This window comes from Phaseolus vulgaris, chromosome 3 (assembly GCF_000499845.2).
Source record: "Phaseolus vulgaris cultivar G19833 chromosome 3, P. vulgaris v2.0, whole genome shotgun sequence".
Classification (NCBI taxonomy): domain Eukaryota; kingdom Viridiplantae; phylum Streptophyta; class Magnoliopsida; order Fabales; family Fabaceae; genus Phaseolus; species Phaseolus vulgaris.
In genome coordinates this window covers 5,251,824-5,319,206 of record NC_023757.2, presented here as the reverse complement: position 1 = coordinate 5,319,206, position 67,383 = coordinate 5,251,824, and the positions used below count along the sequence as shown (strand labels likewise).

The window sequence follows — 67,383 nt, the reverse complement described above, 5'->3', positions numbered from 1 at the left end:
AGATTGTTTTTCAAGTAAAAAAAATAATAAAGTCTCATTCCAAAATAATTTCCTTACTTGAACTACCTAGGAGGTCTAAAGTTGAACTATAGATAAAAATAAACTAAGATGAAAAACATATTTAACCTATTTATATTTAATATTAAAAAGGCTATAAATAAGTTGAATTAAAATTGAATTGAAAAATGAAATAAAATGTAAAACAAAGTAAAGAATACATTGTCTATAGAAAATCATCTAGTAAACCGTCTTTCAACACATGAAATGTAAAGAACTGAAAAGTAAATGAAAAAATGTAAAAGATTTAAAACTAAAATTTGAATGTAAACAAAAAATGATGTTGTCTCTTGATGTTGATTCCCTTCCTCTTCCTTCTTGATTATGATATGTATCTGGATGGGGCTCCTTCCTGTCGTACTCTCTCCTAACAAAGTGACGGAGGTATTCGACGTGTATTAGCTCTTTTATCTTATCCTTTAGAGTCATGCACTCTTCTATAGTGTGCCCGTAGTTATGATGATAATGTTTGGTTTGATCGATGTTAGGTGGTGTAGGGGTCTTCCGAGGGGTTGATGTTAGGTGGATTATGTCAAGTCTAAGGGTTCTTCCTCGATGCGCAAGGGATTCTTTCCACAACCCACCAACTTCTGCTTCGTCTAAGTGTTCTTGGTACGCAACACATTTATCTCTTCGGTGTTCTTTCTTTTCAATGTCTCGAGTTCCTTCCTCAGCTCATCATCAGTTCCATCTGATCGATGTGATTGTTTTGGTTTTCTTTTAGGATGTATATGTCATTACTCGTTATGTTTCACATGGTTGTCGTGTGACTTCTTCGTTAGGTCTTCTTCGACCCGAATAACCTATACGACTACCATAACACTGGGTCTTTCCTTCCTTCGTTCTTGGTTTTTGGTCTTTGATCTCGATCTTCGATCTCAATTAGGGTACCCTTAATGATACTTTGATGCTCAAGTTAGTATTCAGAGGGAATAAGGATGTTATAAATATGGGGATATTGACCATCATGGGGCCTTTTTTTTCCATTTTTACCAAAATGGGGTCGCTTTTAAAAAAATTACAAATTTTGGCAAGTCGTGCCAAGTTGGCGCGAGTTCTGCCACGTCAACCCCTGAAGTCGTGCCAACTTGGCACGACTTTGTCCACGTCATATATATATATATATATTTTAATTTTCTTGTAAAATTTTCTTATTTAGATATTGAGTAGTAAGTTATGTAATGTATAAAATTAATTTGATACATAATTTTCTAAGGGTGTTAGTTTTAAGCAATAAAAAAAGGAAGAATTGTATATGGATCATGTTTGACAATAATGTAATATATTAATTTGGTTATTGGATTAATAAAAAATATGAAAAACAAAAAAAATTTCATATGGCAGAACTAACACCTTTTACCTATTTATACTACTTGTGTTGAACTTTTATCTATACAAACGATTATGATAGACTTATGTAAGCCCAAATGTCTCTTTAATCACGAATTTGTGATTGTTTTACTTCTTATTGTTATTAATTATATGATTAGGCTATAATCTTAAACACTTACTAATTTAGTGAGAACTTATTTGAGAGGTTGAGATGTCTAAACACATGCCATTATTATCTCAAAATGTCAACACATGTCATTATTATCTCAAGATGTCAACATCTCATAAATACATTGATATTATTTAAATAAATGTAAATAACTATATCACAAATAATTAATTATAATAATTTAATTGGTATACTTTCTTTCTAAAAATATTGATTGTAAATTTTTGTAAAATATTTGATTTTAAAATTGGCTTTAAAAGTTCTTACCATATATATATATATATATATTTATATTGTAATAGATAAAAGATAGATATTAAAGAAAAGGAAATAGAATTAATAATATATTTTTATAATAGATAGAAGATAAATATAAAAAAAGATAGAGACTTTGTAGACAGCCCTCACAATTGGAAATCCTATGAATGGTGTGGTATGAACACTTTTGGTAATTTCCTATTCCTTTTTTGTCTCTATTTTTTCTTGGGCAGGCTTAGTGATGAGTTGTAGAGAAAGAGTTTCAATAAAAAAATAATAATAATCAACACTTCATTTTTTTTAAACTTTAAATTTCTATATGAAATACAAAACATGCAAACATATTGTGAAAAGGGTTAATTTTCTACTTAGTAATAGTTCTGAAATAAATTATATTAATTTTTTTTATTTAATGTACAAAAAGATAGTAGTTTTGTTTTAAAAGCTGATTTTCCATGGTTTTTGTTTGTTTTTAAAACTACAATACACTATGACTCCATCATTGCTCTTCTTTGGTCGTCATTGGTGACTACAATACATTATAGATTTTTTTAGAATTATAATTCTTGAATGAATGATTAAACTTCTTTTGGTTGAAAAAAGCTTTCATTTTTTTTATATAAGGTTTTAAAAATTAAAAAACCATATGTTGCCATCTTTATATCAAACTTTTTTTTAACATATTAAACGATTTAACAAAATAATGCGGTATTAATTTTAGTAAATTTTTATTTAATTTTAAAAATTAGTTACGCATCTTTCTCACAAAATATATTTTTGAAAATTTTGAAGTTATCTTCCAGTTATGTTTTAATCACAATATACTATAGCATACTTATTTATTTATCATATCTATTCAGATTTCTTAAAATAAATTGTAAAATTATAACAATAATATATAGATGTGTAAAATAATAAGATTGTTTATTTAATTTTTAATATTAAATATAATTATATAAATAAAAAAAATTATGGATACACATTATTTATACTAACAGAAACACAGGCGCAATAACATCTGTGTATCCGCATTTTTCTCTTTTACTCAATTTTTATGATGATAGAAATTTAATATACATACAGAAAAATCTTACATACATACAAAAATAATTTTGGATGAGTCAAAATTGAAAACAAAAAATAACATGTAAAACAAAAATGCTAAATTGATTAAACAATCTCTTTTTCTTCTTCTTCGATTTGAGTCTCTCTTCTTCTTCTTCTTCAAGTTTTTTCCCATCTTCCAATGATAGTTTTGGGATCAGAGAGTGTGATAATGTTCACGTTAAAGTTATTATTGACTTGATAGTAGATACAAAAGAATAATGGTTTTACCAAAGAATATAGTTACTTGAAATAAAGTGAAGAGGGGGATTGGAAATGGAGGTTATTTTATCTCATATGTTAGATTTGGTGTGGAAATGTGTGACCGTATGCTTTCTCTCCTCCTATTGTTGTCTTAAAATAAGAAATTAAGGGTAGGGTGGAGTGTTGACATATAAAAATATTAATTTAAAATTATAAAAATAATTTAATTTTTAAGTAATTTATATGAAATGACAAAATACTTTATTATACTAATAAAATAAGATATATTAAATAAAGATAGAATCAAAAAAAGATTGTGTACACAAAAAAACAGTTATAATGGGGAATCCCCTTTATATATACTAGCAGAATAGGTGCATCCGCACCTGTGCACATTTTCCTTTTTTACTTAATTTTCACGATGATAGAAATTTAATATACATACAGAAACACTTTTGGATGAGTCGAAAATGAAAAACAAAAAATAACATGTAAAAGAAAAATTATGAATTGATTAAACAACATTTTTTTTTCTTCGATTTGAGTCTCTCTTCTTTTTCAAGTTTTTTTTCTTTTCTTTCATTGGTAGTTTTGGGATCAGAGAGTGTGATGATGTTCACGTTAAAGTTATGATTGACTTAATGATAGATATAAACGAATAATGATTTTACCAAAGAATATAGTTACTTGATATGGAGTGAAGAAGTTGAAAATAAAGGTTATTTTATTTGATGTGAGATTTGGTGTGGAAACGTGTAAGAGTATGCTATCTTTTTCTTCCTATTGTTATCTTAAAATAAGAAATTAAAGAAAGAGTGGGGGAGTTAATTTGCGTATAAAAGTTATAAATTAATATTAAAATAAAAAATAATTTTATTTTTAAGTAATTAATATAAAATGACAAAATACTCTATTGTACTAATAAAATGAGATATATTAAATAAGGGTAGAATCGGAAAAAAGTTATACGGTTATAATGGAGAATCCCTTTATATATTTGCATATAAAAACTGTACATTAATATTAAATTAAAAAATAATTTTATTTTTTAAGTAATTCATATAAAATGACAAAATACTCCATTGTACTAATAAAATGAGATATATTAAATAAGGGTAGAATCAGAAAAAATTTATGTACACCAAAAAAAGTTATAATGGAAAATCCCTTTATATATTTGCATATAAAAACTGTACATCAATATTAAATTAAAAAATAATTTTATTTTTTAAGTAATTCATATAAAATATAAAAATACTCCATTGTATTAATAAAATGAGATATATTAAATAAGGGTAGAATCGGAAAAAAATGATGTACACACAAAAATGGTTATAATAGAAAATCCCTTTATATATACTAGTGGAAACACAGGCGCAGTTGTGCCTGTGTATCTACATTTTTCTCTTTTACTTAATTTTCACGAAATAGAAATGTAACATATATACAAAAATAATTTTAGATTAGTCGAAATTGAAAAACAAAAAATGAATTGCAGAGAGTGATTGAAAATGAATGTTATTTTATTTTATATGTGAGATTTGATATGAAAATGTTTGAGAGTATGCTCTCTCTTTCTTCCTATTATTGTCTTAAAATAAGAAAAAGAGTGGAGAGTCATATAAAAACTGTACATTAATACTAAATTTAAAAATAAATTTATTTTTTAAGTAATTCATATGAAATGATAAAATACTCCATTGTAGTAATATAATAAGATATATTAAATAGGGGTATAATTTTAGATGAATCGAAATTGAAAAACAAAAATAGAGTGAAGAGTGATAGAAAATGAAGGTTGTTTTATTTTATATATGAGATTTGGTGTGAAAATGTGTGAAAGTATGCTCTTTCTTTCTTTCTTCCTGTTGTTACCTTAAAATAAGGAAATAAGTGAAGAGTGGAAGTCATATAGAAAATATACATTAATATTAATTTAAAAATTAATTTTATTTTTTAAATAATTCACATCAAATGATAAAATACTCTATTATATTAATAGAAAAAGATATATTAAATAAGGGTAGAATCGGTTATAATAGAAAATTCATTTATATATAAATATATATAATATGTAATATATTATATATTATATAATATATTATATATATATATATATTATATGAAATGATTAGTCTGATCATTAAAAAAGAAAAAATAACATGAGATTGAAAAAAATATTGTGAAAGGGGAAAAAATCCATCTCATTCCTATGGGTCTGAGATTTCACCGTGGATCACAATTCTCTCATTGTCGAAACACTAACACCCGAAAGAGAGCCGTCATACGCCCTCCGCGACAGCCTCATCCGTGACGACGAGCTCCTCCCCGACGAAGAGCTTCCTCCGCCACGCGACGAGCCACTCCTCGCTACAACAACCTCCGCGACAACGAGCTTCCTCGAAGGTATGCTATTTTCGTCAGTGTGATTTGTCTAGTGGTTCTTTAACTGATTAGGTATAATTTTTTGATCTATTTAAGCAATTGACCTTAATTCAGGAATGCCGGAGAGCAAAGCAGTGGTTGGGTTATCATGGCAGCCACAGTTGCCTATTCCATCATCATTAAAACCCACTGATGGGTCTCATACCAAACCTCAAACTCAGACACCAAGCAACACTCTTTGGAAATCCAGTTCAGAGCTGGTTGGTGGCCTTTTTGTCCCTCCAAACAATCCCACAAAATTAAACAAGTTACTCAAAAAGCAAGTTAAAGACACTGCTGGAAAAAATTGGTACGCAGTGTAGCATTAGATTATTCTCTCTAGCAAGTCTGCATCTCTGTGCTGTTCTTTTTTCTTTGGCGATTCATCTATTAATTTGTAGATACCTTAGCTCAATGTAGTCATAGTAACACTTTTTAATCAAACAAATAACAATATATTTATATACTCATTTTGTTCATTTATCTTATAGTTTCTCTTTTGTTTATTTAGTTGGAGTGTGAATGGGAATGATCTTGTAATATTTAAATCTATGGCAGGTTCAATATGCCGGCCCAAACCATTACCCCTGAGTTGCAAAAAGATTTAAAATTATTGAAGGTGATTTTGACTTTTAATATCTTTACCTTTTTATAGTGTTGTTCGAATAAGCTCATGTGTGACGCATTGTAAAATTAGCTTGGATTGAGCAAATGATGACATACACTAGTAATATTTAATATATATATATATATATATATATTATGTGATATTATTGAAAATAATAAAGTTAGTTATATACTATGATGTTTGTAGCATTAACTCCTATTTTAATTTTAAGATATTAAATAATATGTAAGTACAAAATTTGGGTACTTCATAAAATATTAATACATTTATCGTTCTAATTCAGTCCATCCCACACACATACATGATCACATTCAAAACGAAAAGAAATAATCGAAGCAGAAATAGCAAAAGTAAATGATTCTTCTTTTCCATGTACTATGGTATTGGAGATAAATGTCGGATTTAGCTTTTTATTACTATTGTGATGTTGAATTTTGGTGGGATTGATGAAAGAAACAGAAAGGTTGAAAGACAGAGAAAGAAGAGGGGAAGAGAGAACAGAACAGAATAGGGAGGTTTAAGAGAAAGAGGAGAGAACTATGAGGTCAAAGAATATGTGCACTGCACTTCTGTCATTAAAATTCAATCTAGATTCAGCTGCTTAGAATACAATAACCTTATTTGTGGGCAGGACTAACTAACTTACCAACATCCTCGTCTTATTTATATTTACATATGATATTGTGCAATGCAATTTTGGGTTGTTGGACTTTTACTTTACAAGAACCCTTCTCATAGTCTGAGACTCTAGACTACCTGTTGCTAATATTGTATGTTTGTATGATTTATATTGTTTGCTGCTTCCTCTGGGCCTTTACCCATTTAAAACCAAGAACCCTAATGGGCCTGTTGAGGGAGATGGCCCAAGGCCATTGAAGGTTTATGTCAGAAAAAGTAACAGACAGAGTTGATCTATTTGTATTGGAAAGGCAGTAGTAAATTATAAATGAGTCAGTTATGTTCTACATGTAACAGTTACTACCTATAGGTTACAGTTACACTCTCTTCTTTCCTCTTCTACAGTACTCTCCTTGAAGCAAACACACCCTTAGAAAGTTCGCAGAGGGGAAGCTTGGTAGTTTTTGGAGTGTCTTGTTGAAGGAGACTCCTTGTTAAGGGGAACCCTGTGTCTAGGTGTTTACTCAGATTTGGTCTACAAAACGGATTAATTAGTAATAAAAGTTCCAGTATTCGGTATATTCAATTATTGACTCTAACAGACTCCTGATCTGAAATTATATCTTGTTATGGTGTTATCTTAGAACTCTTTTTGATACTTCCTTGATATGGTGAAATAAGATGCAATGATGTAAATTATTGTATAAAATATCAACTTCTCAGGCTACTAAAATGTAAATTTGAGGATACAATGACAAATGTTTAGTCATATTAAATGCATCTGGAAAAAAATCATTTAGATGTAGTCTTTTATGTATTTCTCAATTTGTGTTAAGCTGTGTAGTCGTTTTGTTCTGTGAACCAGTTCTCATCCTTAGACTTTAATAATAAGCATGTATGTTGGTGGTTACAGTTGAGGTCTGCCCTTGATCCAAAGCGTCATTACAAGAAAGGTGATTCTAAATCAAAGACACTTCCGAAATATTTCCAGGCAAGCAGGTTTTTGATTTATATACATTACACTGACATAAGTTTTGAGTGTTATTACTTTCATCAAAATACGAATTTCTATTTTGACATCTTTTAGATAATTTGTAATTTTGAATGATCAGGTTGGAACAGTTGTAGATTCTCCATTGGACTTCTTCTCAGGAAGATTAACAAAGAAGGAAAGGAAAGCCACGCTTGCAGATGAGCTGCTTTCTGATCAAAACCTTGCAGTCTATAGGTAAGACAGGCCTTGAACTGTGTATCTGCCTGGTTAGAGAGTTGTTTATGCATGTTCCAAACTCTTTTGGTTACTTACTCCTTTTCATTAAATAATTTTTCTTAGGAAACGGAAGGTTCAAGAAATTGAAGAACAAAATCGACCAGGTGGGAACGAAAAGTGGAAGATTAAAGGTAGTAATTCCCGGAAACGGGCTAAGGAAAGAAGGATTTACTGAATTATTCATCCATTTCAGCTGTGGGCAGAGTTTAGGGTTTAGGGTTTAGGGTTTAGAATTATTTAAGGTATATAAAGAAAACCGTAAAGTCGATTGATGCTATGTATTCTTCTATCTATGGTATTTGGCCAATGTCTTTGGCCTATTTTGATCTGGGTTAATGATCAAAATAGACAGATTTTGTGGTAGGAAGAGCTTGTGAAATTATCCTCTAGAATGTGAACTTCAATACTTTACTTCTATTTAATTAAGTTATTAATTGAAACCTGCAATAATATAATTACTTGATATTTGCCTTCCACATCAATTAATTATATAACCAATGCCATTTTTTTTACCATCAAAGCGATTTGAATTATAAAGTCAAGAGAGTGAAGTGTCATTCTAAACAAATGAAGAACAGAGTGTTGAATCAGTTGAATTGATTTCTCTATATGATTAATTATGTTGCCAATATAGTTGGTTGGTCAGTTTGTTTAAATTAGAAATAGTTGTTTTTAAAGTAAATAATTTTTGGAACTATCACTTTTAAGAAAAAAATAATATTTAATTTTAAAATACTTGGTTATTTTTAAAATAAATGTTAGAAAAATGAATTAAATAAAAAAAATCTATTTATTAAAAAAATCTTTCTTTAGAAAACTCACAAGCATACCGATTCAATAGATTGATTTTATACTTTGTTTTCGTCGGACATGGTGTTATTTGCTGGCATTTACGTTTTATTTTATTTTATTATGGGTTATTATTGAAATGAGTTAGATAAATCGTAACAACGCTATTTACGTAATTAATGAAATTTAAAATTGTGTAGAAAATCGCTATTTACGTAATTAATAACCAACCTACTTATTATGTAAAGGATTTCACACATTTTCTTTTAAACCTTTTATTTGAAAAGACAATCACCTTACCTCCTTTTATATTTTTATTAAGATAATAATATATTTTTTATATTTTTAATTCAATTTCTAAAGTTCATTAATTTTAAAAAGGAAATTTTTTATATATAAAAATTAGATTAAATGATTTAGTTATATGAAATTACACTCACCTAACTTTAGAATTTTTAAATGACATTTACTTCTTTTAGTTTTGAAACAAACACACAAATTTCTTATATTATTAATAAAATAATATTTATATCTATATCTTTCTACAACATATTTATACTTAGATTAAAATTATATTTAAATATAATAATAATTTAATAAATTGAATTACATATTTATAGTAATTATTTATTTTGTATTAAAATAGTGTTTTCTAAAAATACAATTTTTTTATAACACCGTAGTTAATTTTAATTGGATGACTATCACTTTTTAGATATTGTTAATATTTAGTAAGTAAAATATTCACTTTTTTATTTTTAATTCTAAATTTTTAATTTTTATTCTAATCCTAAACCTTAAATCTTAAACCTGATGTTATTTTTATGTTTGGAACCACAATCCTTATGTCGTGTATGTGTAGATTCTATACATATACTATTGATTACATAATCTTGCAGTGAGAACAATTGGAAAAAAATTTCATATTGGTTTTGATATGTTATTTAGACCTCTAGTTTTTAGGTGTCATAGTGATGGAAATTATGGGAGAAGATGAGATAAACTCAATTCAAAACGAGAAGGCAAATTCATGATATATTTTTCCTTGGAAGATAAGTTTTAGGCAAAAATATGTGTGATTCTCTAGGTACATTTTCCTTTGTTTCTGAAAACATAAATTCTTCAATTCTATAAAATTTGTAATTAGATTAAACCTTTAAAATAACTACACAATATATATGCATAAAACAATGTCCGTGTCACACTCGGAAGATTTTAATAGATATATAACCATATTAAGCATGTTCCAATGTTCCAACAAATATTAACCTATGATCATTAGAAACATAATTGGTAAATACTAACATTGTGATTCTCCCTATAGAAAGTCCTAATACATTCATTAATGGCAGTCACGTCACGCCGTCTAGGGTCGTGTCACGTCGCCTGGGTCACGTCACACCTCGAGGAATGGGACTGCCGTACAACCAGTGAGACCGACCGACCCCCACCATTAAAGACTCATCGGGCATACCTGCCCTCGAGCCTGGGGTAAGTGTATCGGTATGGGCGAGACCGACCCTTGGTCTCTCTGACCGAGACCTACCTGGCTGCCCGAGACCTGATCTACTTGACTAAGACCAGGGAAACCTGGTCGAGACCTAAGAGACTTGGCTGAGACGACCGAGACTTGAGAGACTTGGCCGAGACGACTGAGACCTGAGAGACTTGGCCGAGACGAGGGAAATTGCCACGGTCAGCCTGGCCGGCCGACCCATACTACCGTTAACGCTCAAACCAAGGTCAATGAAGTTAATCCGTCATTAAGGATTAGGTAATGCAACCCTAAGTGAGATCCACTCCGCTAATCAGGCCCAATAAGGTAAGCCCATTAAAATAATATAAATAGCACACATCCCAAGGAGAAAGGTACGTCATTTATTACTGTTCACCTACCAGAGCACTGATCACCCGCTTTACTGACTTGAGCGTCGGAGTGCCTTCGCAGGTACCCCCACCATCTGGTGTTCATCCGAGACCGAGTGCCGAAGGAGAAACAGAAGAACGAGAAGAATCTCAGTGCATCACCCAACAATCTGACCGACCGAAGGAAGAAGAAGTCTTTAGGTCCCATCTCCAAAACAAAATTCTTTTTCGATTCCTAACTACTTGAAGTTTTATCAGTGAAACATAAATATTTTCTTTCAATAATAAGTTTTGTTCTTAATACTCTATGATCCTTGGGGCCAAAGTATCAACTACCTTCATCATACATCCATAACAAGGAAAAATTTCTTTCGTTTGAACATTATCATATTGTTTAAGTAATATAACTCAAGAAGTGATAATAGAAATGACATCTCTCTTGCTCCAACAACCTCTCATTAGCTTAAGCAACTATTTTTTTTAGTAAAGATAGTTTGTTTGGTCTCTTTATCAACTCAAACACTCACATATCCACCTCTCAAGGTTATATATTTAATTAAAAGAGGTTATTCTTTAAATAAATTTCAACAAAAAAAATTCCTTTAAAAATATCCATAATTATTTCAACAGAAATTTCCTTTAAGAATATCCATAAATTAATCATTAACTTAATAACTGCCTGTTTATTAAAAAACAATATTTAGACTTAACGTCATTTTAATAGGTTTAAAAAAATTACAAATAAGTATCTTAAATTTTCATTTATTTCCTACTAATTAGTTGTTAAACTTTATCTTGTTTATATTTTTAGTAAGTTATAAACTACTACTAAAAACCAAGGCTTAACAATCTAATTTTCTTATATGTAATTATTTTATAACAATTATTTTTTTCTACTATATCTTTATAATTTAACCTTTTATCATAAGAAAGTCTCAATCAAGTTCCTCAAATTTAAAAATGCAACAATGTGATTCTTTCCGGATTAAATCTAAGTTCCTAAATTGTAAAATATGCAACAAGTTGAAATTAATATCATTGGTTTTCTAAATTATTATTATGTATAGGTTATGAATTGTGTTATACAAAAATGAAAATCATCAATATAATATTAATAATTGGATTTAGAACAATTTATAATTAAGAGTTCTCTTTTTATGTCATTCCTTTAAAGAAAAGAGATTTGTCTTGATTTATATCTCAAACATTCCATCATACTAAGAACATTAACAAATTTTTATTTGAATAACATTAAACACTTGAGCAGTGAAACTCTTATAAGAGAGATAATTACTACAACCTCTCTTTCATATATTTTAATGTACCAAAAATACATTATATTAATTTCTTTCAATGTAGCTTTTTAAAAATTTAAGAAATTATGAAGGACGTATCTTACACATAATTAAGAACACTCCTCCAAAGATAAATTATATTTTTTATTTAAATAATATAAATTTACTCAAATTTTATTATAATTTAATATATATATATATATTAAAACAAAATTTACTTCTTTTATACTTTAGGGGACTTAGAACATACTGTAAACACTAATTATTATTTAGTCTCTTACTTGAAAAATGATTTATTATTGTAAAATCATGATATTATATATTAATATTTTTTTAAAACACATATATGTATGTAGAAATATATATTATAATTTATAATGATATTTACAAAATTATCATATATTAATTAAAAAATATATAAATTTTATAAATTTATAATATAATATAATAATATAATATAATAATATTATATAAAAAATATTTTAAAACATACCAACATAACAATACCTATTTTTTTTTTCTAGTTATACATAAAAAAAAACACATATATTTAAGTATTATATAAAAACTTTCTGGTTACATATATGTGCAACTTCACAACTTAACTAAACTAACACCTCAAATAATAATAATCATCTGTCATCACATAAAAAAATTATTTTTTAATTGTTGATAATTTTACTTTTACAAAAAATTTAAATTAAATGTTTTTAAATGAATAATTATTAAAACAATCACTTAATAAGTAAACTGGATTTATTTATTAAAAAAATAAATAATTACTTTTTATAAAACTATTAAAAAGCACATAGAAAACCAAAATCTAATTTTTATTACTTTTTTAAATAAGATTTGTTTAGAAGATAAGTTAAATTAAAAATTGCTACCTGTTCCACAACTCAAGAAGATAAATATTCCACATGGGCAAGGCACATCAAAACATCAAGCTCTTACAGCGGGCAGAACGGTCAGAGGGTGAGCCAAACCCCCCTGCCCGAAACCTCAGATTCCAAAATTTCCCTCCCCACCACTCAAACCTCACTCCCTCAAACATCATCTACGTCCCCAAACCACGTTATCCAAACCCAAACCATGTCCAGCTTCACTCACGCCACCACACTCCTCCACGCCCACCTCAAAACCCACCACAAAAAGCCCTCCACCACCACCACCACTCTCCCCCACACCGGCACCAACAGAAGGAACCTCATCTCCACATTCCTGGCCACTTCAACAGCAGTGGTAGCAGCGCATGGCAGCACCCAACAAGCCCTGGCCCAGAACTGGGGCACCCGCTCCTTCATCTGGGAGCACTTCTTCGGGCCCGGGCTTTCCCCGGAAGACGCAGTGGCCCGCATAAAGCAGACTGCTGAAGGGCTCCACGACATGAGGGAGCCTCTGGAGACACTGTCTTGGAGGTATATCATGTTCTACATACGCATCAAACAGGCCTACCTCGACCAGGATTTGAGAACTGCTTTCTCCACCTTGCCTCAGAATCGTCGCAAGGACTATGTCAAGACTGCTAATGAATTGGTCTCCAACTTTGGCGAGGTATTTCACTGTTACTTCTTCTTACTTTCTCATTCATATTATCCACATCTCAAATCTAATGCTTATTACTTCAAAAACTTAACATATTAACAAGTGCATATGTCATGATTTCTCAGAAGTTTTCTTCTTCAGGTTTATGAACCAATATGCAGAACTTATATATTATTCATTCATTTCAATTTTATTTATAATCCTAAGAAAAAATTATTAAATAAAAGTTAATTTTAAGTAAAAATCTCATTAAATCATTAAATTACATACTATTTTATAAACTAAAAAATTATTATATCTAAATAATTTTTATATTTATAAAATAATGTATAAATTTATATTTAATTAATTAATTAGTTTAATTAGTTACTAAGATTTTAGCTATTAATTTTAAAATCTAAAATATTTAGTATTTACAATTTTAGTAACTAATTATATAAAAATTTAAAAACAATTTTATTAATAATAGAAACTGTTTTATATATAATAATGTTTTTACTATTAAAATTACTTTTTTAATTATTTTCTTGTAATCTAATGAATTAGGAAATAAGGTTGATTATTATTAGAGCATGGTTGGATGAGATGATTAATTTTAGAAAAAAAGTATATAAAAAAATAAATTGTCCCTTTTATCATAAATTAAAAATATTATAAAAAGAACTTCTAAAAATTATTTTAAACATAATACAGGAAATTAACTCTATTTTATGTTCATTATTTTTCTCCTAAAAATTATTGTAAAGAAAATAGTGTAAACACCCTTATACTCTTGCTACTTGTCTAATTATATGTAAAATTTGTATGAGCTGAATTGGATACTCTCATTACTCATCTATAATGACATGTTATGCATGATTTATCTGAACTGATGAATTTAAGCAGAAACCTAAGTTAGCACTTGCAAACCTTTTTCCCTTAATAAAATCACGTGTCTTAAAAAAGTGATTTTTGGTTTGCATTTTGTTCAGTTTGATCGGTATATTCGGACGCCAAAGGTGTATGAATCATACCTATACTACGAGAAGACATTGAAGTCAATAGATGAACTTGTGGCCATACTAACATAGCACAAGGAGGAAGATGCAGGGAATATATCAGTATTCGGAATTCTAATTTTGTGGTATAAAACCTCATGTTACTCTTTTTTAATATATACATATATATGCATTATGTACATACTTGTCATCAGAATTTGCAACTTTTTTCCAAATATTTAAAGTTTAACACGAAGGCTCAATCATGCTCTGCTGTTACACATCGATTACACCCAGAAACTAAAAGTTCAACATTTACACACTTCGATACCAAACCACAAGTGCACACTAGAAAGTTTTTGATGAAGACGATTGTTTTTTGTTGAAACCAAGTTGTAAGAAGAAAAGGGCATGAACAGTTGGAGAAGAGATCAGTTTCGAGAGATTGCAAGAACTGATATGATGATTAGTATTGTGAAGAGAGCAACAGCAATGTAAGAGCCAATGAGGGAACCCGAAATGCGTTCACAAAAGTTGTTGTATTGTTGGCAGATTGCAAACCAATTGGCACCTGCATTTCCTTTGTGAGCTATGTACACTATCGATGTTGCTGCAGAGGCTGAAGCCGTGATCAGACCCATCATTACCTTTTATTACAACATTAACCAAAACTTCATCAACAATATTAAAATTAAGGACTAATTAAGGAGTTAACATCAAAATTAATTAGTATATATATTTTAGCATGACACTAATTTATATATTATCTCATTTTTTTTCATTATTATAAAAAAATCATTAAATAAAAACAAATTTTAAATATAAAAAATAATTAATTGTTATATTGATTAAATTAGATATTATTTTAAAAATTAAAAATATTATCAATATTTAAATTAGTTTTCATTATTGATATATAATTTTTAAATTAATATTTAATTAACTATAAAGATTTTAACTACTAATTTTATAAATTAAATAATTAATAACTAATTAGATATCAATTTAAAAACTATTTATTAATAATAAAAAATTTAAATATTAATAATTTTTTTAATTTTTAATATAATATATAATTTAATTTTTTTTTTCTTCTAAAACTGATTTTTATTATTTTCTAGTAGTGCATGTTATGCATAACAACTGCAAATACAAAAATAATACTTTTGGCAATTAAAACCAGCATTTAGTAAATATATATTAAATAATATTGAGACAGCATCCCGTGTCTTTATTTTAAGGTTCTAATTATAGGATATGTTTTTATTTAGTTTAACTTTTATACTAGAAAATAGGTTATGCTTGGATATTATGAACCAAATTTATAGTATGTAATACAATTTATTACCTTTTTACCATAATCGTTTGAAAGCCACATATCAATAATGATTTCTTGTAATGCATAATAAATATTTTCCAGGATATGTGTATAACATAAAAACTTTATACTATCAATCAATTAAAATTCAGGATAAGTATGACTTTTTTTTAAGGTTTTTTATCAAACTAAATAAAATTATAATAATACATGTAAATTCGTGTTTGAATAATTTGCTGCCATATCCAAAAAAATTGCCTTTGTGATAAGGAGAATCTGTTCGTTTACCGTGTCAAAAGCAACAAGGAGAATTCTACTCTTCACTGCAGTGCTCCTTAACATGTGGAAGACAGATAGAACAAGTGAAAGCACAAGATAGCCAGAAACAATAGAGTTTCCCATCACAAAAAACCTGGTTTTGCATGTTCACACACATCCAATGTATTAGCCAACTTTTTTCTAGCAACTCAATCACATGATTTCAGATACACAAAAATCACTCTTGAGAATGAAGATGTAAGTTAAAACATTTGCTTAATATGTTACCAGTTTGTTCATCAACTTGATTGAAAATACTTGAAACTAAACACACACTTACACAAGTGAGGGAAGGTCATCAAATTCAGCTCTGAATTTGATGAACTGTGTGGTAAATGGAAGGGTCTCATTGGTGGTTCCCATGGCCAATGCAGCACCTAGGGTTCCAACTGCTGCAAGAATTCTCAAAACAAAGTCCATTACAGATAACCCTCTTGTGACCCCTTTTCTTGGGGATGCACCCTTGGAGGCTTCTCCAACTTCAATTGAACTACTTCCCTTCATTCTCCTCCAATCTCTCTTCAACACACTTTGGCTCAAAAGCTCTATAGTTATGGTGGTGAAACATGCATTTATATATAGGTGTAGAATAGCCATGTCAAATTTGTGTTAGGTTTGGCAAGTATTTGTCTTTTGTTGTCAAAAGCATGCCACATGGAAGCTAATGAATGAAATTATCCACTCATATTCACCTGCTCGTACTTGTTCAACCATCTTTTATTCAAATTATCACCTGCTCCATTACAAGCATAAAGCACTCATCGACTACAACAGTGAGACATTTGATTGGTTACTACTATTGATTGATGACTACTGAGATTTTTACCATATTTGGGTATAAGAAAAGAGTAATGATATTTTTACACCTTGCTACACTTTACACCCACAACAAAATATTAATATTTATAATAAAAAAATTAAAATAAAATAAAACAATGTTTTTAATGAAAATATAAACAAAATGCAAAATGTTTAAATAATTTTTAAAATTAAAAAAATTAAAAATAATTAAAATATTAATATTTAGTGGGATGTAGGGTGGAGCAGTGTCAAAAAATCATTTTTCATAAGAAAAAGGTGAGACAAAAGAAAAGTAACAAGTGGTGTTTATTTATATTAAATGACAAAGAATTAAAACACGTAAAAAGAAAGATAATCTCATTTCTTATTAATGAATTTATCTATTATTTTCAATATTTTTTATAACTAGTTATTATCATTATTATTATACTAATAATAAATGAAAATTTTTATAATTAATTATGTTTGATTTAATTTTAAAATTAACATAAATATTAATAATATAATCTATTATTTAACGAACATAATCTTTTATATAAGAAAAATAATAAATGGTGCAACTTTTCCATCTTTCTCTTTTTGCGGTAAAAATGTTTAACTTGTACATGTTTTTTTTCTTACTTTTTGTAACTTGAGTTTTTTTCGCACTTTTTTTTGTCTATAAAAAATATGTAAATAATTTTGTTTATTAATTTGGTTGAGAGGGTTATTTATTTTGAGATGAAATATTTAAAAAATTATGTAATTCAATAAATAAAAACCTCTTCAAATATTTCTAACCTACTTATTCTAGGGTGGGTCATAATTAGTGGCTACGAGTTTTACTCGTAGTTGATAAGAACATAAAATTAAAAAAAAAAAACTAGTGTACGGATGAACTAAACAAATCTTGAAAAGTAACAACGGATCTCTTAAGAAAACGTGGCTATAAAATATTGAAAAACAAAAGTTTAGTGGATGGATTCAGTAGAGTACAATGTCACTCATTATTTATATTCGTTACTTCACTAATACAAAAATGCTTTTAACGTGTAGACGTGGAAAATATACTTTTATACGTACGTCGACTATTTTATTTGAGATAAAAAGTATTTTTAAGTTAGATTACTTTACAACAAATACCAATGAATATAATATAAATTGTTAATTATAAAATAGTATTTATGTTAGATTGTGAATTGTCTAACGTAAATTTACGTTATATAGGTTAAATTCATCGTAAATTTACATCGAACAATTGGATTTGATTTAAAATTAAAACTTGAAATGTATAAATTTTTTTTTTAATATATATACAAAGAATTGTACTACAAGTTCAATACAAAAAATGTCTAATTTAACTTATAAATGAGCTAAACAAGAAAATAAACTTAACTACACTATTTATGTTGGAGAAAAAATGTTGTTCATTGTTCTCTTACTTGTTACATGTCGTCATAATTATTATATATCATCCTAAAACAATGAAGATTGATCATTAAAAATCTGAAATATTTGACTCACATTATTGTACAATAATCATAAAAGTAAAATACATTTTAGCAAATATTGAAACATGTTTCCTTTTATCTAGGAATTAGTAATACTCGCACAAAGAATGACTCTCATCCACTACATGATGTAGTAGTGAGATTCAAATGAATCCATTTTCCTATTAACAATTGACAAAATTATTTTCATGGAACTTATAAATAAAATAATTATTGTATGTGTTGAAAGTTGTCTAACCTTAGGCTATATGAATTATAGTGACCTTGTTCTGCAACTTTCACTTAAATCATGCAACACCTTGACTCTAAAATCATGAAAGAGCTATCGTGACACTTTCCTTCATTCTTAAACAAAAAAAAAAATTCTTCAAGGAATAATTAAGCCTCAATCTTGGGAAAGACTTCGTAAACACATCTACAGTATTTTCCTCTAAAGCTACTTTCATAATCATGTATCTCCAAAAAATAATGCCTCAAACAAAATGTAGTTTAACATTTGATGTGTTTGATTCTCTAGTGGCATATTTGATGATCAACTAAATGTGACACTTTTACTATCACAATGAATAGTCACAATCATGTATAATAACCAGTTCTCTTACCTTCAACCATAAAGTTGATAAGTGTCAAATGTTCTTAATTTTCATATCAAATTAGGCATGAAAAATGAATGGATTGTATGTAAATATCATGAAAATGATTCCTTTTCACCAATAATGATGCTTGACCCAAAATGAGATAAGGGAATGCAAAAATTGAAGGAAAATAAAGAAATCAGCAACAAAACAAAGGATTAGTAGAATGACTAATTCGCTATGCACCTACATCCAAGGCTAAGCGTATTGGCAATAGAGAGAAATGAAATCAAGAATCTCTAAAGCACTAAGCGTCGAGGGATACGTTGAGCGAATCTAAGCCAGTGAAGGATCACAATAGCATAGTTTTGGAGGCAAATTGAATTTAAGAGGCTCTGAGCGAAAATAGTAATTCAAGTACAAGAAAGCCTAAATTCGCTTAGGGTTGGCTTGGAGCTAATCCAAAGCGAAAAAGGGTCAATATCAAGAAAAGTCCAAATCGCTTGAGTTTGGCTTGGAGCGGATTCAAAGCAAAAACGTTTTTTCATACTTAAGAAAGATGATTTTGTTGAGTTGGAGTTGAAGCGAAGCCAAGAAGAATACTTCAAGGTTAAGAAACCTCAGATTTCATCGTTCCCAACATAGGCTTTGAGCCACCTCATCATGAGCTTTCTCTATGCCTTTCTCCAGATCTCTACACATCATAATCATTTGAGTCTCACCAAATATGACGTCTTTGCTTATAAAACATCTATCTTCCCCAAGTTTCAACGTCCACAACTTATACCTCTTCACTCATTCGGTGTATCCATTGAAGATACACCTATTTGTTTATGCTTGTCAAGGCAACAAACACTCTCAGATTATTGTAATTTAATGGCTTTCTAATTCACACCTTCATGAGAGTCTTCAACTTCATGCATATAATGGACTTTTGTTTATTAGATAAATGACAATATTTGCAGCTTGTCCTATAAGGACTTAGGAAAACTAACTCCCAATAACATAACTTACCTAGTTGAAACAAAATCATTTTGTTGAGGTATACTTGTGACCATCTTATGCCACCTTATAAATTTTTTCTTGCAAAACTAGTTAAATTGATATGATACAAACTCAAATTCATTTTCAGTTATAAGCACTTAAAGTTTGGTTACCTACTAAATACCAATCCTGGTGTGTTATTCCTCTAATCCCTAAAATACTTTCTTCTTACTTTTCAAGATATAAATCCACACCCTCCTTGTGTAGTTATCTGTGGTAGTAAAGAAATAAAACCCACTACCATGAGTTTGACCTCATGTTGGACTCCAAAAGTATGCACGGGCATACTCAAATTAGTCCTACTAGACACATGTTTATTAGTCTCAAACTTCAATTTGAGTCTTTTCAAGGACGCATTGATCACTAAACTTCAACTCCTCCATATTATCATCTAATAGTAGGTTTTGCTTGCCAAACTCCACCAAACCTTTGTCACGTATGTGTCCCTACCTCATATGTCACATTTTTTTTTATCTCACAGCATCTAATTTGTCACAAATGCATGCACGATCAATGTTGAACCATCTAATATGTAAAGATTATTCATGTTCACTCCCTTAACAACTATAAATGATCCTTTTAAAATCTTCATAGTACCTCATTCAATCTTGCTTGTCAACCCCATAAGATCAAACATAGTAATCGAAAAAAGGTTTCTCTTATGCTGAGGAATGTACCTCGTATCTTGCAATAACATCTCTTAGTTGTTAAACATCTATAGTCTGACTAACCACATGTCTTGCATCTTACAAACTTTGTTGTTCTCAAGAAGAACTACACTTATTTTTTAGTTCAAATCTCTCAAAAAAATCTTTTACTAAACATATGTGATAAGTGCACCTTGAACCTATGATTTATCTTCTACGAGTATTTGAAACTGATGCCACCAACACTCTAGCAAACTCAAAACTATCAAACGCTACAATGGTATCAATAAATTATCTTTGAAAATGAGAGTTCGTTCCCCTCTCATTCCTTTCCTTTTCTAAGCAATATTTATTATAGTAACCTCTCTCGTGGTAGTTGTAGCACTCAAGACCCCTCTCCATCCTATCCTTTAATGATTGGTTTTACTTCTTCCATTTCACCTTACTCCTTTTGTTGTTCTTGGACTTTGAGGCATTCAAACTTGCCCCACTATCACCTATTTTAGACTTTTGAAACTTCTAAAACTCCTTAGTCCAAATTGATGTATGAACTTCCTCCAAAATAATGGTTAACAATAAAGCATCTTTAAAATGATCAAAGGTCTTGAGTAAGACATAAAGAAGGAATAAATCATTATCTTCACGTTGAGTTTCATCTCAATGTTTCAAGGTTGTTTAGAATCTTGTTAAAATTTGTTTGTCACATCACAATCGTTCTTGATTTTATCATTCTGAATGAATATAGTTGTTATTTCTAACAAATTTTATGTGCTAAAGATTTCATCATATATGTTGTTGTTTTTAGCTTCATCCATATGGATGCATCAATCTTCTCATTTCCACTTCCCTATGTGTATTATCTCCAAGACACAAAACTATGGTGCTTATGACTTTGTTGATCATGTTAGTCTTCTCCTTTTGAAACAAAGACATTGACATGTTCACCACCCCATTTATCGCGCTAGCACATTCTAATTGTATCAAGATAACTTCCATTTTTTTATCAACAATAATAACTTAATTAGAATTATATGGAGCATTTGTGGTGCTCTAACCCATATACAAATGCAGAGCAGTCAAAAGTTCATGTTTCACTTGTATTGACGAAGCATTAGCCTTCACAAAAGCCAAAAACGATAGTCCTAATACACACGTAATCATCCCTTAATTACAAATTAACACAATTTTTAAATTTGCTATTCAATGTATGTGCCTTTGTTACATCTGAGAGCACATATGTTGTTCACCCTCATTCTAGTTGCTAGTACATGAGTAGTAATATATCTCCCAATGTGTTGCTAAAAGAGGGAAGAAAAATTTCATCTTTACTGCATACCAGTAAAGCAAAATAAGAGGCAATAAACAGAAACCAGAAACAACCCCTCATTTTTTCAAACATATGTATCGCAAAAGTATAACATAACAGGATGCTCTAAGAAACCATACATCCATACAACTAGGGTGTTCATACTATAACAAATTTTGAAATATCATCAAAGATTTAGTCCTCTGTGTACATTACATTACCCATCCTAATTCTAGCTAGCATAACTCTTTATACACAACCCAAGATATAGACACCAATCAAAATATGAGAAGTGTGCTTTTGGAAACTTGTTTGTGATCCATACCCAGGTTTTTAGTTGAGATACATTAAAAATATCATCAGAATCTTGTATAGATCCTTTAAAAACAATATTGTTTCTATGTGTCCATATGGACCATACAATAGTAACCCATATAGTTTTCCAGGTGTGGTTAAGTTCCCTAGTCATTCCTAAAAGCATAAAGTTATAGGTTATTTCTGGCAGAGTTGTGATATACTAAATCTATGCTTGCCCATTTGTCTCATAACTTCCAAATTTTCTAGGACATACTACAATCGAAAAAAAGATGTTGGAAAAACTCCTCTTCCTTTTCACACATAGCACAAAGGTTAGAAACAACATTAACACCTTTCTTACCTAAATTAACCCATGTAGCCACTCTATTTATGATAACTCTCTAAGAAAGGTGTAATGCATATGTCATAGCCTTTATATTCCATAGATCTTCTATTGTATCTTATTTTTTCCGTGCTAGAAGACTCCAAATTTTGTTATAAGCATATTTAACAGTGTTTACATTTGTTTCACCGTCTTTCCAGGTCCATATATCTTGTTTTCCTACTTGAATAGAACATTATCCCAAAATACCTATTAACCTTTCCAGATTTTCTCTCTCCCACAAAAATCACTCTCTACGCAATTTTAATGTCCACTACCATCCACCCCCGCACTCGTGGTCCATATTTTGTAGATTACTTTCCTTTTCACACACATTCACATATAACCGAGGATACTTATCCCTAAGAGAGTTATGGCTAACCCAACAGTCCTCTATGATCTATACTTTGACACCATAACTTTTTTCCATAAACCTCTCATGTCTAATCCCAATCCCCACTTCCATGTTCCTAACAAGGCTATGTTAAACACCCCAATATCTTTTATGCCCAACCCTCCATCATCTTTTGACTTACACATATCACCCCAACTTCCATCTTGATCCTCTATAATTCAAAGTTATCTCAATATTGTCAAAATTGATGGTCATGTCTCAAACTTGATCTTCTTGACTTTCTTCCTCTTGTTCTCACAGACAACATCAATTGTTAGGTTCTTACAATAATAATAAGAAGCACAATAATAAGAAAAAAAAGAAAAGAAATTGTATTATAGTAGAAGGTCCTACACACAAATAACATATATCAAAAGACACTAAAAAGAGTATAACATGTTTCTATATATAGAAAAATAACAGAAAATCGTTAAAAAACAATTACAACAAACATCGTCTGCAAGAGTAAAAAGGGTAGTCTACCTAATATTCACACAACTAGAAGCACCAGGAGATGACCTACTATGATCGTAATAAGATTATCATAATTTAGAGTCAATACATCACACTACCAATATTAATCTCTAATCAAGTTCTTCAACGCATACTTGATGCACGATCTATATTTGGATTCAAAAAGTTAGGTTATTAATTGAGAACTATAGTTTCTTAGTTGAAAATGTATTTGTGCACTACAATAATTTGAGACAATTGTAAGAGTACTAATAAGCCATTTTAGCAATGATTACATTTTTAAGCTTGGTGGAAAAGAATTTTCTTAGGCATTTAAAAAAGAAAGGTTAGGTGACAAAATGCAACCCAAATTTGTGACATGAGTGTCTTATACACTAAATGTGAAATATTTCTAATTATTTTGATAGATGGACAAAAAAAAATCAACTCATAAGTTATTCTTATATTCTAATTACAAGTAGGACGTTGGGATTTGAAAATCGTAGTCATTTTAAAATATAGTTCTACTCTATCTAAGAAGATTTTTTATCAGCAAAAAAGAAATTATAGGAACATTTCAGGGATGCTCAAACCCTTATACACAAAACCGAAGTTCATACTCAATTAAACCCACAAATGACATACAAATCATTCTCAAAAAGTGAATCTAATCTCACCCAAATTACAAACAAAACCTTTATTGTGTCTCATCCACCAATTAAGCATTTGTTCACATGATAACAACTACAAAGATTGAGGTTCAAACACAATTGGTTCACCCAAATGCACACCAGCTGCAACAATGGTTACAACGAGTCAGTAATTGTGGCAAGGCCTGTACATTTGTAATCTCCCTCAGAAACTATGATAAAAGATAGACAGATCCGTAGAACACCATTATGACTTCTCCACCCATATGTGTCCTTTTGTCCATATTCCTCAATTGACACCCATCCTTCATCTCATTATTGTATGCCCATCTAGAGTAAACAAAAGTATGCACAAGTTATTTGTGAAGGTTTGGAGAGGAAGAGAACATAGTTCTACTCTATCTAATAATTTTATTCTGCATTTGAAGGCTACTCTTGCTTGTGACTTAAAAGGGTATTTTACTTTGTTTTAGTACTATAGCATATATAAGGGGATAGGAATGTCTCAATTTCTCTTGCTGTGTATTATAATTGTCGTTGGATGTGAAGGAGACCAGGGTTACCCGTATAGCCTAAAATGAGTAAATGATATAGCAAGAGTCAAAAAGAAATTCTTCTGTCTCCTTGTATTAGGTTCATTTTGGTATCAAAATCTTATCACTTTTAAGGGGAAAAGGATTGAAGTTAAATCAGCACATGTCATTTGCAAAGCAACTCACATCACATAACATGCGATGAGGAATTTTTCAGAATAATTTTTCGGGAAATGTCCAAATTGCCAAGAATGAATGGTGATGGTAAGTTTACCTAGCATATGAATGTATATATCGAGGAATGTTTTATATTAAAGAAAATGAAAATGAAAAAAAAAAACTCATGAGTCACATGAAATTCTCTCTTATTGAATGAACCCAATGTATTTTTCATTGAAAATCACTTTCAAGTTCCTCAAAGTTTTGAGATTTATTTAAGGGTGTGACTTGTGATAGACCATACCCAAGATACATGATTATTTGTCAATCATGTTATTGATATAAATCTTAGTGGATTTGGTTATATCATGGAAAATAGTTTCTGATATTAACTTTTTATATCTTTTCTGTTTTGCCAGCATAGTTGCTAAATTTCTTAATTCCATATAAGCCAATACTTGTGAAATATTATTTTAGATTTGATATCCCAAAGAAACGAAAATTAAATCTATATTTTAATAGAACAAAAAAGTCACTACATGTCCTTCCCTCCAGATCGTAAATATTCGATAATATGTTCAATTGTTTTCAGTTATTTAGTGCATAGGTAGTCCTTAAAATAATAAATTGTGTATATTCCTTAAAAAAATATTAAATATAAACACTGCGGTCATATTTATAACTCTTTTTCAAGATATCGAAATTTCTATATGATAAACCTTTTATAAAGTTGTTGTAATGAAGAAAAAAAAAGTTTCGGTAACTAACCAAACAAGGTATATATATTCTTATGGACTAAGGCAGTATGAAAACAATTTTACGTAAAACCTTATAGTTTTTAGGAAAAACTATTTCACTGTCAAATCCCACCTTAAATTAGTAAAATTTATATATATATAATATGTAAGTTTATGTTTATAGTTTGTATTTCAAATAGTAAGCATGAATGTTGATCGTTGGTACAACTATACAATATTTTTATTGATAAAATATTTAAGTAAATAAATACTCTATTCTTTATACACATCATTAATCTTACAAAACACGTCTTCTACGTAAGATATTTACACGTTTTCTTTTTATCCAGTCGATTAAATATTAGAGTCTTTCATGGTATATAAGTGAGTGTAAACACTACAAGAAAAACTTGATTTAGCTTCCAAATTTTTGCGTGGGCCATTTGCGGACGCTACTCTCGTCGGCCAAAATAAGTAAAAACCCACGCAAGATTTACATTGGACGCATATATTGATTTAATTTTTTTTTTTTTTAAAAAAATTTTGCATCGGCCGCGGCCCACGCATAGGCGTCGGTTTTGCGTCGGCCGCAGCCCACGCATATGCGTCCGTTTTGCGTTGCCCACAGAACCCACGCATATGCGTCCGCTATAGCCCATGCATGTTTAGAATTTTAAAATTTAAATATTTTTAATGTATAATAAATATTTTAATTTTGAATTCTTTATTATATTTATTTTAGAATTATTTCTTTAATGTTATAATAAATTATTTAATTTATCAATTTTGAATATAAATTAATTAAATTAGATTTATTAAATTAAATAAGCGTTTGATTTAAAATTAATTGACTAAAATAAAATATATATTTAAATTATTTAAATGTTATATAAAATATTTGTTTATTTTAAATATTATTTATTTTAAATTTATTTTATTTATATATTGTCATAACTATTTTATTTTTGAAATTATGATATAAATTAGTTAAATTAAATTTATTAAATTGATGATAATAATATTAAATTTATTAAATATTAATATTAATACTAATAATATTAATAATATGTATAATAATATTAATAATATTTATAATAATATTAATAATAATGTTAATTATAATATTAATTATAATGTTAATAATATTATTAATAATAATGTTAATAATAATATTAATAATAATTGAATAATATGAGTATAATTTATTTTATTATTATTAATAATAATTATATTAATATGTATAAATTATATTAATAATAAGTATAATAAAAATGATAATATAATTAAAGAATTTGTTTGGTCTAGTGGTTCTTGAGTTCAAATCCTGACTGTTGCAGTTTCTTGGGTTCGATTCCTATCGAGTGCAAAATGTTTCCAACATTAATAAAGAATATAAATAGTAATTAGTAATAATAAGTATGCGTCAAATAGGCCCACGCAAAAGCCCCATGGTGAGGAGAGTTATTTCAATCCTTATACAAGATAAAACAAATATATCAAATAGATCACAACTACTAAAATACATAGAAGATAGAAAGAAAAAAAAACAGCTTAGGTATACTCAGACACTAAAGTAGAACAAACTGTCTCACAACAAACAAATAATAAAAAAAATGTATAGCTACAATAAGTAACTCTTGTTCTCTTGCTCCTATATTTAAAGATATCTAGACTGTGTCAACAACAATAAAATAAAATAAAAAATCTTATAATGCATTTGTTTTTTATTATCTACAAATCACGTGATATTTACACATTACTCTTACCCACTTACATAAGTGATTCCATATGTTACAAAGAAGTTTGGTGAAGTTCATAATTGGACACGTGCACATGAGAAGACAATGTGGTGTCTTTCCTTGGTTCATTGTACATGAATCAGCACTCTTGTATGCAGATGTCCCTCTGCCATGCTTTACATTAACCTGCACTTAAACAAAGAGAGAAATTTCTAGGCTAGAAGCCTCAAGATATTGGACACACACCCTAATATATTCTTCTTCCCCCCTCTGAATACATGTTCTACTACCGACTCATTTTATACATTCGATACGACTCATATACATCACTGTCCATAAAGCTTTTAACAATCAAACTTTTGCTTAAATTTTTTATGTTGCACACCAGAAACATCAAGAGTAAAAATATTCCAAATATTAATATATATCAATTATTATTGGAGTTAATTTTTGTGTAAGGCTGTTTTTTATCCCATTGACCATATAACATTATTGGAGTTCATTATTCTGACTAACATTTTTGTGTATTCCTTAGTATATAATTTTTTCATGGTATGTGTCTAGTCACTCAACCAATTGACATGATTGGAATAAACAGCCCACTACTAAAAAAACGGTAAATCCATATATAATTTTACACATTAGATATTAACATATACACAAATTATATTGTGGTGAAAATTTTGAAAAAATTTGAAAGCTTTTTACATTGGATGTATATTTTTTTATTGAAAACATAAATAAAGAGAAAGTATTCTGGAGATGCTCAATCTTATACACTATGAGTCTTTTAAAACAAAACTTGTCAATCTTATCTCAAAATCCTAAATTCTATATCCAAACTTGTCCTCTAATTCCTATGAATGAACATCTCAACACTCCTATCTAACTTCATGGACTGTTGTGTAGAAAAAAAAAAATTCCAACAAAAAATATGTAGCAGACACTATCTTCGTTCCAAACTGCACATTCTGTTCCAATCTGCAGCATGCGCTATCTTCATCTTCATATCAGACAGACCTTCCTATTCACCTCTCCACTATACATTGGATGTATAGTAATCAATGTAAAAGTTACCATTTTATATATAATGGTAGTTTCTAAGAGCATCAATTACCAAACATTAATGTAGAAAAGATGTTTAAAGTCTAGTAAGACCATGTGTTCAATGTGTCTTCTTCCTCACGAATCGTTGTTGTTTCTTCGTCATTGTGTCTCACCATGTTATGTTATTGTTGTCGCCATCACACCACCACTGTGTTTATAGGTAAGTTTTTCAATCTTACAATGAAATCTTCATCTCGCAAAATCCAATTTTATTGATGGTAGGGAAATTGATTTAGTGCCACCGTCTTGCATCACCATCTCACTGTTAAGTAAGCAATCCCTTTCATCTTTGTTTTATAATTCACATAATGCTTATTTCACGGTTAACCTAGTTTCTTTTTTTTTATTTGATTTAATTAGCTTAGATTAGTTGTTTGAAATACTCTAGCTAAGTAGTGGAATTGAAAATTACATACAACTATTTTTTTATACATAATTTGGTAGGTAGAGATTTGTTGGTAATAATTGGTAGATAATATAGATTTGTGGGTAATAGTTGGTATATAATAGAGATCCATTGGTAATAGAGATCTGTGGGTAATAGTTGATAAGTGATAGAGATCTGTGGGTAATAATTGGTAGGTAAGGCTAAATTTACTTACAAATTCAGATTTGTGAATAATATTCATAAATAATGTTGTCCATAGGTATATCCGATGCTGAATTTATTTATGGATTCAGATATATAGATAAAAATCTATAAATAATATTTTTTTTTTAGTGACAAGACCTACTTTGTTAATTTTTGGTGAAAAAGGTATACTTTGAATCTAATTTATATCTATTATTATGGATTGTAATTTCTTTATTGATTTGCACTGAGATTTAAAATATAGTTTTGTCTTTATCTTGGGTATCTAAATAAAAGGATAAACACAGGTTTTATAGGCAAATAGACTATCAACTTTATATTTTCATTTTAAGTTTGTGTTTCATATTCAGATTGAGACACACATTTGGCCCTAGATTGATTGTATACTATGAAAGCAATTGTTCGTCTCTCTGCTGTGATATTTGGTTTGAAAAAAAAAAAAAAACGAAGGAGACGTTGAATTTTCGTGAGAAAGCCACACTCTTTAAATTAATGTTTACCTTATATGTATAGTTAGGGTTTGTAATTGCTTTATATTAAAGTTATTGTTCATAATTAAAGTTTAGATTCTCATTAAAATGTAATAAAGTGATTAATTCATTGAATCTTAAATTATTTGATTGGACAATTTAGAAATATTTTTTTTTCTTTACTGGGTTAATACGTATATATCAAGTCATATCTTAATTAGTGTAAGATACAGTTTACATGTTTCACTCTAATTATATATTTAATTATACTATATTTAATCTAATCACTTTCATATCGAGTACCTAGAAATCAATCTAAAATGCTATCTATTTTTTTTTTTGTTAAAATTGTAAATGAGACTTGTAAAATGCATATTAATCAAGTTTAAACTTTCTCAATGGTACATGGGACACATTTCATAAAACATTAGAGTATATTTATAATAAAAGTCTTTTTATAAAAGATAAATTGGAAAATGGATATTGGATAAATATAAGTTATGTGTATGAAAAACATAAGAAAAGAAATTGTGAAGATTGTTCAAAGTAAAATTTTGTTAAGATTTCTAGATGGTCTAATTTCATCAAACCCATCTAGTACAAAATATGAATAGCATATGGTAGGTACAATGTGTAGTCTTTTAACTTCTAGTAAGATAAATATCGTATAGAGAAGTTGCATAAGTGACTATTTATATGCTGATATAAAAAACACTATTTATATATTTTATTAGTTTAGGAATATTTCACGAAAGTTAATTATAACAATTATATTGTATAAATAAGAACTTGTAATGTCAATTGACATTTTTCATAGACGTTAGTTCAACTAAAAAAAATATGAGACTTAAGTAAAAGTTCGTTAACACTTCAAATGAACCACATTATTTTTGTGTTTGAATTTTGTTATCCTTCCTTAGTTTACCTTCCACTATTAATGTTTGTGGATTCTCTTTGTTATCAAATTATTGTTTATGTTGGTAAATTCTTCGGTACTGAGTTTGTTAAAACAATTCCTCAATAAACCGGTGCAATGAATGTGGATTCAATCATCATGAGTTTCAAAAAGTATGAGGTTGGAAAATTTAAAAGTTTGAATGATTTTTTATTGTAGTGGTTGAAGATGTGTGCTTTTTTGGTTCAACAAGGTCTTTTTGAAGCTCTGAAAGGAAAATTCAACCTTAACATCATAACAGCAGAGAAGGAAAAGAAAATGTTGATGGAGAAGGCTCACAATGTGATTGTTCTAATCCTTGGTAACAAGGTATTGAGGAAAGTCTATAAGGAGAAGACTGCAACAGGAGTATGGACAAAGCTTGAAAGTTTGTTAATGAAGTCCTTGGTTAACCGTTTATATCTTAAGAAGACATCATACAAGATTAATAGTGAAAAGATAATTAATGAGCAACTAGATCAATAGATAATTAGTGAACAACTAAATGAATTTAATAAGATGATTCTTGATATGAATATTGACGTTCACATTAATGATGGGGATCAAACAATGTTACCATTTCATTTGTTGTCTAAAATGTGTGATCATTCAAGGAAAATGTGTTGTATGAAAGATAGAATCTCTCTCTTTTAATGAGGTTCAAGCAACTTAGAACTCAAAGGAGTTAAACTAGAAGTTCGACATTAAGACTTCTGGTGTTAGAGACAACCTTGTAGCAAGGGGAAGAACAACTACTGACGGTAACAAATGAGGTAGAAGGAGGTCTCTAGGTCACATAATGGTGGGGTTGCTATTGTAGTGAAAAAGTGATCAAAGACCAAATCAGATATGATTCAGGAGAGAAAGTGATTGGGAAATGCACCAAAACCGGATATAAGGTGTGAGGGTGAAAATAGAGAAAAGAATCTACGGGATAGGGAATTTAAAAAAAAAATTGATTAGTAAATAATATTTATTGAAAATAAACATTTTTTAAAGATACTATTTCATCATTATTATTATTATTATTTCTAAATAGATTTTAGACAAAAAAAGAATACAAGAATTTATCTAATGATGTTTTTAGAATTTTATCAAATTAAATAAAGAAAATATTTTTTATAACAAATATATATTTTTTCTTCTATTTTCTCATTTTAATATTTTTTTAATAGGTTTTATTTATTTCAAATTTTGCATTTTTTCAAGTTAATTCTTCTAGGTATTTTTTTTTTCACTATTTCTATTGTACTTACAAAATTGGATGTTGACAACCATTTATGTTTGGTGAAGTTATGGTGGAATATGGTTAAGAATCATTAAATGTATTTATTGTCTCGAATAATATTGATGATTATGAGTGGATAAAGAACTTTGGATTCATTCCATATGACAACTAATCATCTATGGTTTTAAGAGTTTATAAAATTTAAAGGAGATTGAATTCTTCTAAGTGATTAACATGTTCGGTAAGATAACTAGAGTTAGAACCATTAAGTTTCGTCTACACAATGAAAGTGAGAGATGTCATGAAGAAGTTAGGTTTATACCTAGCTTGAAGCATAAACTAACATTCCTTTTGAAAAGAAGGAATATATATGTTTAAAGGTGATTAGGGAATGTTGAAGGTGATGAGAGGATCTATGGTCGTGATGAAAGGTGTGAAGAAAAATTATTTTTATGTGTTGTAGTATTTACCTCAATGCCTATTGGTCATAAGACTGTCATTTTTAAGATTTTGGTATGACACAAAAGGTTAAGTCATGTAAGTGAGAAATGCTTAATTGAGTTAAAAAAGTAGCACTTGTTTGACAATGACAAAATTGAATTGCTAAGATTTTATGAACATTATGTCTAAGGTAAAACTTGCAAATCTAGTTTAATGTAGGACAACAAAGAATGAAGGGAACCTTTGATTATGTTTATCTTGACCTGTGGGGATCGCCTTTAACTCCATCAAACTTCAAAGCTAGATACTTCATGATAATATTAGACATTCATTCTAGGAAGTTATGGGTCTGGACTGAAAACACCAAGGACAAAGCTTTTTATATTTATAAAAAGTTGGAAGCGTGAAGAGCCAAACCATAAGACAATGGAAATATTCAAAATTGATAAGAGTTTTAGATTTTGTTTATAATTATTTAACATCTTAACTAAAGTTGGATACGACTCCGGTACATGAAGATGACACGACTTTAGTATAATTAGATTTCAATTGACACAACTTCACTATTAGTAGAAATCTGAAATTGTGTCAAAGTCATACAACTTATCTATTTTAATAATTTTTTATTTATTTTAATAATTAATTTACAAAATAATCCTATTTTCTTAAAAAAAATCATTGTATCTACTCTAAAATCAAAATAAAATCTGTGAGAACTGATATAAAATAATATTATTATAGTAATGAAATCCTATACTCAACCAATTCCTTATTTTTTTTCCCGATAGATGAAAGGCCAATATCAAGATGGATAACTTATTGCTGCCTATACTCTATAACTCATACTTTGCTTTTTATACTCTGAATATTTTACCCTTTTGTCACACCTACGTTTTATAAAAAAGTAAATTTTATTTAAAAGGAAATAATTTAATTACTGACTCGTGTGCAATTTTTATGTTTTAGTTTTTTTACGAAAAAATTATTTCAATCTCTACACTTACATTTTAGTATATGTTTTAGTTTATGTCATAAAGAGTTATTGGGATTAAAAGTTATTCAATATATATATATATATATATATATATATATATATGTATATATATATATGTGTGTGTGTAAATTGGAAACAAATTAAAAATCATATCAATTAAGATTAAAATGTGTAGTATTTAAATAAAAAAAATGTACGAAGTATGCAAACATATTAAAGCTCAAATAATTAACAAAACGAGTAAATATATAGCATAAAAAATTATTATGGAAGGTAATTGTTAATTAATTAGTTATGATCAACTTAATGATAAATGTCTAATGGTATACAAAAAAAATTTAAATTCTAACTCCTTTTTTCTATTATATAACAAAAAAATAACATTAATTAACTTTTATGATACTTATGTAAAAAGTTACGTTTAAAATGATTTCGGACTATTTAAATACTTTTAAACATATTATATTAACAGTATAAAAGATAAAAATATGACGAAGGGTTCAAATTGTAATTCACTGAATTAATTTCATTAAAAAATTGATGACAAATTTATTCTATTAGTCAGTATTATCATACTTGTAAGAATATATTCTTTTGAATGTTTTTATAAGAACCAAATGAAAAGTATGATTTGATTTTCTTTATAAGAACCAATTTATGTGCTGTTAAAAAACTAAGAATCAATATATGATATTTCATGCATTAATTAATTTTTCACAAACTTTATTCTTAATTGTGAGTAATTTGTTGAGCTCAAAGAATACTAAGTGAAAACATATTAATATTTTGAACTTTTGAAAATCCAACTTTAGTTTTAGAAAGAATATTTTGAAAAAATTATCTTTATTGTTCTATATCAATCAACAAAATTAAAACTATAAAAATGTAAATAATGAGATATAGATTAATTGAATTAAAAACTATTTCTCTTTAGTGTTGGAATAATTGTTAAAAATAACATTAAGTTTACCATAAAATTAATTTTAGTAACTAAGTTTATATATATATGTATATGTATATGTATGTATATATATGGGAACGCAATCGAAGATGCTTGCCTTTGTATTGTGGAACTATAGCTAATTTTTTCGTTTCAGAGTCGCAGTTTGGCAGTTAAACGTCTTTTCTTCTCTTCTCTGCATCCATCTTCAGATCCAAAGTTTATCGAAATACGGTACGATACGTTAGAATAGCCCATTCCTTTCTTAACGCTTCTCAATAATCGAATCGTTTTCCATGCTAATCTTGCTTGATTGGTTGCTGAATTGGGACTGGGGTATCGATCCATGATATTGGGATTGGAATCAATGGGGTTCTTATGATTTTCTGCGAAAAAAAATTCGGAAATTGTTGGTCTTTCGATTTAGTGACAATCTTAAAATTGTGCGTGGTGTGTACAGGAAGCAATGTCAGGGGCTGAGGTTCCGAATGTGAAGAAAAAGGAGGAGGCTGGTGATGATTCTCCTAAGAACGAAGTTCACTCTCAAATACCTGTGGATGATCTGAAGGATGACAACCCCATGCCCTCGTCCCAGGAGGAGGTGATTGTTATTTAGTCAAATGGATTTGTAAGAAAAAAGTTATCATTTGAGAGAATCAGGTTTTAGTTTGGGAATGCTAGTTTTGGGTAATTGGTGTGGCGATACTAAAATAAATACATTGAAACACAATTAATTTGGGTCTGGCTGCCAAACATGATAACAATGTCTGAAAAGGCTAAAATATTATTAGTTTATTATTAGTTTTATGATGATGCTGTGTATTCTGATTCATATAAAGTTTAATTGGTATAAAAAGTGTAAGGTTGTATTCTTCAATGCTCACAATCTTATCTTGCCTCGTGATCTTTTCTTTCTGTGTTTTGTAGACGAAATCTGTATGGCAAATTTTTTAGACCTATTGTGGGTTTTGATATTATTGAATATTGGAATTTATTATGCATAATTGATAGAGTTTATTAAATTTATTTCAATTTTAAATCTTATAACATGGCTTATGTTATTATGTACGGGTATAATTTTCTGTTTTGTTCTTGTAGGAACATGTTATTAAGAAAAAGTATGGGGGGATGATGCCAAAGAAGCCTCCACTAATATCTAAGGTTACTAACCTTTTCTTATCAGATCTTGCTTCTTCAATGCTTCTCTTCCTCCAGCCATCCGATCATCTGTGTGTTTGTTTGAAATGTTCTTTTTAAACTGATATTTCTTCATGACCAATATTCATTTTGTAGGATCATGAACGTGCTTACTTTGATTCTGCTGATTGGGCTTTGGGGAAGGTATTTTCGGACCTTAAGCATCAGTTTATCATTATAACGTGAACACTCATCATTTACCGTCAGTATATTTTTTTAAAACGCCTGATGCCTAATATCTATGTCTTTTCTTCTTGATTTTTCAAATAGCAAGGAGCACAAAAGCCTAAAGGACCACTTGAAGCACTCCGCCCTAAGTTGCAGGTGAAATGCATTGTGGATGTTTTCTTTTCTCTGTTTATATGAACAATTAGTGACTTTATTTTTCTATATTGAGGGTGCTATACATAACTGAGGTAATTTCATGTTTGTTTAACCCCTCCCTCCATGTCGTTTTAAGTTCGTTTCCAATGATTATTCAAACCCCCAAATAGATTCAGATTAAATTGCAGAACCATTATGTTGAAGAATTGGTTTTGTTGTTTGGATTACATCTTTGCAGTGCTGCAAATGTGCTAAGTGCTTGATGCAATTAACTTTGATGGGAGATAGTGTAACGGTCTTTCTAGTTCCTTGTACTTGCAGTGATGGTTTTTATCACAAATTTTGGGCTGAACAGGGAACAGGATTCATTATTCTTACGTGTGTATAAAATAAACGTTGATCCACTACATGACTACATTTACATTGCAGTAAATGTGTTCCTATTCTCATCGTTGAAATTTGAATGAATTTTGTTGACATTGTTTTTCTGTTTTCTTATCTTCTTGGGGTCGTGCCTGTACTGGTAATCAGCCAACACAACAGCACGCTCGTTCAAGACGCTCAGCTTATGCTCCAGCAGATGATAGTGAAGGTACTGTCTTTTTGTTCCAAAAGTTCAAATCTGTGTTAAAACTTGAAAATGCTTTAAGGTATCTCTGTTTTGACAGGCGAGGGTGGCAGCAGTAATATATCAGCAGAGGAAGACAATGGCACTGAAGATGTTGGTGGTGATGCTCCTCAGGACCAAAGCCCCCGCTAGTAGCCATAGGTTTGACCAATAATTATTCATTTTGACACAGTGATTAGAGTTGCTTGCGCTAAAAAACTAGAAGTTGGGGTTTTGAAGCAGTCGTAAACTATGAATTAGATATAACTCTTCGCAAGTATGGGATTATATGACGTGCTAGAATTGCACTATGAGAGATCTTGATCTCTCTACATTCATTTGCGAAGGCACGATTGTGCCATTTGTAACATTTGACATCTTACAAAATATAATCATCTGCAATAAGATTGGATGTGAAACTTGACAATAATTTGTTTGTAGACTATCAGCATATAATCATATTCAACGCATATGTGAGTAACTGATAAACAGGTCAGTAAAGTTATGTTGAAGTCAACAGTAAACTTCTAATCATGTTGGTTTTGTGTCAGAAGGATTACCAAAAGACAAAAGTGTCATTTGTATAACACCTACCTACACCCCCATATTGTCCATGCTCACTGATCCACTTATGCTTCAATTTCTCATTGCGTTGTTTTTATGGTCCATATTCACACGCCGACACTGTTGTTGAGACTGCCAGTTAGGAGGTAGTAGTTAAAAGGAGTCAAGACACCTTGGTGTTGTAATTACATGATGAGGTATCATGATTGAGCTGCATTTTATAAGTACGTTGCATGTGTTTGTTTACCCAACAATATTTTTATATGTTTAGTTCACGATAAAGGCTAAGGTGGAAAACCATGCTATATTCTTTACCGTGAATTTCTTACTTACACTTGGATTCATCTTATGAATATGCAATTATCGTGCACCATCTTTATATTTTTTATTTTTCTTTTTCCTTCTCACTTTTCCCTCCTTTCTCTTTCTTCCTCCGTTCGGAACCATCTTCCTTGGTTCTCCCACCCGCTTGGAGGTGATTTGTGTACCAAGGGTGAACTTCCCTCATATTTTTCTTTATTTTCTATCTTTTCTCTCTTTTTCTTCTATCATATTCGTTGTGAGAATAATGAACATTACAATAGCTTAAGTGAATTGTATAAAATTGATTTAAAATATAATATTTGTATTTACTTATTTATTATAATTTAGTTATTGAAAGGTCGTCAAAAAACATTTTCTATTGTTGGGTAACATGAGAAGTGGTGGTGGTGGATGGTGATGAGACTGGCGAAAACAATGGAGGAGAAAAAGGAAGGAGACTAACAGGGAACTTTGGGGGAGAGAAGGCAAAATAGCGCGACCTCTCGAATTCATCTCTAACACCGTGTTTGTTTCTAGGTGAGTCCTATTCTTGCCAACAAAAAGGAGGGAGACATACGTGTTTGGTTCAAGTCAACTCGAAGAAATGCGAGCACTGATTTGCGGGTGATGACTATGGTGAGAAGATTAGCCGAGAAAGCCAACTAGACAACATGCAAATGACTGAAGTGCTCTTTTTTTTCCATGCATGGCAGAGATTCCTGCATCGCATGCACATGGCTCTAGATTCCTTTGTTGACTTAGCTTGAGACATTGAATAGGACATTAAAAACCCGTGAATGGATGCATTGGCTTCATAGTTATATCGTTATTCCTTCTTAGCTTTGTGCTTCTAAGGTTTATGAGTTGTTTTCGTTCTATATTAAGTTCATGAGGTTGGGTCATTTGTGCTAAAGATGTTGGTGGAGGTCCTCATTTGTTAACAAGTCTCATTGGTGGAGTTGGTGTGAAGATCAAGAGGTAAGTGGGTTGATAAATGAAGATGATATGGAGTTTGGAATATGATTGAAGTTAGGAATTGATTATGAGAGGAGGTGATAACCAATTATGCTTTAAAAGGAAACAAATAATTGATTTTGTGCTTCAACATAATCGATTAGGTTGAAGCTATGTGTTCCATTTTTGTTCCCTTTACTTGCATTGGAGTGACCTACATTGTAGTGTTTAAAGTGAATGTAATGTAGGGTCTACTTTACGAAGGTGTTGCTATGTGTTGTTGTAGTTTTCAAGCTGGTTGTTGTGGTGATGATTGTTGTTGGCTTTTGGTAATGGTCTGGTTGTTTGTTGTATTCGTGTGATCATCAAGAAGTAAGCTCTAACATACTAAGAGTTGCATTCATGTGTGATTACTGCACATCATCCATGGCCAAAACGTGGTCTGTAGGGTTGATATTGGTATCAAAGGGCCTACATGTGAGCCATAACCTTTATGGTTAAGTAGTTCCTTCTTTGCATGACATTCTTTGAATGACATTAGGATCCACATATGTTTACTTGGTTATGTTAACTTATATATGAATTAGGTGTATGAATCTTGATGTTCAATGAAAAAGAAAATATAATTGTAATTTATAAATTTAATTAAACAATTTATATAAATCTAATTTAACTAATGCTTAGATATGATGATGTAAATATTTTGTATTTACACTAATTTTGAAAATATTTTAATTATAAAATATTAAATATTATTCTTGTCAACTGCGTATTTACATTTAAATAAAATTATTATACGTAAATTTACTTAAGTAAAAAATATTAAATATTATGGGTGTATATGTGAAAGGAATTTGACATTGCACATTAAATACATTTTTCATATTTAAATGAGGAAGACATGGATGACAATGTCGTAGGTGAGGACTTTAACTTCATTTCATAGTTACAACAACAATTACAAATGCTCATGGAAGTGGTAGTACTTACAATCCTTATCATTGTTGTTTAAATATGTTGTGTGTTAGGGATTTTTACTAGATAAAAAGTGTCGTACACAGGAGTTGATGTTATAATGAATAATGTGGTGACATTATTGGCATAAGACTGGAAGCATTCATTTCATGACATTCTTATTACAAATATTATGGCTCATTATAACATGAACTTATTTATTAATGCATCATTGAACTAGATTGGTCACACTATTTTGGTGAAAAAATCTTGAATTAAATGTCGTTAATGTTAACAATGTCTAACAATATGGTATGGTCAACCATGATGATGAACAACATCCTCACAATCAAGGCCTACTATTACCTGACTACCATGTTTATGACATTAGATCACAATTGATGCAATCCAATTTAATGGATTATGGAAGAAGAATGGAGTGGCAACAAAATAAGAGTGTTGCACCGAGAAATAGAGATGTTTTGGTGAAGTATTGAGAAAAGATGCTTGAATTTAGAAAGAGCCTGAGCCAACTTTCTAAGGTTCACTAGGCCTTCGAGACTCTCTAGCAAAAGGAGATTTGAGAGAGAATGAAGTTTGAATATTTTGTTTACTCATTCAATATTATCAAATATGAATACAAGAGTGTAATAAACATCTATTTATAGACTTCTATGGTGAAGGTAGCTTAAATAAGCTACCTTAACCTTGGTTAGTGTAGCTAACCTAGGGTGAGTTCTTTATGCTTCTTTCAGTAGTGTGTCATCTTTTTATGAGCTCTAGAAACCCTTGTTTGTATGTCAAGTGAGGGTTTCTAAAGTGTACATGTTTTCTTTAAAATTTACTCTAGAAAGTGGTTCAGAAATACAAGACCTAAAACTATTCTACTTGTTTTACAATCAATTTATTTATGATGTACATGCTTCTGCTCTTAGTCTTATGGTGACTTGGAACTTGTGGATGTTCATACAAGTTTTAGAATTGTGTTCTTCTATTTCTTTATTTTTATCAATATTTTTCTTTTCACTTTCTATTTTTGTTTTAAGTTTTATTGCATCCTCCCGTACCTCCTCAGATATAAAAGGACATAAAGTGTATTTATGATTTTGAAAATGAAAAGTGATTTATTTGAATGACCTTTATGGGAAGTATTTGATCAAATTGTCAAGGTCAACCAAGTATAATGTGTCCAATTTTCATAGAAATAATGTCACATACAATGTTTGCTAGGTAATTTCCTATGTTAATAGGTACACTTGCTTGGTGTTTGACAACCACACCATCATGTTGATTAATCCAATCTAACTTGTAGGGTGTAGGGTGTGGATGTGTTTTAAGATATAATTTTGGACTAACTTAGAACTACAATAAGAACCACTATCCCTAATTAAGGAACAAATGTGATAAAAAAAACTATACATCTTGTGTGGAAAAGGTTTTCAAATTTGTGACTGATCTATTTCTAGGGGTCGACTTTGAAGAAGTCGCCGTACAAGGTTGAATCTCTTCTTCAGAAGATATGACTTTTTCTTCCCCAAAGGAAGAAGGTGAAGTCTCAAGAATTTTAGTGTCTTGTTCTTTTAAAATCAAAGTTTTCTTTTGAGTATACGCAGACGAGTAAAACCCTTTTTCAAGACACTTAAAACATTAAACTTGTTTACTCTTAACTTTTTTAGAAGACGAAACATAATTATTTTTATCTTTGGGTTTATTTTGTGCCCTATCCCTTTCTTTTTCATGTGGTTTTTCTCGTTCATATGAATAATTCTCTTGTATATACTCTTTTGTGGGATAGTAAGATGAAGAAGATCTCCTAAAAGATTTTTCTTTTTATCTGTTCCTTCACTCTAACACAAAGTTGATCTAAATCATTAAGATCGTTATAAAGGAGGAGTTCAACTATATCCTAAATTCAAAATTAAGACCACTCTGAAAACAGACAGTTGTAAGCGGAGGTTCCTCAAGAATATCAACCCTTAACATTAGTAACTCAATTTTTTGTCTATATTGATTTCCAATTTAATCTTTCTGAGTGAGCCTATGAATTTGTTGTATGAGTTTTCTAGTATAGTAAAATGATATGTATCACTTCCTCAAGGCAGATCTAATTCCATTCCAATATTTAATTAATGGATTATGGTGTAAGCTAAGATCTATAATGTATGCAGTCCACCAAGTCATGGAAGCATCATGAAAACTAAGGGTTCCTAATAGACAATCTAACGCATCAAGGAAGTTCTAAACTCTATTTTTGTAATTATTTACCACGAATTGTTACCCTCAGTACATCAAAATTACCTTTAAACTTGTCAGACTACACTGATTCTCTACCTAACGCGTCTTCTTCTAATTGCATTATTAAAAAGTTGGTTGTTTTGCATGTTGACTATGTTGATTTCCTTTATTCTCAATAAAGGAAAATCAAACATGACCAAAAGGAAATTGACCTCTGGAGTTTCCAAAAAACCGCAGTCAATTACAAATTCAATGATTGTTACCTAATCGATTAATTACATTCTTCTTAAAAACCAATCTTAGTCATATCACATACGCTTTCTATTAGGCATTATTGCATACTTCTTCCATACTTGAACTCTATAAAAAAAATATCTCCTTCATGATCACCACAAAGGAAGAGTTCTAAATCCAGTAAAGAAACTTCACAAACTAGGTTTGGACATTTGGAAACCTGGTTCTTAGGAGATAATGAGAATATCATTGTCTTCTGGGATGAGATGAGCAGGAAACTCATCAACACTCTAAAACTGCTAAGCTTCAACTAGCTTAAGGAACAATAGTTACAAGATGTTAGAAAACTTATGAAATACCAAAAGCTTCAATGATCTCTAGAACTCAATGGTAATATATTTTCTGATCTTGTTAAATTTTTCTATACTAATCTCACTTTTGAAGGGGAGAGTCAAAGGAGTATACATGGTCATAACTCCTGATGTTTGGACATCTATAATTGGTATAAAGTTTTCTAGTGCATAAGTTGGTAAAGGAAACACAAGTGTTGTTGAAGACTTTAACAAAATGCAATTTTACAAAATTTGTTTGATGAATTCACACTCTAAAATTTGTCTTAAGTTGAATGAAAGATTGATGCCTTTCATTACTGCATTGATGCCTTTCATTACTGCATTGATGCTCACACAATGGGAGAGTAATTATGATGTTCTCACTGAAGAAGACTTAGTTATGATATGCTGCATCATAAGGTCAAGATAAATTAGATATGTGTAATGAAAGACCACATGCTTAAACCCAAACGATTGTCAAATTATAGGTTTCCTTAAGTCATTCTCATCTCAAAGTTCCTTCAATATTTTGAAATTAATCTTGAAGAACTTTCTGAACTGTCAAACTAAGTCATGAGATAAACAATGGAACTCTGGTCAAAATGGGATTTATCAAGACTGGTGACAAGTGGGTAAGTTGTGATGACGTTGGTAGTTCATCTAGTCTAAGTGGCATTGGTCATAGTGATGATGGTATGCATGCATTAATTTCCTACATTCCTCTTGTTAATCATGGTGAACCTTTGTCTTCATTTGAAAGGATGATGTTAAATCGTATATACACCATGGTGAGTGATCAAAGAAACCATTATGAGTTCTTTGTTGCCAGGTTTTAGCATCTAAAAGATCAAATTGAAGTTGTTCAGAAACAACTTGCAAAATTTCAATATGGAAAGGATGACTAGGACTTGCATTTCATGTTGACCATTTTTATCTTTATGTTGAACATTGTTATGATTCTATTATGTATTTTCAATTGTTTGATGCTTGTCTGTTTTCTCCCTAGTATTAGTTTCCATTTGAAGAAGCTAAAGGGAGGAGAAGTGTATGGTGTATGGTTGCTATATTATTTTTTGGATTGTGTTTGCTTGTATTTTTTGCATAACGTCTTCATCAAAATCATATACACAATTATTGGTGGTTTATCTTCATCAAATAAGTTGAGTTTGTAAGACTTGAAGACTATAGTTGATTGATATATTAGTATGTTAAAATGCTCTCAATTGAAGTCTTTATAGACTGAAGTGTATATTTTAACTGGTTGATTTATCAAATCAATTGGTTAAAATCACTTTAGAACTTCCAAAGTTCATGAAAATATTTTTATCAGAAATAACCTTTTGTCTAAAACTTAAAATTTGTTTTACATAATAACGTTGATGACTTAAATTCACTATTTTAATTCTTAAGTAAAATCAACATATTATTTTAAAGTGTTAATCTGTTAAAATTGACAGTTTTAAATCAAAACAAATATGGATTTCTGAAAAGTTTCAAAGAAGAAAAACAAATAGATTTTTTTTATACTTCATAGAGAAAGAAAAGTTTTTCAAATGAGCTTTTGAATCGTGGAGAGAATGTTTTAGACTTATTGGATCATCATGGATTGAAGAAGATTGTTTTTCTGAGTTTTACCAGAATTTAAAAGGTTTTTGTGCATAAACTCAAGTGTATTCATTCTTAATTCAAAAACTCTAAGTGTGGTGATATATGAAATTAGATAGGGTGTCTAAGTTTCGTAGTGGATCTTATTGTGTGTGTGTTTTGAAAAAGCTCTTGTAGGCTTTTCTTGATTGATTTGTTTTAATCTTGGATCTAGTGAATTCTCAATTATTGTGGCTAGTGACTGAACGTAGCTCTTGAGAAAGAGTGAACCAATATAAAAATTTATGTGATTCTCTTTCTCTTTCTTTTTACATTTCTGCATTCAGATTTCATGCAGTAATTCTTTAACATCCATAAATTAAACTGATTGATTAATTGATCTGGAAAAATTTAACTGATTAAATTTTCTTGGTTTCTTATGGTTAACTACATTTTAATATGTTGTTCTATATTCTAATTGGTTGATTTTGTAAAAATATTATTTTAACTTAAATCTTTTGCGAAAAACATTGAAAGTTTAATTCATCCTCTCCCCCCTCTTAAACTCAACCAACGTTTCTAACAACATGGATAAGGAAGATTTTCTTGTTATATCTTTATTCCTATGAGATGTGCGGACTCAAATGAAAGCTTTTGGGCATCATCTCTAGCATACATGTCTGAAATTTTTGATGATCATGATTGAAGATGAAGATGTTATAAATGTCTTAGAGTTGCTTTTATTGTAATTGTTGTTTGAGTGCTTCACACAAAGGTATTCACAAGATTAGCACATAGCAATGCTAAAATGAGTTAAAATGTTTTTTTTGAAAAGAGAATAACTATTTTAAAAGCTTTTAAGAACATAACGAGGGATTATGTTTTTGTATAATCGATCAAAATTGTTCTTAATGAGAGTCAAGATATGATAATCAATTATCTTCTTCTTAATTGATTAAAGTATAGAGTTGGAAATCCTTGTCTCAACACTTTAATCAATTAACATTTGTTTTAATCAATTAAATTATAAAACATTTTTAATTAATTTTCAAAAGAATAATTGATTAAAAACTTAAAAGAAGCTTATACTTTTCTTTCTCATATTGTAGGAAATTGTGAGAAAGATGTGAATACATTATTATATTATTGTATTTACAGACAAGACTTTGCACACAAAAAAAAGAAGATAACTTGTAAAAGAAATGTCTTAAATCTTTATAATTACATTTTGAGTGTTACAATTGGAAGAAAAGAAGAAAATTCTAATCAACCTTACTTTTATATTAAACTTTTCATGTCATAGGATAAAAAATCTCCTTACTTTATTCTTTTCAAGGTGCACAAAAATTATGAGAGAAATGAGTTTGACCCACATGTTTCGATTGTTTTTAATCGGACCAAAGAATAGGTTTGAGTTCATGGGTTTGTAAAACACAATTTTACTATTTTATCCATCCATAGCCCAAAATAATGTATTTCAATCGAAAAACATTTAAAATGAGTTTTAATATATTCTAACATTTAGATTATTGATATATTGATGGTTTATCTTGATTCTCGTTTTCCTAAAATTTTAAAATAAAAATTTATAAAAATCTTATTTTGAGATATTTGTATCTATTAAATTCATACTCGAAATCATATATGAAACAAAGTTCACTGTAAAGTTAATAGTTGTAAATAAAATTATTAATTTACATTGAGGTTTTAAAGTATTTACAAAAGTCAACATAATAACTTAACCAGGGATTTAATTACAATTGTTAAAAATAGTTAGAACTATTGTGTAATTGTGAATTTTTTTAAGGACTAAGTTGCAATTAAGTAAAGACCAATTTGAAATTTATTTAAAAATATTAGAGATCAATTTGAAATTTTAAGAAATTTTAAAAGTTTATAAGGAATCATGAAAAATATTTTTGGAATTAATAGAAAACCATCAATTTAACTCTCGATAAATTTATACTAAATTTTCAAGTAAAACATAACAAATATTAATTTCTATATTATTACATAAAAATAAAAAAAAACAGGGTGTTACTAGATTCTACCGTCCGCCATTATGCAAAGATGTTCTTCCTGTACCTATGTTCCTTTTTCACCTTCATAAATTTTTTATATTTTAAAAATGTACTGTAATATTTTGAATTATATAATCTAATTTTTTTCTAAATTTTTTTTTTTAAAATTAGTAATTAGGTATCGGATTATGTAATCCGGAAGCCTATTTCCAAATATATGATTAGTTTTCAGATTAGATAATTTGGAAGTCTAAATTAACTTTCAGATTATGTAATCTGGTAGTCTTATTTCAAATGCATGTTCGAATTACTTAAGCTAGAAACTACTCTCAAATCCAAACTTTCAGATTATATAATCCGAAATACCATTTTTTAAAAATATATTTCATATTACATAATTCGGAAGCTATTTCCAAATCCAAGATTAACTTTCAGATTATGTAATGCAAAATATGAAGGTGGCACAAGGTATTTTCATGTTTTGTATGGGATAACAGAAGAACATATGGAGGTGCAAGAAGAAACAGTCTGCAAAGATTACTTCTCAAAAGTTTTTTCTTGCACCCCTACATTTTTCTCCTGCACCCCAACATTATACAGTTTTGGGTGATTCTGGAATAAGAGTTTCATAAGAAAAAGTGTTTCCGAAATAGGAGTTCCCTAAGCAAATGGTGTTTTTCAAAATAAGAAAAAATTATTTCGAAATATCCTTTCCAGAACACATTTTTTTGATTTATGGGCTGCTAAATCCATAATTAATAAAATGTGCTTCAGAAAATGTTTCAGAAATATATCGGAAAAAACAATCCAGATGTCATTTTTAAAAGATGTAAAATAAACTTCTTTGAAAATGATTTGAAGAAATTTATTAGAGTGCACAAAGAAACAGCCTTAGTTCTCCCCTTACTGCATTGCTGTGCAAAGATATTGGGGTGTTTCTTTCTACACTCCTTTTTTTTTCTTGTATCCCTACATTCTTTGAAACATCAAATTAACCTTAACAGTTTTGAGTGATTTTTGGAATAAGAAAAGATATTCCAAAATAGAAAATCTGGAAGAAAAAAAAATTATTCTAGAATATCATTTTTGGAACACATATTTTAACTTTTAGAATGATAAATCCAGAATTTATAAAATGTGTTTCAGAAAATATGTTCCAAAAAAACATTTCAGAAAGAATAGTCTGAAAGTTATTTTTAAAAGGGGTAAACAATCTTTTCCGATAATAATGGGGTGCTGGTGGAAATTTCTTGGGACGCAAGAAGAAACACCCAAGATGTTGTTGAATGGCGCCCCATAGTTCAATTAGCCTTTGATAGGCTCAAGACTGCCATGACTAAGGCTCCTGTTTTAGCTTTGCAGAATTTCACCATCATCCCATTGCTTTCTAATTGCTTCACTTCTCCACTTATACCCCTGTATCACTTCGGTTGTTAAAAAACTGCGGCAATAGTGTGCTAGATAAGCCATCACCATTCACCATCTTGGGGAACTTGATATCTTCGGCAATTTAGACTCCGGAGCAATACTATACTTGGCTACAAGGTAGTCAAAATCAAGATCATACAGAATCATTATATCACACTTGAAACACATAATTATACTTCAATTCTATATGATAAGAAAAACGGCAAACAGTTAGCCAATAGAAGTAATAATATAATATTAATAAACAGTAAGCCAGCTTCATTCTGATTGCAATGTCTAAATCATCATGAGATGTAGTTTCACCCTCCAAAACTTGGATTGAAACCATGTTTTCATCCAAATCCAATCCTTCATTCTACCCATGTTCATCTTCCATAATCTACTCATCATACGTCGAACAATGTTTTGAACTAGTTTTCTAAAGATATATTTTAATTCTGCTTACAATCAAAGGTGCTACATTTCTGGAGCTACGGATTCTCATCTCACAAGACTGCATAGTGGCCAAGGATAACCAGAATATTTAGCCCGATTATTAAAATTGTCAATTTCAACATCAGTCATAGCTTATTCATCCTCATCTTTATCCATGGTTGTTAGACACTCCATTCAACCTCATTTCGCTCTCAAAATCACTTTAAATCCATGACTATAATGGCATTTGCATTTGAGGGTTAAGGAAATAGCCTACACCATGAAAGACATGTGAAGTTACTTATCCCATCTTTCATGTTCCACAAAGCAATAATTAGCCAAAATATGTTAAATCGAGTTAGTTCTCTGCTTTCCGTTTCAAAAGCACTAACTTCATAAATAAATATATAGATTAGTCTCCTGATCACATTAACATAAGATTTGTCCTAAATTCGTTCTACTTTATTATAGTAGCTAAGCTTACACATCCATTATCACCATCTAGGATACCAAAATACAGAACACATTTTCGTTCTTCAATCATTTATTTTTTCATTCGGAACTATAGTTTCCCTTAAAACCTATACTTTTATTTCTGTCCAGTAAAATATGTATCTCACTCCACCACACTGAAGGAAGCAAAAATGGAACACGAAATTTCCTTTAAATAGATCATTGCTCCAACATGTAACTACAACTGCTTACGTAAATCCATCATATTCATTTATTAGACAAATTATCAAGATAAAAAGTCAATTCTAACTGCAAAATATAAAATATTGTCCTAAATAAAATCAGACAATAAACACAATATATCCTAAACAAACAGAAGGAAGTGAATAATCCAGGATTTTAAATCGCAGTCCAGTTCCGATTTCGTTGTAACCTTGATATTGTAAGGAATTGCAGATATTGCAGCCACAATGATGCTGCATCCAAAATTACTGACAGTTTTTAAATACTCGTAGCAAACCGTGAAAGAAGTATGGATTAATAGATGAAATTAAACCTAGATTTGAATAGTTTACACAAGTTCCTAATAACTAACCAATGTAAAAAGGAAATAGAAGAAATTGAAAGAGTGAAAGTGAAGATAGAACCGTTGAATGGAGGATTCAGGAGGAGAGGTCTTTGGCGTTGTTGAAGAAGGCTGCGGCGCAGAGAATGGAAGCGATGAAGGCGATGAAGGCCAAGCCGATGAACAAGGAAAGGCCCGCAACGAGGAAGTCCAATAGGCCCAATCCCACCATCACCAGAATAGCCATGTTGCTGTTGAGGTGAGAATGGGATCATGTGAGGGATTGGAAAAGAAAGGAGAGAACGTGGATGGATGTGTCTGAACTGTACTGATAGAATCGACCGCGAGAAAGAGACATCGCAGTTTATCAATTGCGTTTTCTGGGTCCGATCTCATCTAAAGGACTAAATGTAATTCACGTGTGAAAATCAGTGCACGTGTGAAAAGTTGTTACACAAAAAGGTAAATAAGGTGGCTAAAAGTATTAATATTTTAAAATTTTGTGGGTACTTACGAATTTGAAAATTTTGTTCAAATTCAGATGAAAAAAAATCAGTTTCTCTCCTCTTTCTTTCCCTCTCCGTTCTCTGTTGTCGTACGCTATTTGTTTGCGTTGATCATGGTAGGTGTGGTGTGATTATCACGTGTGGTGGTGGCACTGTGCGGTGGGTGGCGTGTTGGTTGGTTCCGCGAGTGGTGGTATTTGTGGTGGGTGATAGATTTCACCTTCTAGCTTGAAGTTTCAATGGTTGAAGGTGAAATTGGAGTGGTGGAAACAATGGAATTGGAGGAAGGACTCTCGGTGCTTGAAATGGAGTGAGAGGAGGATTTTCTAGATGAGAGGTTAGTTCAACTCTTATAGGAAGGAAGCTAGGGTTTAACCTTATTAGAAAACTATCCTAATGAAGACTCTTGACAGCATTTTTTATTCATTTTATAGTGAAAATACATTGAGGGGAAAGTCTTATTTATAGCACAAGAGTTCTTCCAGTAGGAGATAAAAGGAGAAGGAAATTTGAATTCAATTTGAATTGAAATCTACTTCAAATGCAGTGTATGAGGAGATTTGGTGTCACTTGTTCACTTATACTTTTCACATTTGACCACATATCTAAAATAAGAGAGGATGTGTCTCCTCTTAACCTTAGATCGACCTAGGATTTCTATTGAGCCTTTGGAAGCCTAATTGAAACCCTACAAGAAACCGTAATCTAACTTTAGTATATTTCGGTCTAAAATTCTAAGTTCCTTGGTCCAAATACAATACTCAATTATTCTACACTACTTGGCCTAATACAAGGCCAATGAAAACTTATTCTACTATGTACAACATTTACACACCAAAGTTTGTCCCGTGATGATAAGAGTTTAGGCCTGCTGAGGTCAGTTGAGTCCCAATCTTTCTGTATTCTTTTGGCCATGATTCTAGTGGTTGATCCCTTAGCAATGGATCTTCCATCATCCCCTCCCTTTTGAAAAGGATTTGTTCTCAAATCTTAATGGTCTACCTCATCATCAGTACCACTTATAAAAGGAATAAGATCCAATACGTTAAAAGTGATATGCACTCCATAATCCTCAAGCAAATCTAACATATATGCATTGTCTTTCTTGAGGACCTGAAAGGGACCATCACCTGGGGGTTGAGTTTAAACTACCTCTTTTTAGGAAATATGTATTTTCTTAAATGAAGCCAAATCCAATCCTCTTCGTCAAAGACCACTTCCCTTTTCCCCTTGTCATTCTATTTTGTGCAACTCTCAGCTTGTTGTATTTGATTTGTAACCCTCTCATGGAGTTTCTTGACAAATGTAAATGGACAGTTGACTCCAAAAGCAGCAAGGAGGGAGGGTTAATGGAGCCTGAACTCATTTTGTGTACCTAAAAATAAAACAAGCACATCGTCTAACAGGTAAAGGGAAAAGAGAAGTATGCATAGATTTATACTGGTTCACCCTACCATTTGGGTTATGTCGAGTTCTCTTAAGCAAATTGCTTAAGAGCTTTTCACTAATCGAGTTTTAACACCTCTTGAGGACAAGTGTTTGATAAGGGTCAAAATGTTGTAAAATTCATTGTACATTAGGCATGCATTTTGCATAAAATATGTGGAAGAAAGATCTGAGAAGCATGCTAAACCCCTACAAAGTTAGTTGTGCTCTGAAAAGAAGAAGAGAATAAGAAAATTGTAGAAAAAGACAAAAAATAACAAACAAAGGAAAAAGCAGAAAAGGACAATCCGCCCAACGGATAGAGAATGGCCCAGCAGATTCAGTTTAGAGAACAAGTCCCAAGAAATCCATAGTACAAAGAGTTGAACGAATCTAAATGGTTTGAGCGCATAGAGTCTTTCATCATGAAGAAAGCTCGATTCACTTAAGAAGTGCTTGAAGCCAACATGAACTAAACTTAGGAAGAAGGGATTTCGCTTGTAGCCAAGCCTAAGCCAAAGGATACTACATGGCTAAGAAAGGAATGTTCTCAACTCAGGTTGGATAAAATCCCTAGCAAGTCCATGCATCTGAGAATTCTAAGAAGCCCAAAGATTACTTCAACATGAAGAAAGCGAAATGGGTTGCGTTGAGTGAAATGGCATGCGCGAAAGACATATATGTTGAATCTCTTAGAGCTCCTTTCTAAAAATCGATAAATAGGAATCTCACGGCTTAATTCAAAGGCATCAAGAGGGACGAGGGACATTAAGAGGCATTAAGAGAAACTAAAAGGGAGAAGCCTCAAGGCTGAAGCTAAGACAAAACTTTGGAGGAAAGGATCAAAAGTCTAAGCTAGCCAACAACAATCAGGAATCAATGTTTGTTGTTATTTAGCTTTTCATACTTGAACATTCACTATAAGATTTTACTATGAGTTGCTAAAGTTACCCTATTGGGATTGAAAAACAATGTGATAGTTCTTAAGTTAGTATTGAATGTTTATTTTTATTTGAGATTCAAATTCTTTGGGTTTGATACTATGCTTAATGGTGAGGAACGACTATTGATGCCCTTGGAGCATGAATGAAGCTGGAAGGCAAGTTCATGTACCCGAACCTTAAAAAATCAAGCATATTTATCAATGGTCAAGCGGAGTTGAGAATATAGTGAATTGTTTCATTTCAATGCAAAAATAAGTTATAACAATGAGAGGAATCATCTTGGTTTTACCATAAGGAACAAGAAACTTGAAAAAACATAGTATTTATAAGCAACAATAACAAGGGTTCGAAGCCAGGTTCCTTCAGCAACCAAAGAAAATTTAACCACTACACCAAACAAATTCTTTAGTTTTATTATGATTTGTATTATACTTATTATTATTAATAATACTAACAATATTAATAATATTAATAATACTAACAATACTAACAATATTAATAATACTAACAATACTAACAATATTAATAATACTAACAATACTAACAATATTAATAATACTAACAATACTAACAATATTAATAATACTAACAATACTAACAATATTAATAATGCTAACAATATTAATAATATTAATAATACTAACAATATTAATAATACTAACAATATTAATAATATTAATAATACTAATAATACTAACAATATTAACAATATTAATAATACTAACAATATTAATAATACTAACAATATTAATAATACTAACAATATTAACATATGAATCACATTTAATTTATCTATAATCTACCTGAATCTAAACATAATTTATTATATTATCTATTAGTATGAATCACATTTAATATATGTCATACTCATAGTCATCATATTACCTATTACATTAAAATCAACTATCATATTAATTATTATTTTACGATCATATTGACTTAATTAAGTTCATTAAAGGAAACATTTTAAGGATATTTCAATCCTTATACAAGAATCTCAAATCAGAAAAGAAGTGTAAGATACAAGCACCTATATAGCCATCTAACCAAAACTTCACAACTACCTATAATAACCTATATTTGAAAATAAGATATCAAATAATTTTATATTAATATATATATATATATATATAATATGAAAGTAAATTTAAATTTAACCATGAGTTTTAAAAAATTAATGATTAAATAAAGAAATATATTAATCAATATATATGTATTTATAGTATTAAAGTTATATTAATATTATATAATTTCTTCCTTTTTCTCTCTATCTATCTATATCCGGATAAAAATAATATTACTCAAGTCAAATAAAACTACTATACACACACAATAAATATCTAAATGTATATTTATATCAAAATTAATATTAATAATATGAATATAATATTGATAATATGAATATAATATTAATAATATGAATATTAATACTAATAATATTAATAATAATATTAATAAATATTAATAATAATATTAATAAATATTAATAATAATATGAATATTAATACTAATAATATTAATAATATTAATAATAATATTAATAAATATTAATAATATGAATATAATGTTAATAATAATATTAATTATAATATTAATAAATATTAATAATATGAATAATATTAATAAATATTTATAATATAAATATAATTTATTTTATTATTATTAATAATAATTATATTAATATGTATAAATTATATTAATATGTATAAAGTATATTAATATGTATAAATTATATTAATATGTATAAGTATAATAAAAATGATAATATGACCAAAGAACTTGTCTGGTCTAGTGGTCAATGCTTCCCCTGGTCACTGGAAAGACTTGGGTTTTATATACGGATTTTGACTGTATGTAATTCCAATTTTTCTTGTAGTGATATATCTCCTTGTGATCCAACCTCATCCAACTATCAATCTCATACATCCTTATCTGAAGACATGGCAAAAAATAGAAACAATGAAGGCGAGAGGATTGTTAATCCTCCAAGAAGAACTTTAGGAGATTATGTTTTGCCACAAGGACCAAGATACTTTTCAAGCATAGTCATTTCTGCCGCAACCAGATCATTAGAATTGAAGCCAAAATTTCTTAGCTTAATCAGTAACCATCAATTCATAGGAATGGATCATGAGGACCCATATACTCATTTATCCACTTTTTATGAATTGGTATGAAGTATAGGATTAGAAGAAAGCTGGAATCAATCTACTTAGATTATTCCCTTTCTCATTAGCTGACAAAGTAAAGAGTGGCTTAAATCTTACCCCAACCACACCTTGACTAGCTAGAGTGATATTAAAGAGAAATTTCTAAACAGTTTTTTCGTACTCTCTCATTTTATAAAAGCTAAATCTGATACTTCCACCTTTAGGAAAGGACTAGATGAACCCTTATGTTAAGCTTAGGAACTCTTCAAGACATTATAGAGAAGATGTCCAAACCATGGTTTTGAAGACATCATCCAGCTAAGTATCTTTCACAATGGTCTAAGGTCTCACACAAAGATGATTTTAGATGCAGTAGCATGAGGAACCATGTTAACGGTTGATGCAGAGCAAGCAGCCAGAATAATATATGCTTTAACTTCAACTGATTATCAAGTACAACATGAAAATTATGTTGGTTTTAAGAAGGGAGTGCTAGAACTAAACACATTCGATGTCCTAGCTCAAAACAAAATCCTGACCCAGTAGAATGAAGCCCTCGCAAAGCAAATGTTAAAGTTGTCTCGTCAATTTCATGTTATCAATCCTCCTCGATCTCTTAATGCGCAGGAACATAAAAGATGTTGAACGTACCTACGTATGAAAAAACATGAAAGGATTTTGTTTCAATAAATAAAGAGCTTTTTAAGGATGTAGATGCCAAACAAGAGAGCCCGCAAGATTTTCTTCTTCAAAGTATGAGCAACTGAAGGAAAAATAGGGAGTCATACAATGTATAAAGTGTAAAACCAATCGTTTGTAGCCACATGGAATAACGTGTTCAAAGATGTGACGATTGAATGACCCTGTAAGTCTAATTGATTTGTTCTAAAAACTTTTGGGTTTGTCACTAGATGAGCCTCTTCGCCTACTTGGCTCAAGGTTAGGGTTGTGTACCTTCTTAGAATTTAGGGATTAAGTATAGATGACCAAGCTCGTAGTGAAAGGGACACTTCATGATACTTTTGAGAAATCTAAAGTCTAAGTACTAGGTAAAAGCATGTTGCCCATTAGACAATATGTTTATCAACATCGAATTACCTTTTAGACGATATGTTTATCGATCATTGATCACTTTTTAAATGATGAGTACATGGATCATAGGACATCACTCCAACCAAGACTAACCAAATAGACAGGAACGATTATTTTTTTACCGAAATTTTGGAAGCTTGAATACTTAAATCCTTAAATTCCAAAACTAATTTTTTAACACCTTCAATTCTCTTGCCTCTCAAATCAGTTTTACAGTAAGTAAAGCTATCTAGCCAAAGCACCTAGGGGGGTGGATCCGGCACATCCTAGATTGGAAGAGACATAAGGATACCCTTTGGACCCCAAGATTAATCTTCGAGTGGTCATGTCGATTTTAAACTCAATTTTACATCATGTGTTTTATGCCAATCTAGCAACTGTTTTATAATCACTTCGGCCCACTTCGCCGCAGGTGGGGAACCGTTATCACGTCAAGAAAGAACCATTTGCATCCTCTCATCTCGCCATTATTTCAGATCTTTCAGACATTCTTAATCGGTTCTACTCCGATGACGGCATAAATTGGGAGGGTAACTTCCCAAACACTGTTCTTCATCCATGGCAATAAACATGTGTTCTGATAAACCAAGCCTAGGAATCAGCCCCCGCATTTCATTCTCACACGATCCCAAAAACTCAATCCCAGTTGAAGACCATCTCCGACGAGACACCACCGTGTTAGAGTCCAGCTCGGAGTTCGTCTTCTGTGTCACAAACGGCGTAGCCCAGAAGCTCTCTTCGGCCGACGAGCTTTTCTTCAACGGCGAGATTGTTCCCACGCAGTTAACCAGAGCTTTCATTCCTAATGCACCACCACACGAACCACCTCACCATCAACTTCATCAGCAACAGCAACAACAGCAACAGCAACAACCACCCTTTTTAACGACGCGCAAGAAGATGCTGAAAGAGTTCTTGTCGGAACCCGAAGATGACGACGTGGAAGAAGAGAGCCCGAATTCAGCTTCTTCCTCAAACCTTTTCTGGCGTAGCAGCAGCGTGAACTGTGACAGCGCCACACGTGGGAAGGGCATGCTTCGTTCTTCTCTGCAGTTTCTGTCCCGAAGCTATTCAACTGGGTCAGCACCCAACACGCCAAAACACGCGGTTATTGCAAGGAAAAGTGTGGAGAAACATAGGCTGCAGAAACAGTCCTCCGGTTCCTCGATGTCGTTGTCGTCTTCATCCTCAGCGAGTTCCAGTGCTTATTATTTCTATGATTCTTGTCGAAAGCCTTCCCTCAAGAAAAATTTTGGGTCCGCTTCTGGTAAAGGGGTTCGAATTACTCCAATTTTGAATTTGCCACATCACAAAGCTACTAGGAGCATCTTTGGATTTGGTTCACTCTTCTGTAATGGGAAAATAAAAGGAAAGAAATAGAAAGGGGTAACAAATTCTTCTTCTTTTTTTTCTCATTTTTGTACATTTTAATGCATCATTCATCGCCAAATCCTTGAAGTACAAACGGTTTTCTGCTGCACATGAGTTTTGGTTCCTGCACTGTCTACAAAGCATACCTGTAAATTATTGAATATGATATAGAAAAAGAAAAATAGGAAGGTTTTAAAACAATAAAAACTAGGTTTAGCAAATCATAATAAATTTTTAAAAATCAAAATAATTAATTATAATATTAATTAAATTAAAGACTATTTTAGAAACTAAATAAAATTTAATTTCTAAATTAATTTTTATTATTGTTAAATAGTTTCTAAATTTGGTCTTTAAAATATTGTTCCTAATTAGATACCAATTTAAAAACTATTTAACAATAATAAAAACTAATTTAGAAATCAATTTTTTATTTAGTTTCTAAAATATCTATAATTTAATTATTATTGTAACTAATTATTTTGGTCTCTAAAAATTGGTTTCTATTTTTGATTTTTTTTAATGGTATATATATATTATTTATTTTATTTTTATATTAATTTTTATTAAGAAAATATAATATTTTATTATTAAAAAGGGTTGTAAATGAGAAAATAATAGCATCAAAGAAATTTTTTCAATAATAAGTTTAACCAATAATGTCCGAATTTTCCCCCCTGCTAATACTATTTTCTCCTTTCTTAATTCCACCAAATATAGCACACTGTGTGTATTATTTTATAAAGATAGTACACGACTGTTAAATGGCCGAATTCTGACGCATTTTTGTGTTATGGAATCAGTAAACCCAGTCAGAGTTAATTTTTTAGTTAATCAAATTTCCGTCTAGAATTTTGAATTTTTGTTAACGTAAAAGAATTTAAAAATGTAATAAATAAAATATAAATAAATATAATAGTTATATAAAATGTTAATATTAATTGATTTATAATGAAAAAAAAATGAAGAAAAGTTAGAAATTAATAAATTAAGTAATTAAAATGTAAAAATGTAAATGATATTTGAAAATTTTGAAAATAATAAAAATAAATCTTTGTTGGCGAATTATATTGAAAAATTAATAAAATTCGTATTTTATAAATATGATGGAAGAGATTAAAACATTCATTGATATATCTTGAAAAAAAAAGATGTAAATGTAAACAATTTAGCAACGAAGTTTTTATAAAAAAGATTAAGTTATTAATATTAATAATGTTTTAAATATAATTAAATAAAACATAAAATGAAGTAGTAAAAAGATAAATTCGGTTTTTGAATTGAAGCCATATGCATAAGTTATTGATTTATTAAATTTTTTATGTTAATGACACTACAAAAATATAACATAGTTTATTGATGGAAAGTTGAGCTTCGAAGGCTTGGAGTATTATAATATTTGACATCACTTTGGGAAACCTACCTTATTCTCTGATGCTCACTTCAGTCATAAATTGAGGTAGACTTGTAGATCTTTATGTGTTGGTCAATAATATTTGGATTTAAGTTTCCCAAACATATTGGTGTATAATTTATTTATTTTATCCAACTTGTACATATGTACATGTCAAAAATGTGGTGAACATATTTGCATGTAGGTAGCATGTGAGGATAAAGGTAGATAAAATTTTTTAAACTTCCTATTATTACATCACCTTTCATCTAGTCTAGCAATATTTTTTCTAGTTATTTGAACCCATTACAAAGATAGTTGCACTCAAGGAAGAAGGAAAAAAGAAAAGATCTATAGAAATCTTGCAGAAAAGGGTAGAAAAATAATAAATTTGGAGAGGGCAAAAAGAGTCAATCCACCTAGCAAATGAAGAAAGGCTCAACTAATTGAGTGCAAACAACAAGCTTCAAGAAAACATTCAAAATGTTGAGCACTTCTATAATACACTGAGCGGGTTGAGGCCAAAACAATCGAAGAAATACATAACAAAGGGCTAAGTGAATCCAAAAGGACTAAGCACAAAGATTCGTTCACCATAAGGAAAGCCAAAATTCACTGATGAAAGGCTTGAAACCCTCATGCACCAAAAAATGGAAGGAAAGATATTTCACTTGAAGCCAAGCCCTAGCCAAATTTACTTCATAACTAAGAAAAGTAAAGTGTTGGGCTCATCTTTGAGTGAATCATTGGCAAATCTTGGGTTTGAGAATCCTAAGAAGCTTAAGAAATAAGTTTGGAACCTAAAAATATTTCTTCAACTTGAAGAAAGTCACTTTGCTTTGGATTGGCTTGCGCTGAGCGGACACCAAATCTCATAAATCCCTTGGATGTCCATTCAAAAATTCTATAAATAGGAACCTCAGGGAAGCATTCCAAACCATCGAGAGGCCTTGAGATTGAGAGAAATCAAAAGGAAAGCCATTGAAAGGCAACATGAAGTAGAAGAAAAGCCAAAAGGCCTTGAGAAAGGTCTAAAGGAGAAAGCCTCAAGGTTGAAGCTTAGACAAACTCTGGAGGAAATGATCCAAAGCCTAAGTTGGCCAACAACATTCAAGGATTCATGTTTGTTGTTCTTTAGCTTCTCATACTTGGTTATTCACTATAAGATTTTATTATCAGTTGTTAAACCTACCCCGTTGGGATTGAGAAGCAATGTGATATTTTGTAAGTTATTTTTGTTTATGAATGCTTGTTTTTATATTGAAATCGAATTCCTTGAGTTTAGTAGTATGCTTCATGCTCAATGGTGAGGAACGACCATTGATTGTCCATGGAGCATGAATGAGGCTGGAAGGCAATTTCATATGTTTGAACCCTACCCAACCAGTCATATGACTCAATGGTTGCAGAGCGCGAAGTTGAGGCTATGGTGAATTATTCCATTTTAATTCAAAAATAAGTTATAACAATGCAAGCAATTGATTGGGATAGTTTATGGTAATAGATAACCTTGCACGAGGAATCAACTTGGTTTGGCCATAAGGAATGGGGAGTTTGAATAATATTTATAAATAACCATAATAAAAGGGATTCACAAAGTTCTTTCAATCCCAACATTTGTGCTATATTGTTATTCCTCTACTTCAGTGTTTTTTCAAAGCTTCACTTCTCGATCTAAATATTATAGTGATATTATTATAATAGTTATTTACAAAATATATGCAATCAACCTCTGTTTTCTCATCAATTCATCTTAAAAGATATATTCATTGTGATAAACAATAATTTTCTACGGATACAACAACACTTAATTGTACTCCAATTGACTCGGTCCGCTTGTTGAGTAAAAGAAAGGATTTAACAAATCCCCACACCAATCTTTTCTTACTAGATTTGGATATTTGTTTTCTTTTTCTACATCTGACATGTATGTCCAAATTTTCCACAATGCTTACAAGTACCTCTAAAAGATTTTGTAAAAATTATTTTCTTTTCTTTTGTTCCCATCAAATTGTTTCCAAGACCAAACTTGTCGGATGCATGTCTGGAAGTTGCAAATAGAAGATTAAGAGTTTTAAAGCTCCCAACAAATTTTTGAAACCATGGTTACAACATGTCTCTCTTTCTTACAAAAGTTTTCTTTTCTCCGCACCTATCTTTCGCATGTGTTCAAGAGATAATATATTTTCACTGATTGTAGCTTGATCTCTTTTGAGCAAGATGAGTCTATCGCAATATTAAAATAGGGATTAAATTTTGATAGTACCTCGTTTGCATATGCCATTAGTTAGAGGTTGGCATGTTCGTCTACACCAGAGTTTGACCTTGACTTCGAGTCTTCCTAGATCACCATAGGAATTTTATTGGTTGAGCCATGTTTCTTTCTTAGCTTAGGACACTCATTCCTTACATACCCATATTTATTGCACTCAAAGTAGACGGTGTCATGTAAGGCTTATTCATCTTTCTACCTATACAAGTTATCTCTTTTTCTAAGAGTAAACCTTTTATTTCCTTGCCCTCTTCATTGGAGTAGTTGCTTAAACCTTCGAGATATTAAGTAGATTTCATCATTGGTTGAATAGTTTGACTCATCCCCAGATATATCTTTGTTATTTTCTTGACTCTTAACAACCTTGTTATCATTTTGTCTGGCGGTCATCAGTCTTGAGGAAGTTTTAGCGTGCAATTTTTTATTTGTGACTATCGTAGCTTTCTTTTGTTCTCCGTCTTGCATATCTCCTTGACAGTATTTAGTCTACACACCTTTTTTATTCATTCTTTGATAATGTACAAATAAGAGTATACTTAGATTTATTGTTCGATTACATCTTATTGAACTTTTCTTCTTTCCATTCTTCTTCAGATGTTATGATTTTTTAAGGTCACCTTGGGTGATGATGGGCACAGTTGATAATGTGTGAACTTCATATACATTTCCATTTCGCCCTTCCAATGGAAAAATATTCACCCTAGAACGCAGATGATCTGGTAATAGAAGCTTTTTTAGCTATCAAATGTGGCTTTATTCCTTCCATGATGGATCTATTCTTCTAATGTTTTGAGGTGCTCGACACTCTAGAGGTCGAGCTCTAATTTCAACTGTGAAAACAATGAATGAACACAAGAAGGGAGGGTTGAATTTTGTTTAAAAGTTTTCACAATTTTTCATAAGTATCACCTGATGGTTTGTAGTCAAATGATAGATTTTGGATTTGGTCAAATGAACCAAAGAAAATTTTCACAAAATGATTATGAAACTCATCTTCTTTTTGTTAACATAGATTGAATAACATGTGATGAAAAAGATAAAATAAAGAAAGATTATAAAGAATTTTATATTGGATTGTCTTTCGCAACAAAATATGTGTAGTTCTTGATTAACCAATCATGTTTTGTGAGGAAAACTACTGTTGTGATGTACGCTCAAGTATTCTTTCAGCTCGCAACCACTCCTGTCGTATTCCGATCAAGTATTCTTTCTCAATCAACTCATGGCTTAACCTAATATTCTTTCACAAGCCATTGTGAACTTCAACCTAAGTATTCTTTCAACAAGCTCAACTACTAGCTCAATGCGAGTATTCTTTCAACAACAAGTCACTCTTGGATTTAGAAAAATGCAGTGTCTTTGTGATCAACAAATCATATGTTTTCGCTCATTAAGGAGTGTAACATCTTTTGAGGTATACAAGGTTTAAATTCACTCTCCTGGTTTGTTGGTTTGGACATAATAATGTTCTTACAAATATTTTTAGGGAACATGGAAATTTTAGTAGAGTTACAACATTTACAAAATGTCTCTTCTTCTTATTATTCTCTTTGAAGTATGTATTTATATAGGCATGGAAAAAGTAGTCGTTGTACTCTCTTTTATGGTTGTTGAGTAACTTTAAAATCGGTTCATTGTTTTCTTGTTCTACTATCGTTTAATGAGCTTTAATGTTGATAAACAATAAATGCATTGCATGCAACATTAATTTCTCTTATTCTCTTCATGCAACATTCTTGGTTGTTGCCAATACTTATCTTCCTCGATAGTAGAACTTTTCATACTAAACAACGGTAAAAGACATTCTATGAGTGAAAAACTTTTAGCTTGTGTCAGGAAAATTGGTGGTCATTGTGGCTTTAGGTTAAATCTAACTGATATTTGAATCGAACTTTTGTTTATCATGGTTCTCTTTAGTGACAAACATTGATGACATACTTTGAATGATAAACTTTAAGCTTTAGGATTGTCATGAGTTTATGTCAGTTTATAGTCTTTGTGTGTACTTATCGCCTGATCATCATCTCTCTTCTATAAGATGGAATGGGTAGTCTGCTTGGTGCTTTTATCATCTGTCAGTCGATGCATTTATACTTGTATGATCTAATCTTCTTTTCAAACACAACTCCGTGTTTTGTTGGTTTAAGCACTCAATAAAAGTTGTAGGGAGTTGGACTTTTACTTTAACAATTAGGAAACTAAAATGCTAACATAAAATAACTTAAGCTAAAGTTAACTAAATTAATCTTATGTTTAATACTTAGTTAACTCCTAATTAATCATATCACATAGGTGGTTCCTTAAAATTAAGGAAAGGTACATGGTAGCTCCTAAATTTAAGAAAAATATCATCGTCATCACAACTCCAAAAAGTAAATGTGGCAGATGGATAAGTGGAAATCTATGTGAAGTAGTTAAAACATCATTACACTCATGAAAGTGATATGTGATGGTTAATAACTATTTATGGGACTTTCTTAACTTATAAATTTCATCCAACATGATTCTTTGATGGGTTTTGAATTGTAAAATATTTCAAGAGAATCAAGGAATATTTTATTGATGAAAAATTTGTAACCGGTTAGCAAAAGAAAATTCTTAAACTTCAAAGTTCCTAAGAACTCATATTTTTCTAACTCAAGGAAGGTTCTTTAAAGAAAAAAGAGGAGATGATTACTCCCATGTATTGACCTTAAAAACAAGAAGAAAACATATAAGCAATTATATTTTCATTAAATCAAGGCGAGTGCTACAAAAGGTAAATGGTCTTATTTATAAATGTCTATCCCCCTAACCTATGATACAAAAAAATGTGGGAATAATAAGCATCAAAAGTGACGTCCCAAAGGTTGAACCCTAACACCCCAAAATGTCCTAATTTTGGACTTTCCCAATATTCTAGGGTTCTTGGCTAATTTATCAAGCCAAAATAAGGTCCAATTAAGGCTTAAAGGAAATCCACTTATGTCTTTAATAAATCCTAAAAAATACAAAGAAGAAAATACACATACAATTTTGTATAAGACTGAGAAAAAAAAGAAGAAAATCTTAATGTTCTACTCTTCAAATGTAGAGTCTTTTTCTTTGAAACTCCATCTTCTTCTATCTTGTTACTCAAAGATTTTGTGTCTGGATAATTTCCATCATTTATGATCTCAGAGTTTGCAAAATTTGAGAGCTTCCTTGCTTTTTCTTCAAATTATTTCAACCTACCTTTTATGAAACTTCCTTAAAATCTTCTTTTTATTCTTTTATTTGACATTACTATTTGATATAAATAAATATGAAGAAACACTTGAAGAAGAAAGAGGAGAATAGCTTAAAAGAGTACAAACAAGAAACGTGACAATTAAAGACAAAGAAATAAAAGGAAGATTTCAAGAAAGTTTGACTAGAGGGAAACTTAAAGCTTTGGAGAATGAGATTAGAGAAATGTTCATGAGTAGTCCTTAGATTTTAGGAGGAACTTTAATAAAGTAAGTATTTGATGGTTACAGGTTGAGAGACCATAGTCTAAATTGTAGAAAGTTAGAAGTGTCTTTTGGAGCTTTTCAACTAGCACATGACACTCACGTGGGCACAAAGTTGGAAAGTTCCATTTGACTCTTCAATCTTTTAGATACATTTGTGACTATTGAAGCTCCTAAGGTGGCACCACACTTGCTACTTCTCCATGTCATCATTACTTTTCACATGTAATCACTAGCTTTCCCTTTTAAGAGCTACCATGTGCTCTCCTTAATTTCAAGAGATTAAGAGATGTTAAACATAGTTAAGTGACTTAACTCTTGATTGGCAAAGTTAAGTCTATTTTCTTGTCTCTTCTTCTTTCCAAGACAAAACCTTAATGTCGCATAAATGATCAACTATTGGAAAAGGACTAAACATCGTCACTCAAGTGTAAGTGTGAAGAATTAGGCAATATTGAACTGTTTGTCCAAACCAAAAGTTTACTAAGGCAACACTTCAAACAATTATTTGTATCTTGAAAAATAAACACAATATAACAAGATCCATACCGTTGACTAAATGTTTATCCTTTTCATTTTAATTATATTTATGTTCTTCCATGTACTTTCTTTTCATGCACCTTTAACTCTCGAATAAATAACATTTCAATTACCCTTAACTAAATATTAAAATATTTTTTCGATTATATATATATATATATATATTTCAAATAAATTTGTTTCCAAATATTATTACATATTTATTATTACACTTTTATATATATATAAGAAATTTTATGTTAAATAACTATTCTATGATAACTTTTAATTTTTATTATTTTTACAGTTTTGAAACTAAATTTTCCCGCCAGATTCATTATTAATCATTTTTTTTTTTACTTTTATCACTAAATTTATAACATAAAATTATTTTTTTTACGCATTTTTAGTAATTTTTTTCATCATTTCAAAAATGAATTATTATCATACACAGAAATTATGTAAATAATTTTAATAATAAAAAATTATATTCTACATTACTTACAACAAACCAAAATAATATACATTTAATTTAAACCATTTTGTTGTATTATTAATATTTGAATTCACAAATATATAGCTTAAATTATTTTAATTTTTTATTTAAAAAAATTATTTCCCCTTCTTTTAGAAAAGTGTAAAACAAAAAAATAAATAAAACAATCCAAAAATTCGTTTTTCAAAAATTAAATTTCTACTGATATTCCTACTGAAACATAAAATTTACAGAAAAAAGTTTAATTTCCGAATAACTAAATTCTATATAAACTATGTAATAAAGATTCTTTATTGTTTTAATATTAATTATAATATCATTTTACATTAGTTATGAAACCTTACACTTTTAATACAGGGAGGTAAATAAATAAGATGATGTGTAAGATAATAACTACAACATTGAACAATTTAAATGACAATAAATTAATCAAAAGAATATATAATTTCTAAATACCGATGGACGAAAAGAATTTAAATTTAATTAAAAATATATAATTTTTTGAAAAACTTAGAATTTAATTAAAACTTCTTTATATGAACAACCAAACTAGTTAAGTAATATTTTTACAAAGTGTGCTATAGGAGAATAAAAAGAGGGAATTGTGTTATTTTAAAAACAAATTCAAAATCGTTATTCTTGTTGGGTATGAAGTCAAGAGCAATTGGGTTGGGCTGACTAGACACCATGTTTAGTTAGTGGGTTTAATCATTGTACACAGTTGAAGCGCAGGTGAACATTGTTCCGTGGCTTCAAGTGGGAGATTGTTGGGTATGAAGTCAGGACCAATTGGGTTGGGCTAACTAGGCACCATGTTTAGTGAGTGAGCTTAATCATTGTGTCCCTTTTATAATCTATATTTAAAGAGATCATTGTACTTGTAATTGGTGTGCAACAGGATAGAATGAAAACCTAATAGTTGCTCGTGTGGATGTAGGTTGCAGTTGGCGACCGAACCACGTTAAATCATGTGTTGTTTATTTTCTACAGTTGATTTGTGATTATGTGTTGCTTCCGCGTGCGTCTTTTCCCATCAAGTGGTATCAAGAGCCTTGGTTCGTTTACACACTAGAGATCTGATCAGCAGAAATTAATCGACGAGACGTGAAAATTGCGGTTGCAATAGCGTCCCAAAGTTAGGGTTTCGCAGATGCGACAACAGCGTCCCAAAGTTAGGGTTTCGCAGAGGCGACAACAGCATCCCAAAGCTAGGGTTTCGCAGGGGCTGCAGCAGCATCCCAAGGCTTAGGGTTTCATAGCGGTGCAAGGAGGAGGCTCCCAGATCTGCCTCACAACAGCGGTGACCAGCGACGGTGGTGGTGCGAAGCGCCAATGCAGTGAGGATTGCGACCAGGTCTGTTGAGTGGGCAGGTTTGGATCGGAAAGCTATGTCTGTTATCCGACTCTCTTTGAGCAAGAATGTTGCGTTCAACATTTTGAAGGAGAAGACAGCGAAAGGTATCATGGAAGCATTGTCTAACATGTACGAGAAACCATCTGTTGCAAACAAGGTGTTTCTGATTAGAGAATTGGTAAACACAATGATGAAGGAAGACAGTTCAGTTACTGAGCACATCAATAAAACAAATTTGATCTTAGCCAAACTTATGTCAGTGGGCATTAAGTTCGATGATGAAGTTCAAGCTTTACTATTGTTATCGTCTTTGCCTGGCAGTTGGTCCGGAACTGTTACAACAGTTACCAGTTCAACGAGATCCGATGGATTCACTTTTGAGAAGATTTGTGATCTCATTCTTGGCGAGGACGTCCGAAGAAGGAGTTCTGGGGAATCATCTAGTGAATCGCTATATGTCATCAGAGGTAAGAAAAATATCAGAGATAGTGGGAGCAAGAAAAAAGGAAGGAGTCAGTCAAAGACTCGGGATTGCTCAAGTGTAACATGTTGGAACTGCAAGGAGGTGGGGCACTTTAGGAATCAATGCCCAAATGATAAACAAGTCAGCATTGCAGAAGATTCTGCGGACGAGGACCTCTTAGTCTGTTGCGCGAATAGCAGTGTGAATTCCTGGGTCATGGATTCTGGTGCTTCTTTTCATGCTACCCACAACAGTGAAGCATTGCAGAATCTAGTTGTTGGGGACTTTGGAAAGGTAAGACTAGGGGACAATAGAACTCTTAAGGTTACGGGCATGGGTGACATAGTGTTGAAGACACCAATTGGTTTCTGGACTTTGAAGGATGTCAGAGTTGTTCCAAGCTTAACGAAAAGTGTGATTTCTGTTAGGCAATTGGACGAACAGGGACATGAAGTGAAGTTCGGAAATCAGCTGTGAAAGGTTGTCAATGGAAATCTTGTCATGGCCTGCGAAAGAAAGAGAGGTTCGTTGTATATGGTCGGATTACCGTCTGAGGGAGTGACCATCCCAGTTCAGAAGATAAACAAAGTCTGATTCACAGAATCTCGTGGGCAGAAGAGGGTTGTCTTTACAAGAGAGAAACCTAGAGCCATAGGTCAGATTCAGGATGAACGAGCAAGGAAAGGTTTAGGTAAATCAGTCAGAGGTGCTTATGGCAGTGGGAGCACAGGTCGTGCTTCAGCTAAGGTTCCTAGACGATAGTGGGTTAGAAGAACCAGTATTCCAACTGTTGAAACTTCTCCAGAAAATTTCTTGTTGAATATGGAGAGTGTTTGTTCTCAAGTTGTTCCAGGATCCGGCAATTCCTGTAAGTGGGAGCCGGTAGGAACAGAGAACGGGTCAGTGACTGACGTGTTGAAACTCAGGGGAGTTTCAATGAAGTCTTCAAAATGATTAAAAACGTCAGTGGCAACTAGAGGTGGAACATTGAGTTCTGTCGACAGATTACAGAAGTACATGTACACAGTTGAAGCGCAGGTGAACATTGTTCCGTGACTTCAAGTGGGAGATTGTTGGGTATGAAGTCAAGACCAATTGGGTTGGGTTGACTAGACACCATGTTTAGTTAGTGGGCTTAATCACTGTACACAGTTGAAGCACATGTGAACATTGTTTTGTGACTTCAAGTGGGAGATTGTTGGGTATGATGTCATGACCAATTGGGTTGGACTGACTAGGCACCATGTTTAGTGAGTGGGCTTAATCATTGTGTCCCTTTTATAATCTCTATTTAAAGAGATCATTTTACTTGTAATTGGTGTGCAACAGGATAGAATGAAAACCTAATAGTTGCTCGTGTGGATGTAGGTTGCAGTTGGCGACCGAACCACGTTAAATCATGTGTTGTTTATTTTCTGCAGTTAATTTGTGATTATGTGTGTTGCTTCCGCGTGCGTTTATCCCATCAATTCTAAAATAACTATTAGTATTAATAAACTTAAGAAAATAAAAAGAATTCCATACAAGAAAAATAATTAAATAATAAATTAATTAAATAAGTGACAACTTCAAAAGATTTTTTTAAAATTATTAATTTAATTATTAATATTTATATTTTTTAATAATTAATTATTCTTTTTATTGAAAAACTATGTTTGATATTTTTAAATTAAT

General features: G+C 30.5%; 5 protein-coding genes and 1 long non-coding RNA gene across 7 annotated transcripts; 4 read left to right on the top strand and 2 right to left on the bottom strand.

Annotated features, from left to right (window-relative positions):
* The first annotated feature begins 5,257 nt into the window (after positions 1 to 5,257).
* LOC137806401 (rRNA-processing protein fcf2-like) lies at positions 5,258 to 8,529 on the top strand. Its single transcript, XM_068606510.1, has 6 exons — positions 5,258 to 5,530; positions 5,624 to 5,858; positions 6,107 to 6,167; positions 7,708 to 7,785; positions 7,907 to 8,022; positions 8,128 to 8,529. The coding sequence occupies exons 2-6, from the start codon at positions 5,626 to 5,628 to the stop codon at positions 8,237 to 8,239; spliced, it is 600 nt and encodes a 199-aa protein (XP_068462611.1). The 5' UTR covers positions 5,258 to 5,530; positions 5,624 to 5,625; the 3' UTR covers positions 8,240 to 8,529.
* Positions 8,530 to 12,919: 4,390 nt separating this feature from the next.
* Positions 12,920 to 14,736, top strand: LOC137806407 (photosynthetic NDH subunit of lumenal location 2, chloroplastic). The gene is given in 3 exon segments (XM_068606519.1): positions 12,920 to 13,096; positions 13,098 to 13,568; positions 14,531 to 14,736. Coding segments are annotated over 3 exon segments (732 nt in total). The 5' UTR covers positions 12,920 to 12,934; the 3' UTR covers positions 14,630 to 14,736.
* Positions 14,676 to 16,828, bottom strand: LOC137806408 (CASP-like protein 7). Its single transcript, XM_068606520.1, has 3 exons — positions 16,453 to 16,828; positions 16,143 to 16,266; positions 14,676 to 15,183 (listed from the first exon to the last, which is right to left on the bottom strand). The coding sequence occupies exons 1-3, from the start codon at positions 16,767 to 16,769 to the stop codon at positions 14,968 to 14,970; spliced, it is 657 nt and encodes a 218-aa protein (XP_068462621.1). The 5' UTR covers positions 16,770 to 16,828; the 3' UTR covers positions 14,676 to 14,967.
* A 17,327-nt stretch (positions 16,829 to 34,155) lies between these two features.
* LOC137806406 (uncharacterized) lies at positions 34,156 to 37,909 on the top strand. 2 transcript variants are annotated; one of them, XM_068606518.1, is made up of 8 exons: positions 34,160 to 34,319; positions 34,546 to 34,686; positions 35,184 to 35,246; positions 35,379 to 35,426; positions 35,553 to 35,606; positions 36,138 to 36,198; positions 36,275 to 36,375; positions 37,618 to 37,909. In XM_068606518.1, the coding sequence occupies exons 2-7, from the start codon at positions 34,552 to 34,554 to the stop codon at positions 36,364 to 36,366; spliced, it is 453 nt and encodes a 150-aa protein (XP_068462619.1). In that variant the 5' UTR covers positions 34,160 to 34,319; positions 34,546 to 34,551; the 3' UTR covers positions 36,367 to 36,375; positions 37,618 to 37,909. The 2 variants fall into 2 exon arrangements, with proteins under 2 accessions (XP_068462618.1, XP_068462619.1); XM_068606517.1 differs by lacking the exon at positions 37,618 to 37,909 and having other exon boundaries at positions 34,156 to 34,319; positions 36,275 to 36,643.
* An 8,583-nt stretch (positions 37,910 to 46,492) lies between these two features.
* Positions 46,493 to 49,204, bottom strand: LOC137806400 (uncharacterized). Its single transcript, XR_011080340.1, has 2 exons — positions 48,769 to 49,204; positions 46,493 to 48,658 (listed from the first exon to the last, which is right to left on the bottom strand). It is a non-coding gene; the product is annotated as an uncharacterized lncRNA (long non-coding RNA).
* A 5,322-nt stretch (positions 49,205 to 54,526) lies between these two features.
* Positions 54,527 to 55,821, top strand: LOC137805776 (uncharacterized). Its single transcript, XM_068605700.1, has one exon. The coding sequence runs from the start codon at positions 54,930 to 54,932 to the stop codon at positions 55,749 to 55,751; it is 822 nt and encodes a 273-aa protein (XP_068461801.1). The 5' UTR covers positions 54,527 to 54,929; the 3' UTR covers positions 55,752 to 55,821.
* The last annotated feature ends 11,562 nt before the right edge of the window (positions 55,822 to 67,383 follow it).

Bases quoted from the DNA above. Each gene is read 5' to 3' on its own strand.
- LOC137806408 (XM_068606520.1), bottom strand. From the start codon at position 16,769: ATGGCTATTCTACACCTATATATAAATGCATGTTTCACCACCATAACT. The intron at 16,267-16,452 runs GTAAGTGTGTGT...ATGCAAAACCAG, and splicing joins GATGACCTTCCCTCACTTGT to GTTTTTTGTGATGGGAAACT. The intron at 15,184-16,142 runs GTAAACGAACAG...TTGTAATAAAAG, and splicing joins TCCTTGTTGCTTTTGACACG to GTAATGATGGGTCTGATCAC.
- LOC137806401 (XM_068606510.1), top strand. From the start codon at position 5,626: ATGCCGGAGAGCAAAGCAGTGGTTGGGTTATCATGGCAGCCACAGTTG. The intron at 6,168-7,707 runs GTGATTTTGACT...TGGTGGTTACAG, and splicing joins AAGATTTAAAATTATTGAAG to TTGAGGTCTGCCCTTGATCC. The intron at 7,786-7,906 runs GCAAGCAGGTTT...TTGAATGATCAG, and splicing joins CACTTCCGAAATATTTCCAG to GTTGGAACAGTTGTAGATTC.
- LOC137805776 (XM_068605700.1), top strand. From the start codon at position 54,930: ATGGCAATAAACATGTGTTCTGATAAACCAAGCCTAGGAATCAGCCCC.
- LOC137806406 (XM_068606518.1), top strand. From the start codon at position 34,552: ATGTCAGGGGCTGAGGTTCCGAATGTGAAGAAAAAGGAGGAGGCTGGT. The intron at 35,247-35,378 runs GTTACTAACCTT...TTCATTTTGTAG, and splicing joins AGCCTCCACTAATATCTAAG to GATCATGAACGTGCTTACTT. The intron at 35,607-36,137 runs GTGAAATGCATT...ACTGGTAATCAG, and splicing joins CACTCCGCCCTAAGTTGCAG to CCAACACAACAGCACGCTCG.